General features: G+C 35.6%; 5 protein-coding genes and 1 pseudogene across 8 annotated transcripts; 4 read left to right on the top strand and 2 right to left on the bottom strand.

Annotated features, from left to right (window-relative positions):
- Positions 1 to 4556: 4556 nt before the first annotated feature.
- Positions 4557 to 6087, top strand: LOC137747718 (transcription factor MYB1-like). The gene is made up of 3 exons (XM_068487877.1): positions 4557 to 4689; positions 4789 to 4918; positions 5436 to 6087. The coding sequence occupies exons 1-3, from the start codon at positions 4557 to 4559 to the stop codon at positions 6085 to 6087; spliced, it is 915 nt and encodes a 304-aa protein (XP_068343978.1).
- A 24978-nt stretch (positions 6088 to 31065) lies between these two features.
- LOC137748623 (transcription factor MYB123-like) lies at positions 31066 to 32607 on the top strand. Its single transcript, XM_068488793.1, has 3 exons — positions 31066 to 31290; positions 31527 to 31656; positions 31763 to 32607. Exons 1-3 carry the CDS (start codon positions 31158 to 31160, stop codon positions 32481 to 32483), a joined length of 984 nt encoding a protein of 327 aa, XP_068344894.1. The 5' UTR covers positions 31066 to 31157; the 3' UTR covers positions 32484 to 32607.
- Positions 32608 to 42445: 9838 nt separating this feature from the next.
- On the top strand, positions 42446 to 44591 carry LOC137747719 (cytochrome P450 CYP72A616-like; annotated as a pseudogene).
- Positions 44592 to 44766: 175 nt separating this feature from the next.
- On the bottom strand, positions 44767 to 47585 carry LOC137748878 (DNA-directed RNA polymerase III subunit RPC4-like). The gene is made up of 11 exons (XM_068489067.1): positions 47283 to 47585; positions 47102 to 47146; positions 46888 to 46943; positions 46711 to 46777; positions 46569 to 46608; positions 46267 to 46359; positions 46137 to 46183; positions 45975 to 46035; positions 45631 to 45722; positions 45318 to 45554; positions 44767 to 45145 (listed from the first exon to the last, which is right to left on the bottom strand). Exons 2-11 carry the CDS (start codon positions 47126 to 47128, stop codon positions 44993 to 44995), a joined length of 873 nt encoding a protein of 290 aa, XP_068345168.1. The 5' UTR covers positions 47129 to 47146; positions 47283 to 47585; the 3' UTR covers positions 44767 to 44992.
- A 281-nt stretch (positions 47586 to 47866) lies between these two features.
- Positions 47867 to 50190, bottom strand: LOC137748644 (mediator of RNA polymerase II transcription subunit 20a). 4 transcript variants are annotated; one of them, XR_011070101.1, is made up of 4 exons: positions 49970 to 50190; positions 49466 to 49845; positions 48553 to 48995; positions 47867 to 48432 (listed from the first exon to the last, which is right to left on the bottom strand). XR_011070101.1 is itself a non-coding variant. In XM_068488811.1 (3 exons), exons 2-3 carry the CDS (start codon positions 49469 to 49471, stop codon positions 48753 to 48755), a joined length of 249 nt encoding a protein of 82 aa, XP_068344912.1. In that variant the 5' UTR covers positions 49472 to 49845; positions 49970 to 50190; the 3' UTR covers positions 47867 to 48752. The 4 variants fall into 4 exon arrangements, 3 of the variants coding, with proteins under 3 accessions (XP_068344912.1, XP_068344913.1, XP_068344914.1); XM_068488811.1 differs by having other exon boundaries at positions 47867 to 48995; XM_068488812.1 differs by having other exon boundaries at positions 47867 to 48995; positions 49323 to 49845.
- Positions 50191 to 50371: 181 nt separating this feature from the next.
- On the top strand, positions 50372 to 58834 carry LOC137747514 (protein CTR9 homolog). Its single transcript, XM_068487640.1, has 24 exons — positions 50372 to 50740; positions 50886 to 50952; positions 51078 to 51272; positions 51688 to 51788; positions 52329 to 52382; positions 52580 to 52696; positions 52791 to 52854; positions 52987 to 53201; positions 53696 to 53780; positions 54092 to 54192; positions 54277 to 54369; positions 54889 to 54957; positions 55081 to 55173; positions 55321 to 55587; positions 55774 to 55854; positions 55946 to 56104; positions 56221 to 56316; positions 56414 to 56515; positions 56599 to 56706; positions 56805 to 57029; positions 57111 to 57377; positions 57488 to 57559; positions 57971 to 58285; positions 58479 to 58834. The coding sequence occupies exons 1-24, from the start codon at positions 50600 to 50602 to the stop codon at positions 58662 to 58664; spliced, it is 3273 nt and encodes a 1090-aa protein (XP_068343741.1). The 5' UTR covers positions 50372 to 50599; the 3' UTR covers positions 58665 to 58834.
- The last annotated feature ends 2114 nt before the right edge of the window (positions 58835 to 60948 follow it).

The following is a 60948-nucleotide window of genomic DNA, read 5'->3' on the forward strand; positions in this document are numbered from 1 at the left end:
AACTTATATTTATTGGCCACATCCGTGGAAGTTGAACGTATTTAATAAAATATGTGGCTAAGGGATTGCTCGATGTTTGGTAACTGGATTGGATAATTTACTATATTGAAGATAAGAAAGAAATTGTGAAATTATGTCTAATTTAAAGGTACAAGATATATTACTTGTTAAAGAAATTTATTCTTTCAAATTTAAAAAAAAAAATAGTAGGACTAGAAGATATAAGTTTCTTTCATGTTCCCTTCTAATCTTCCCCAAAATAAAAGAAAAAAAAATATTTACATCTACCTTCAATATATGCATTGTATTTATGTGTCATCTAATTCAATCCAATTCTAGGCACCAAAGGTGGCTTAAGAATTTTATAATTTATTACCATGGACACTACAGTCACCTTCTTGGTCGAGTTTAATGAGACGTGGTAATGTTTATGTTATTTATATATATAAAGGAGAAGACAAAAATGATGAAACTTTGATAATATCCAAATTACCCTTTTTCCATTAGGATTTCAAAAAATTAAAAAAAACCCCCACATGGTTTGACAAAAAAAAAAAAAAAACAATGCTACCAAAATAAAGTAAACGACAAAACAGAGATAATTGCCAAACACGTAGATTGAGGCAAATGACTAATTTTTCTATAGACCATGAGGACATATAGGTACGAGGGGTATATGTTCAGCAGATGCAAGTTTCATGCGTCCACCTACCACTCAGTAACAAATACTCAAATTTGAATTGCTCTATATTCTCTGATTTATGTTAGGTGCGAACAAGAAATACCATAACACACAGTGTTTATATGCAAGTGGCCTTTATCATAGTGGTGGAAATGGCCATTATATGACAGTGTTAGTTAATATAACATCTAATATAACAAAATCTCCCTTTTGACCAAAAAAAAAAACATAGTGTTTATACATTTGTGTACCCATTAGGGGATGCACATTGGGACCAAGGTGGTTCCAAGACCAATTGGAATCTGGAAAATATATATGTGAAGGTCTTTCGATGATCCTTTGAATGTTTGGTATGGTTTCCTTTTGTGCCCACCAAGTGCTTGACGAAATGTCTTAGTGAATAAATTGAAGTATTTTTTATACTTTTCATGCTCTGTTTCACTTAAAAAAGTTTGATTTTTAACATTTAAACCCTTAATATTCAAATCTTAGATCCGCCACTAGTTACTTTCTTATTCACCCATTTATGATTAAAATTTGCGATTTCCATTCTCATCATCATCATCATCATCATCATGAATAGTTCATCTCAGTAAAAACTAATCAAATTAGCATAGAAATTGTTCAGACATTATATGCCTCGAATAATCCAACGGTTTTCAAAGTTCTGGTTCAAAGTTCTGGTGGAGTATAGAAAGTGTCGACTGTGCACTGCAGGTTTGCTGATTTTCGTAGTTTTCTTCTTCATATTGTAGTGTTTAAATTTAAAGGCCCCTTGTGGATCCACAAAATATAAATGTGCATGTTCCAACTGAAGCACGTCACTCAGCCTAAGAAGTCACGAATACGATCACAGACCACAAAAACACCATATTATTATTGTAGTAGTCACGACACTCGACATACATTATTCAATGAGACAACTAAAAAAAATATAGTAAGATTCTCTCTTTTTTAAATTCTCCTTCTCTGTAGTCTTCTTTTATGTGAACGGTTACAATTAAACCACGTCAACATTTATGTTGACTTTTTTATATAGAGAGAGAAAAAAAAAAGAAAAAAAGAAGAAGAAAGTGAGAGAGAAGAGGAGGAGAGGGGAGAGAATTTGAAAGGAGATAATCCTACTTTAAAAAAAAATTGCTATCAGTCTCTAACTCTTATTAAACTAACGAAATTTGATGTTGTAAAGATTAAATTGCTCTAAGACTAAAACTCTCTTCTATGAACTCCCGCGTTTCTCCTCTCTAAACCCCTCATCTCTATTTCAATTATTGAATTTTACTACTCGAGGTCTTGAATACCTCTTACAGACTCACACATTGCTCAATTACTACTCAAGTACAGCTTGAGTGGCAATTGTGAAACTCATCGTGCGATGGAGGTTGTTAGCTGCGGAGTTTGTGATAAGAAAAAACTGACAGTCACTTGCGCCAAGTGATTGACGTGTTGATCTCTTGATTTTATTGCTTTTGAGTAGAGATAACAGAGTAACTGGTGGTGTCGGACCCTGGTGTTTCAACAACGAGGATAAGGTTTAGAATAAAAAAATCACAATGTTGGGAGAAAGAGAAAGTTTTGGCAGAGGGTACTAAAGTCATCTCAACATCAATTTTAGAGGCTATTTAAAATCGCATATTTCCAAATTTCTCAACAAAAAAAAAGTGCTACATATTTGGAAAAAAATAAGAACCGTCAGCTGACTAGGACTTTTCGAATGTATCAGAACTGGCAAGTTTGGCTGCATTGCACATGCAATTATGCATGCAAGCTCTAGCACGCGAGATTTGCAGTATAAAATTCGAGTATGTACGTTATATGTTATTATATACATGAAAGAATACTTACTAAAAACTTTCATCTATTTGTATAATAACATATGGCGTATCACCTCCAATTCCAGATACATTGAAGAATTTCTCTTAGCTTGAATACTTAGATACTCTTAATATAAAATGTAGTAATTGTTACGATAGTAAACGATTTCCTATCAAATTTCATTGTCTAATATCAAAAAATTAAGGAAGAAATTTACTTACATGTTGTATATTTGATTTGATAGTTCCATAAAAAATAAATAAAATATTTATAGCTTAATTAGAGGAGTGATTCTTCCATTGGTTGTCAATGTAAACCCCTGTACAAGTTTCTTTTCAATATTTTACATCATCATCATGTTTATTTAGACATTATTTTACAGTATCATCTTTCTTTAATAGTACCAAGAGCCTAAAGATGTTTTTATTTTCCTTTCCATTTTGTCATATAATATAATACATCTAGCACTCTTTTATGGCGATGGTAGATGCCCCAAAGCCCACCAATGACTCAACGAGTCAAAGATTTTGAACGATCTCAAACCTTCTAACTAGGCTTAACAATTTTTTATATGACTTGTTAATTAGATACGAAATAATACGAAATAACAGATGTCAGGTCAACTCGTTAACAAATTAAGTCGTTATCAAATCATCCGTTAAATTTTTTTAACGAACCGAATCGTTATTAGATTATCTATTAAGAATCTAATAAGATATCGGTCATCTAAACAAACCGTGTAGCGGCAAGAACAGGGAGTGGGGAAATCAAAAGCTTTTTAAGGATTCAAGTGATTAACCAGAGAAATAATGTCAGTGAACACCCAAATCCCGAGTACATAAAGTAAAAGTAATGGACTAAACATGGTTAAACTTAATTAATATTTACAGAAGGTCCACATGGTAATTGACTATGAGTGGAAGTGGTCCCAGCTATGAGAGATTTTTCAGTGTGATCAGTACACAAGATGATACATCATATGTCATTATACAAATAATAAGACATGTATGCTAAAAAGTTAATAACTTAAAAAATAAAATTTCACACCACTCCTGTTAAAACACATAATGTACTATTTGTGTTCCCATCACAATTACCAATTTCTCCCCCAGAAAGAATTTTGATGAAGAATTGGTACATGGTGTGAAGAGATCTTAATCAACGAAGATATTGAAAAACGTGACAGTTGATGATTAGTTAAGCTCTGATGATTAGCCTTAATTAATCTTTTTTTCTATTAAGATAAATTGGCTTCAATTGGCCCTTTTGAAAAATGAGGCAGAGATGGTCAGAGTCACAGTCGTTGAATATTTAATGCTGAGGCCAAGTGGTGTGAGAAGATGACACCAAATGTTCAGTTTCCGTTCTGAGAATTGTGTCCTTTGTTTCTGTTATTTGGAACCCAATCTATGCCATAGAGAATCTGTAATATATAATTGTTAATTTTGTTATAGTTTTATAATTGGTAGAATCTTACGGAAAGGATTCCTTCCGAATCCCTTTCACAAAATTCTCTCCATCAACTAATCCGGGCTTTTGAAATTTGATCTAACGACTAAAGTTATTATAACTTTTAAAGTAGCCCATGTTTTTAGCTGTAGATCAAATTTCAAAGGTCCGAATTAGTTGATGGGGAGGACTTGGTGGAAGGGATCTGGAGAGGATCCCTTTCCGAATCGTACATCACATGCACATGGGTAACACTATTTGGATGAATTTTAAAATCCTTTAAAATCTTTTAATTGACTATACCTAGATTTTAAAGGATTCTAAAATCCTTTAATTGACTACACCTAGATTTGAATGGATTTCAAAATCCTTTAAAATATTTTAATTGACTAAACTAGGATTTTAAAGTCTTTTAAAATCCTCTCAAATCCTAATTTGACTACACCCCCCAAGTCTCTCTAGCATTACTCCATGCACATATATATGTCCCTTCATATCACCATGGGGAGTAATCTAAGGCTCTAATCAATCAAAGACGCGCCAAAGCTGGTCTTTGAACTTTGAACTCTCTGAGAGAGAGAGAGAGAGAGAGAGAGAGAGAGAGAGAGAGATGGGAAGAAAACCATGCTGTGATAAAGAAGGGCTAAACAGGGGAGCATGGTCAGCTTGGGAAGATAAAATCCTTACCAACTACATTGAAACAAATGGAGAAGGAAAATGGCGAGACCTTCCTCAAAGAGCTGGTATGTGTGTGTATGCACTCTACATATTTAAATTTACAATATTTTTTTTCAGATGCTGTATGCGTAGGATCCAAATTAGCATTAACTATATTGCTGCAGGGTTAAACCGGTGTGGAAAGAGCTGCAGACTGCGATGGTTGAATTATCTGAGGCCTGACATTAAGAGAGGTAACATTTCCGGTGAAGAAGAAGACCTCATCATTAGACTACATAAGCTTCTTGGAAACAGGTATGTATATATGTACGCATGCATGCATGTAAGAATGAGTACAACTCCGTTTTTATGTTGATTATGATTTTTTTTTTTCAATTCAATCTTGACCGTCAGTTCAAATTTTGACATCAACAACACACATCTGAACAATAATATTGAAGCAAAGATTTTTTTTTTTTTTTTAAATAATAAATAGAATATAAGGTGATATTAGCTATTTCGGAGTAAGACGATATAGACTTGAAGATGAAAGTTCTATACGCTCTGGGATCCCACCGGCCGTCCCCCATCAATAGAAAAACAAAGCTCTCAAGAATAAATAGTAAAGTCGTCCAATTATAGAGAATTATAGAGAAAATGGAAACCAAAAAAGCCAGAACAGAGAAACCAAAAGAAAGAAAAACATGTCACAATCCCGAAATTATAGAAAAAATGGAAGCCAGTATATCCATGGATACTCATTAAAGCACATATTGAAGCAAGATGAACTTTTGAATTTGTACTTGTTATGGTGATGTATGTATTTCATCAGGTGGTCATTGATCGCTGGAAGACTGCCGGGACGAACCGACAATGAGATCAAGAACTACTGGAACACCACTCTGAGCAAGAAAACGGAGCAAGGAAGCGACAAGGCTCCTCGTCATGAACGTACTAGTACTACTAACTCAAACGAGTACACACCAAAACCGAAACCAGGATCAAAGTCTCATCAGACGGTCCAGGTGATTCGAACGAAAGCATTTAAGTGCAGAAAGGTTGTCATCCCATCACATTTGGACGATCACGATCAAATGGTTGATAGGTTAAATGTAAACCCTGGTTTGGTCCCGTGTGAATGCCCTAGTTCATCGGCGTCTCAGGATCCACAGGAGGACTCACCTCCTTGTGGTTTTCTAATAGATTTCAATATCGATGACCTTTTCATATCTGATTTATTAAAGACAGAGAATTTTCTCCAAGATCAAATCGATAAATGTGATCAAGAAATGGAAGATGGAATCACCAAGCTTGAAGATTTGATGGGTGAAGCAATGTTGGAAAATTCGACCGCTAGTGTTCATGATCATTACGATGACCAGATATTTCAGCCAAATGATGATCATGATCGTGTCCACGGCCTCAATGCAATTTCATCTTTTCTGAATTTAGAAGACGATCATGAAAAGTGGAGCAGTAATTAGTTAAAATCGATCAAACCCTACAAGCTAGCTAGCTAGGGCTAATATTAATGTTGACAATAAAACATTCCCTTAATTAATTACGAGAGATCATTTTCGTAATTAGTTTCTGTTTTATTTGATTTGAATTGGTCAATAAGTGGGAGACAAGTAGTTTCTTTTTTGTAATGGCTAGTTTCAGTATATGGAGTGTAATGCACATATAGTGAGCATACTATATACAAAAATGCTACTTTTGCCACAAGTACTTGTACCATCATTTAGTATTTTTTTTAAATCCACATATATTTGTGGACTCTTCTTTTATTAGAGAGATGATACAAATATATGGTAAGTGTATCATTACTCTACCATATAAAAAGTAAAGACAAGTCTCCAACATTATTGTTGTCTATGCTTGTCAAGCTGTGGGTATCATGTAGTACGTTGAGCTTCAAATGTATTAAAATTAGGGATACACTCTTTAATAAATAAACTATATTATGCATGTAGGATTTGCTTGTATTAAAAAGTGTTAGTAGTGGGTCTCAAAACTCTCAACGCCATTAGTTATAGTACATTGAGCTTCAAATTAAGAACAACCATAATAACCGTAGCTTGAAAAAGGGGCAGGTTACAGCAAAAACATAACAGAATGAAAGAATAAGATAACAGAAATGGGGCTGAGTTAATGGCCCCAATTGGACATTGATGACACTTGGTGGGTTTGCTTATTGGGGTGCAAGTTAGAATGGTCTATCCGGTTCTAAAAATAAAATTTCTGAATTCGAATCCGGAAATTCTAAAAAATTGGAATGGAGATTGGTAGGGGTGCAAGTTGGAATGGTATTTCCAATTCCTGGAATTGGAAAATTTTCCGAATCTGAAAAATTCCAAAAAATTAAAAAGGAAATGCATTTAGAGAGATTATGAGAATTATAAATTTTTTATGCGATTTTTTTTGAAGTATTCAAATAAAAAAAATTTCAAAAAATTTCAATTTTTTATAGTTATTTACTCAAATTATATATTTTGTAATTAACTTTTGTATTTATTGTTAGTTTTGTATACATTTGGTTTATTGTTTTAATATTAAACATACATTTATATATTAAAAAGGATAAGCATACTAGTATATCACAAAATTAATAGAATCTATACATAATCATATACCAAATTTTAAAATAAATAAATTGCATGTACGAAAAAGTTAGAGAATGTTAAAAAAACATAAAAAATATATGTATTTCCATTTTATGTCCCGAATTTTTTGAGATTACTCTGATTTCGAAATTTCTGAATATGCTAAAACTTCCAAATTCAAAATTTTTTTGATCTGACCCGATTTTGAAATTTTGGAATGAAAATTGGAAATGTTGTTTTTGATCCGATCCTTTTGAAACACACCCCTAGAGATTGGAACGCATTTAGGGATTTTGATAATTCTGAATTTTTGATCTGAAATGTTCTGAACTTATTTCAACAAAAAAAAAGTTATTGAACACTCCAACTTTTATATTTTATTGTTAGTTTTGGATACCTTTTATTCTTTTTTTTTTGTATTAAACATATACTTATACATTAAAAAGAAAAAGCATACTATTATAACAAAAATTAATTGAATTTATACATAAGCATATACCAAATACTAAGAAAGAAAATAAATTGCATATATGAAAAAGTTTGAGAGTATTAAAAAAAATATGAATTTCCAAATTATGTTCCGAAAATTTCGAGATTACTAAGATTCAAAAAATATGTAATATGCTGAAACATCCTAATTTAAAAAATTGTGATCCACTCTGATACGATTTCAAAATAGGTTACTATTAGATTTTTTTTTTTTTTTAATTTTTTTCAGGTGGATACAATTTCAAATGCCCTAAACATTGTGCCAGATGATAATTTTTTTACAGGTACCGAAAACACAAGTGATTTAATGCATCATTTTAGGTATAATAGGATAGATGACAAAGTTTTTTATTTTATTTTATTGGAACAAGGTTGATTGTTGAAAAATAAAGTTCAACCTCAGAAGTCTAACAACACAATATACAATCCCCACCGCTCCGCATAGCGCACTATATGCACATTGTGATCAAATCATTTGGAAAGAGAAATACATGATGCAACTTATCATCGCATATATGAACCAAAATACATATAAGAAAGAAAATCTGCACGCATGTGTTCGGGCAGGAAATCTCGCTGGGAGGGGTTCCTGGCTCGAGCACACAGCACCCTGAGGAGTTGGCACTTTGGTCGACTGTCGGGCTTCGGCTTGCCAAGATGCTGCAAGAGGAGAACAAAGTTAGTTCTGAAAGGTGCCTTTGTGGGGCCTTAGGTGCAAGCCTTGAGGTTCACAATCAAAACTAACTAAGTGCTTAGGCATGCCATTGCCATCTCAGTATGGCAGATATAGAACAAGTGTGTTTAACCCGATTACTTGCGCCCCAAGTTGTTTTAACCTCTTATTTTCAAAAGATTGTCGTAGATGGGTTAAGTCTACATTAAGTTCCTTTCTATGCCTTGAGATCAAGGACTTTTAGTTGGTTATCTTATATGCTTAAAGGGTGGAGGTCCAGATCTGATCAAGTCATCAGTTTAATTCATATTTAGTCTTCTTATGATAGTAAAACCACTAAGCGAACCAGATCTGAGAACTAATGGAACTCTGGTTCATCAAAAGACTGAAAATGACTTGAATATATATTGGAGAATACATCATAACACCAGATTTATTAACTTAAAGACAAAACAAAGAGAGTCGGGCAAGATGTCACCTTGTCGGCAAGGTTTAAACGTCTTGCGGTCTCTTTTCTTTGTAGTTACAGGGGGTTGAGTACTAAAGCAGGATGAGTGGTGAACAAGTTTACACAAGAGAATCGATATTACAACATTTAGAAAATGTAGCAGAGCCTTTACACTAGACAAAAGATGTCTTTTTAAAGGGAGTCTAAGGCTAAAAAAGGGTACATAATCTGGACAAAGCACAACTTTCTGGGTATTTGCTTAACCGTGAAGCAAGTTGTATATTTGTTTGTTTGATTGGTTGAGTGTTTTTGTCTCTAGGGCCTCTTCCTCATTTTATAGACAAATTAACCCAACTGTACTGTGCCTTTGTATTTGCCTGAAAGTAACTTGGGGGTAGCGAGTCATCAATATTTTACTTGTATTGCCTCCATAAAGTGCTTTTTGGCTGATAGTATGTTGATTTCTATCGGTTGGCACTTTTCTTGTATAACCTTTTCATTAATAAAGAGTTGCCATATTGTCTTGAGATGGATATCTGGGCTTGACTCTGGGCCTCGGGCAAAATCTCCTTTATTGAGCATTTTAAGGCTTTCTTCCTTCAAGTCTAAAGTTCAAATATTAACCCAAACAATGCCCCCTTTAATCGTTGTTAAGCCTGTAAACTGAGGCGCTAATAATGATTGAACAACAGCTTCTTAGTAACCATTGTCGCACTCCTTTACTCGGAACTTATGCCATTTTAATGCAACCGTTTGTGAACTGTGCCCTTTGCACTAACCCACGATCTCTTGTTACTAATTAATTCCTCAATACATAAACCTTTTCTAATCCCTTCAAGCAATTTCAAACCTTTAAATCCTCAAAACTTCCTAGAATTCCCAAAAAATCTTTCTTGTTTTCAGCTTCCTCCTTCCTTCTGACTTGAATTCTTCTTATCCTTTTTCATTTCAAGCTCAATCAATGGCCTAAAAAACCACCCAAACTCGATCAATCACTCAACCTCGATCATTTTACAAATTTGGTGAAGGTATTGCCACCCTGAGCCGTTTCATCGCCCTCGGGCAGGTCTGCACTCTGAACTTTTCTTTGAAAGAAGGAGGGGTGCACTTACTAGGACCTACATGGACTTCTCAAGTTCCAGTTGCAGTAAAGAACAACATGCCCAAGGCCAATTGGTTTACTCCGAACCCATTCCTGGCTGAGTCGAGCATTTTCTCATCTAAATGGTCAAACCACCGTCGCGACTTTCCTCCTAAATCTCATCCTTGCATCTCATCCTTGTCCTCCTTGTCCTCCTTGTCCTCCTAAATCTCATAATGAAGTCTTCAGTAAACTCATGCTCGTATTGCTTTACCTCAACTAGATTGTTGATGGTCATCTCTAACTCTATCCTGTAAAATTGCTCGTGGAATGCCATCTCCATTTGCCCCTAGTTAGCAATGGAATATAGGGGCAACAGAGAGTACCACTGAGATGCTAAGCCCACTAAGGAGTTTCCACACAATCTCAACTTGTAGTTGGGGTTATCTTCAAATGCTACACAACGGTTGGAGAACTTGAAGATGTGATATCTGGAGGACATATTATTATTTTCTCCGTTGAATGTTGGGAATGAGGGCATCTTGAAGTTAAGAGGAAAAATATTTTGCTCATCAATGAATTCTGGGTAGGGCCTCTAATAGGTGACCTTAAACAACGGGTGAGCTTGTGGCTGAGCGTTTCTCATCACCATCCTTCTTAACTCAGCCAACTCATCTCTGAGTTGTTGATTGGCTATGTTATTATATGGGGTGTAAAGAGTTCCCCACTTCGGGCTACAGTCATTGCCCGATGATGCCTCGTTCTTTGACTCGGGCTGCCACCACTTGACATCCATTCCCTTATTAGCCATCGGTGGTGGCTTGTAAGGAAAAGGTTTGTTTGTAGTTGTATACTCTCCTTTTTCACTGGATTCCCCGATAAACTGGGGTATCCTATATTTTGTTCTTTCCAGCCCGCTCTGCCCTCTACTGTTTAGTGAAAATAACAAGGGGTCGGGCAACTCTACTTCTTGGATTTCTTTCAACACTGGCTGATCCACTATAAATCATTCCTTGTTCTCTTCCTTATTCTTTTTTTCCTCAAGTATAGGAAACAAAAGAATAAATGGCTCCTCCACAGGGCTAGCTTCTCTTATCATCTTTCTACCTTGGTTATTTTTTGGCGTAGAATATTCCAGATCTAGCATTCTTTGCAGATTTCCTGTTAAGGAACAGAGTCTGCTTATTTCCTCTTTCATTTCTAGAGAGTTTTTCTCCATGTTTTTCAAGACAGCTATCATGGTAGCCCGCATGTCTTCATTTGTGACCCTCATTCCTGATTTCTCAGAAGGAGTCGGGCTTTCCGTCAAGATAAGCCCTTGCAAGTTTTCGGGGAAATTTGCCATGCTAGATCTTGGTGTATATTGGGGTGGTTTCTGCTCTGTTTTCCTCCTGAAGGTTTGTTTTTTCCTTCGTCTTCTTGACATACAAGACTTGTGATCCCATCGGGCGTGCCAAAATTATGTTCGGGCAGAAAATCTAGTTGGAAGGGGTCCCTGGCTCGAGCACACAGCTCCCCAAAGAGTTGGCACTTTGGTTGACTTTCGGGCTCCGGCTTGCCGAGATGCTACAAGAGGAGGACAAAGTTAGTTCTGAAAGGTGCCTTTGTGAGGCCTTAGATGCAGGCCTTGAGACTTACAATCAAAACTAAGTGCTTCGGCGTGCCACTGCCATCTCAGTATGGCAGATGTAGAATAAGTGTGTTTAACCCGATTACTTGCACCCCAAGTTATTCTGACTTCTTATTATCAAATGATTGTCGTAGATAGGTTAAGTCTACATTAAGTTATTTTCTATGCCTTGAGATCAAGGACTTTTAGTTGGTTATCTTATATGCTTAAAGGTTAGAGTTCAAGATCTGATCAAGTCATCAGTTTAATTCATATTTAGTTTTCTTATGACAATAAAACCACTAAGTGAACTAGATCTGAGAGCTGATGGAACTCTGGTTCATCAAAAGACTGGAAATGTCTTGAATATATACTAGGGAATACATCATAACACCATATCTATTAACTTAAAGACAAAACAAAGAGAGTCGGGCAAGATTTCACCTTGTCGGGCAAGGTTTAAATGTCTTGCAGTTTCTTCTCTTTGTAGTTACAGAGGGTTGAGTACTAAAGCAGGATGAGTGGCGAACAAGTTTACACAAGAGAATCGATACTACAACATTTAGAAAATGTAACAGAGCTTTTACACTAGACAAAAGAAGTCTTTTTAAAGGGAGTATAAGGCTAAAAAGGGTACAAAATCTGGACAAAGCACAACTTTCTGGGTGTTTGCTTGACTGAGAGACAAGTTTTATGTTTGTTTGTTTGATTGGTTAAGTGTCCTTATCTTTAGGTCTTTTCCTCCTTTTATAGACGAATTAACCTGATTGTACTGTGCCTTTGTATTTGCCTGAAAGTAACTTGGGGGTAGTGAGTCATCAACATTTTACTTGTATTGTCACCATAAAGTGCTTTTTGACTAATAGTAGGTTGATTTCTATCGGTTGTTACTTCTCTTGTATAGCCTTTTCATTACTGAGGAGCCGCCATATTGTCTTGAGATAGATATTTGGGCTTGACTCTGGGCCTCGGGCAAAATCTCCTTTATTGAGCTCTTTTGGGATTTCTTCCTTCAAGTATAAAGTTCAAATATTAACCCAAATAACATGCATGTATATATGTACGCACGTGAAAAAATTCAGCAAAAATCATCACATCAGTTGTTTGTTGTTTTCCTTTTTTCATGACAAAGGACAAAAAGAATCCCGTAGATGTACACAGGACCATGTTAATTACAATATTGTACGTAATGCCAAGTCTCTGCAAGCCTCGTGTTCCAGCTGCTAGGCTGCAACAGCACCATCCGACTTTCAATATATACCATAAGAATGGTGGTTGAGCCTTAAGGAGGTAGTTTTATAAACATATGCAAATTATTACTTACTACGACCATTGGACATGATGGATCCGGTCTCCCCTCACATGTTCATTTCTTTCAGTCTCTTTTTATTTAAACATTTATGATTAAATCAGATCAACATTGTGTATTGCTTTCACCGTAGAGAGAGAGAGAGAGAGAGAGAGAGAGAGAGAGAGAGAGAGAGAGAGAGAGGAGGACAGATCAATGGGAGGAGACAGGTTCCTACTCCGTACATTATGGACCACATGCATGACTCGTTAATTTTAATCATCATCTCCAGTTTCTGCGGAGTCTTGTCCTCCTGTTCATGTCTGTCAATAGTTTTGTTCGATTGATCCCAATTATCTCACCGTTCATTACTCTCTCTCTCTCTCTCATGAAGACCGTACAAATCTGCACGTGTCAATACAACCTGGAAGCTTTTCTTTCTTTTTTGGTCAAAGCAACCTACAAGCTTTTCGATGATAAAGAAAATGAGTAATATCTTTGGCCAGATCAAGATTACTTCTCTCATTGTGTCATTGATCGATGCATTAGTTTTAATACAAAAGTGTTTTGGAACATTTGAATAGATTCTAATAAAATCCCAAAAATGTTGGCATGCATTCCTTTCTTAATATAAAGAAAAATTAATAAGAGTGTAGAATAACATTTTAAGTGTCAACTAATATGTGAGAGAGAGTGAGTTAATTAGAATCAACAATGTGTTTATCAGGATATGATCTAAATCATTTTTGTTCGAATTCGAATTTGACGAGAATCGAAAATAAAATTTATTGCTTGTAATTAAAAAGAAATACTATTAAATTATGATATTAAGTGGCAGGTCAACTATTCTATTTAACTTGAGGTGAATTACATTTAACTACATGAAAACACAGGCACATGAACCATACCCCAAAGCAGCCTTATTTGCTGGCTCCATCAACATACGACTAGCTTTGATAAGAGAAGAGCTTGTCTTCCTAATGTTGAGGAGAAGTTCCTCTTTATACCGTTTGAAGGCTAAATGATTTTAATTTTTGATTTATTTTTTGTAGAAATGATACATACAAAATGATTTATAATATGAATAACTCATAAAAGCGAACATTTGTGAATCGACGATAAAGTATTTTAAGGAGAGTTTCTTCTTGACCCTTGAGGAGCCAAGTCTTTCTCCATTGATAATTGATATTATATCGACATAAAATATAACATACTGGAATTGGACTAGGTAGCATGTGATTCACATGCATACATAAAAACAAAATCGTATTATTTATGATTTATCTTTTCACAAAACGTATTATTCATTGCTTACTTTATTATAAGGACTTTGAGCCAAAATAAAAACGAACCGACATAAGATAAAATTCGAAGAACAATCACATACTGAACTGGCACTCATTGTTTACAGTATGAGATATATGAATGGTTCAAATTATGGAAGTGGATTGTCTGACCTCCTATTTTCATACTTTTTTCATGCCCTCCTGTGATGTGTGGTCACGGTTAAGCCACATCAACATTTTATATTAATTTTTTTATAGAAATAATAAAACAAAAAGTAATAGGAATATAAAATGTTGATATAGCTTAACCGTGACCAGACAAACAGGAGGGTATATGGAGAGTATGGAAATGGGAGGGCAGACAATCCACCTTCTCAAATTATACATGTGGTTTTTGACTTTTAAGTATTAGGTATAGGAATTCTGCTTGAAATTATTAATTTAGATCTGAAATCAAGAAAGTTATGAATTCATACGTCGATGAAACATTTTGTTCGAAGACTGAATGATTTTGTTTGAAATTTAGGTTCCATGTTACGGGAAATAATAATGACATGTACCTAGTTTCCTGGTTTTCTAAATTGGAATTTTATGTTGGCATCTCTTTCCTAGTGTTTATGGTTTGTGTATATACGAGGTTTGCTAGTTTTTCGTAAGCCCTACAATAGACCTGCAAACAACATTGTGAATTTGTGATATATGTATATACATTATATCTTAATGATCCGAATTGTTTATATTTCAATTCATCATTCATAGATCATCCATTAAAAATAATAGACAAATCCAAAACCATTAAGACGTTCATTTGTAATGATGAAAATAAACAATATGGTTTCACAAAAATTACTAAAATGATTATGATTTAATTCAACGGTTATATGGTTTTGAATTTGGGTGATTTTTTGTAGACTTGATCTTTAAGGCAAAATCCTAAAAGATAAACGGTTCAAATTGTAGCAATATTTACGGAATAGGCCTACAAAATGTGCATAAAAAAGTATGTGTTCCCCCATCCTAACCCCTATATATATTCCCCTTCCGTTGTAAATATATATATACCCTATTTTATTAAATTGTAAGTATTTTAATTATGCACCTCTTTTTTATGCTTCCTCCTATCTCTCTCGTCAACCCATAGTATAAGAAGAAGAAAAAAGAGAAGAGAGGTTCATGAAAACTTTCCACAAACACCAACTTTTGAATGAAAGAGAGAGTACCTTTTTTTTTTTGTTTTTTTGTTTTTTTTTGCTTTGAAAAGTTCCACAAACACCAACTTTTTAATTATGTGTTATATGATATTTGAAGAAATCTCACATCAGTAGCCTCAGAGTGCACTGAAAGCTTGCAATTGGAAACTAACATTTTCATTTTCACCTTGTCTGGTTGCAACTCTTTACCAACAGCTAATGTTGCTGCAACTCCTTATCAACAGCTAATGTTCCATAGACGATGGAAGCACTTTCCTCGGAATAAAAAAAAGCTTGTTTTTCTCAATAAATCAAGGGGACTAGTATTATCCACACACCTATTTTACTTTTCATACACTCTCTCAATTTCTGACCGTCTGATCGAATAAATTGAAGAAGATCAACTACAAAACAAATAAGGGTGTGTGGAAGATACAAATGGGGTGATAGCACTACCTAAATCAAATATAGCTACGACTAAATACAATGTTATTTCAAGAAGAAAAAAAAAACAAAAATAAAGCCACAATCATGAAGCATATTATTTGGACTTAACTACTCACCAAAAATGTTTTTCTAAGAGGCATCATTGCTATTTAATGCAGACAACGCAAAATGATAATTTCTTGTGGATTTGCAAATATTGTCGAGATTTTTTAGAAATCTAGTAGTATCCAAGGAAGAAGCGGGAACACCAACTTAAAAGGAGGAGTATTTAAGTCTTATAATTTGATCATTAAAGGTAGATGATGCACAATATTAAATCAACGGCTCAAATAAATGTTGATTACCCAAGCAGAATTATACTCTGATGATTCGACAAACCGTGATCCCCATAATCAAATTTAATCATACACTGTATGCCAAATATATTCTGCACCATTAAAACCGTGATCCACCATTGGATTTTTCTCAATCCCTTCGACAAACCCACTTCCTTTTTCCAATTAATGGGGCACCCACCCACCACTCTTCTCCAACTGATTGACAATCTCATTGAAATCAACCACCCACAATTCAGAGCATTAATTTTTTGCACAAGTTAATCAAGATAGGACCAAAGAATTTCTCCAATGCGGCAATACCTAAAACGAAATTAAGAAGTAAAAGATAATTCAAAGGAACATACGAAGAGGGCACATAAATATAAGAAACTCCACAATCACCAAATCCTTGTATTTAAACTCTAAAAAAATTGAAACCAAACAGAAAAAAAAAAAAAAAAAAACTTGCATAAATCGATACATACCTTAGTTGGATGATTTAAAACTTCAAAATCATCATCCATGGGTCAAAAAGAGCTTGTTTTCTTGTATGAAAGCTCTTAGGGTTTTAGCTGATGGTAGAGTTGATTTTTGAGTGTAGATTTATTGATAAATTTTAATTTTATTGTTAATTTCGTCTTGTACTTGATGGTAATTATGCAATAGGGTAAAAACGACAATTAACATTTAAAGTATAAGTGAGTATAGAAAGAGGTTATAGGGTTCAAATTGTTAACCATATAAACCAGAAGTGAGCTGAAGAAATGAAAGCTTGTAGAAGAAGATAGACAACCAAGAAGAAGAGGGAAATTGTATTGAATCTTGTATTTTCTTAATGAGGAAGTTCTTACGTGAAAGAGCATTTATGTTATTGTAAACCACTCTGACTAACTAATTAACAAACTTTGTAATCTTATTACAAGTAACACAAATAAAATTTCTTTTTTTTTAACCTAAAATAAATTAAGATACTTTGATCTATTGTAAAAAAGAAAAATAAATTAAGATACTTCGATCTATTGTAAAAATAAATAATAATAATACTTTGTTTGATGTAATTTTTTTCACTTTAATACTGCATCTAGTGGTGCCGTTTAGTACTACGGACTAGTGGTATTTCTCTTCACTTGGAAGTGAGAGGTCTTAGGTTCGATTCTCACCAAAGACGAATTTAAACTACATTATTGATAGCCTATTGTGAAGCTTAGCCCACTCCCCTACACTTAGTGTAGATAATATTGTGTGTTAAAAAAAAAAAAATATTGCTATATCTAGTGGTATTCCTCTCTACTTGTAAGTTACATAATTATCCTTCTAACAATACTAACCAAAGACTTACATACACATCTTTTATACTCTAACATTAGGATCAACTCTCTTGGATGGTGAGTTTGAACCAAATTATTGAGTCCCTTAGTACTACAGTTTAGTGGTATTTCTCTTCACTTATAAGTGAGAGGTCTTAAGTTCGACTCTTATGGATGGTAAGTTCAATACCAAATGATTATGACAGATTCATTGTGGCTTATTCCAAACTCTTCACCTTCTTAGTTAAATATATCGTACTATTAAAAAAATTGATGTAAGAATTATTTACTATTACCAATGAAACCACATCATTTTAACTTGTAATAAATTTTGTAGTACTATAGGGGTTTGGCTACAATGTTACGTCCTATTTAGTGAACAATATTTATACAAGATCTAAAATTGCAAGGATTCATTAATCTTTATATGTAAAATCTAACTGTTCAATTTCCAAATCACTTAATAATACATATCATGAAAAAAAATTGATAATAAATTAGTACAAGTTGATAAAATGTGTCTGTCATGTGGAGCCAAGCCAACTATCATTACATGACTGTCGTTTAATTTCCATCATCTGGGACATTTACCATATCAAGAACTTGAAGAGGTATTTTAAGTAAAGATGATATATAATATCATGGACTTTAGTAAAAAAAGAAAATTAATGAAAATGATTTGAAAACTTTAAGTTTTAACGATAAGGACAAAATAAATGATAAAGTAAATAGTACATGGATTGATTTTTTAATATAAAAATATGATTTTTCGTTAAAATGAACAGCACTGAAAATTTTTCGTTAAAATTTCCTAGAAAAAAAAAGTATATATGAGGACATTAATTTGCTGCATTTCGACAATTCTTTGGACGACAAAAGTGAATCGGGATATCTGCGATCAGTTTGGAGTTCGGTGGTAATTATTGGATCCAGAAAGCAAAGTTTACCTTTAGGCTTATTTGTAAGGGAATTTTATTGAAAAGTTCGCGGTACTATTTACTTTAACGAAAATTATATTTTTACACTAAAAAGTCAATCATGGTACTATTCACTTTACCTTTTATTTTGTCCTTATCGTTAAAACTCAAAATTTTCAAGCTATTTTCATTAGTTTTCCTTATTTGTAATTGTTTTTAAAATGATTGAGAGCGTTTTTTGTGAAAATATTTTTGAAATTAATATTTAGTAAAAATACAGTAAATCTTAGAAAATAGTTGAAATACTTTCTACAATAAGCACATATCTAATGTTTATTGCATACAACATTTTGAATAATTTTGAAATTCAAAAACACTTTCTCTAAAACCATTTTCAGTCATGATAATTTCTCAGGAAGTGGTAGAATAGTCAGTGTTCTAATTCATTGTTTATGCCATGTTAATTTCTCAGCAAGTGGTAGTGTAAGTAACATGGGAGGAATTAAAAGGTGTTGTGGTCCAAGGCCATGGAAAACGATGCATGGCATTTTATTTGGTAAAATACCAACTACCTAATTTATTGCTCCAATATACCAACTACTCCTTTGACAATTGACATCAGAACAAGTTCACCTCTAAAAAAATACGTCGTCTATTTAATATACTTAATAAATAGTGATAGACCCCAATGAATAGTAATAGGTCAAATGTGTGACATCTCACATCGCCCAGGGGAGTGATCCTTAAATGTATATTCCCATCCTTACCTAGCACGAGGCCTTTTGGGAACTCACTAGCTTCGGGTTCCGTAGGAACTCCGAAGTTAAGTGAGAAAGGGGCTAAAACAATCCCATGATAGGTGACCCACTGAGAAGTTGCTCGTGAGTTCCCAAAAACAAAACCGTGAGGGAATGGTAAGCTCAAAGCGGATAATATCGTGTTACGGTGATGGAGCGGGCCCGAGAAGTGATCCACCCCGGGCGGGGATGTGACAATTTGGTATCAGAGCCTAACCCTGGCCATGGTGTGCCGACGAGGACGTCGGGCCCCTAAGGGGGGTGGATGTGACATCCCACATCGCCTAGGGGAGTGATCCTTAAATGTATATTCTCATCCTTACCTAGCACGAAGCCTTTTGGGAACTCACTGGCTTCGGGTTCCGTAGGACTCCGAAGTTAAGTGAGAAAGGGGCTAAAGCAATCCAATGATGGGTGACCCATTGGGAAGTTGCTCGTGAGTTCCCAAAAACAAAACCGTGAGGGAATGGTAAGCTCAAAGCGGACAATATCGTGCTACGGTAAGTGATCCGCCCGAGTCGGGATGTGACAAAATGCATCTCCACGCCTAACAAAAAATAACCTAGTCAATTTTATTAAAATAATAATATTTTTTATTATAAAACTTAAGAAAAAAGAAAAAAAAAAAAGGAAAAGCAGAACTTCATCTACGTCCCCAAGCTTTCCGTCGTTGATTCTCACCCTATTTTCCCCCTTTGTCTTTCCATCTCCCTTCACCACCAAAACGACAAGCCAGTGATTTCTTCAGCAATGAGAAATCAACTTCTTCAACAATGAGAAATCAACTGTATGGCTCGAATCTAGCGCGGTGATGAAGACGAAGAAGGAAACTCCGTTCTTCACGGCATGTCGGTGTACATCGAGAGCTTGATGAGCCCTGATTACAGGGGTGGTTGCTGTTGGGATTGTGGTTGCGGAGTCCAACAGAGAAGACGACGAGGGGGTCTTCTGGTGGCGCTAGGAAACTAGAAACTAGAGAACGAAGTGAGACATGGTAGAAACTGGCTTGTGACGTCATGCTGAAGCCAGCGTGACGTCACATAGGCCAGCTGATTACTCAGCACATTTTGGCCCGGTCTATAGCCTGGCTTGGGTTGGGTGTCAGCCTATTAGGTTGAGCTGGAGGAGAAAATAGGGGTGCCGGTTTGTGTTGGGGGCTTTGAGTTGGCCTATCCACATAGGGTGGACTTGCTCTCGAGGGCTCACCCTAGGCTTCTCATTTCCTTAGGCCATCTCCAACCAAAGGGTCCAGATGGCAGAAAATAGCTTGAAAACAGTCTCCAACCGAGAGCTAGGCCAGAGGGCTCGAGGGCCCCACGGAATCTGAAAGGGCCAAAGGGCTGGCTGTATGCAGCCAACCAGCCAGCCTGGGATGGCCAGAAAATCAGAGCAATCATGTCGGTTATAACCGACATGAGTATATTTAATATATTTAATATAAATATATTCATGTCAGTTATAACCAACAGGATTGCTTAAATAAAAATTTGAATCCAACAGCTAGCTGATGTCAGCTAGCCGTTATTTTTGAAATTTTTTTTTTTACAATTTTATTTATTTATTTTTATTTACAAAAATTTTCCTATAACTTTTATTTTTTTCTATAACTTCCTATTTTACAAAATTTGTTTCATATTTTTTTTAAATTCTATTTTTTTCCTATAACTTCTATTTTACAAAATTTGTTTCATATTTTTTTTAAATTCTATTTTTTTCCTATAACTTCTATTTTAAAAAATTTGTTTCATATTTTTTTTAAATTCTATTTTTTTCCTATAACTTCTATTTTACAAAATTTGTTTCCCATTTTTTTTTTTTAATTTCATTTTTTCTTATAACTTCTATTTCACAAAATTTGTTTCATATTTTTTTTTAATTCTATTTTTTTTTCTATAACTAACGTCACTTAGCCATTGGATTTGAATTTAAATTGTAGTTTTTAAATAATAAATTATGTTTGGCCCTATGGCTCTTGGTTGGAGACGGTTTTTTGTGACAGGGCTAAAATGAGCCCGATGACCCTTTGACCCTCAGTTGGAGATGGAGGCAAATATGACTTTGTACTGTTCATTAAATTATTAATATCTTTGAGGGCCAGAGAGCTAAAACAAGCCATCTAATCAGCCCTCGGTTGGAGATGGTCTTACTACTTAGGGGATGTCCACCTTTAGGAATTTATATTCAAGAAATGAAAGTCACGTCCTATTTCAAACCTAAATTCAACTTGGAGCTTGAATCTCACGTTATACAAAAAATAACAATAAAAAAAATAACAGTAAAATTTCAATTTTTTTTTCATTATATTAGAACATGTGACTCAAATATTGGGGCCAAACGATCCATGCGCTCCCACATCACTCGTAAAATTTGTGTGGGGTTTAGTTTGTCACTGAACTTTACTAAGTGGCACTCCACCACCACTCAAATGTAACATCCCACATCGTCCATGGGAGTGGATCCTGTAAGCCTTATATGTATATTCCCATCTCTACCTAGCACGAGGCATTTTGGGAGCTTACTGGTTGTGGGTTCCATCAGAACTCCGAAGTTAAGTGAGTTCGGGCGATAACATTCCTAGGATAGGTGACCCACTGGGAAGTTCTCGTGTGAGTTCCCAGAAACAAAACCGTGAGGGCATGGTCGGGGCCCAAAGCGAATAATATCGTGCTACGGTAGAGTCGAGCCCGGGATGTGACACAAAACTTGCCATGTGTTAAACCAAATTACTACATAAACTAAAATTGAAAAAAAAAAATGTAAGATTTATTATCTCAAGCTCACCTCCTCCCTCTCTCCCTCCTTCCTGTCCCCGCCAACCCAACCCCTTCATTTAGTACATTGTTCAATGCAATCCCAGAAATACATATCTCTCGATTCATCAAACCTTTCTTGTTTTCCTCTAATCATCAAACTCTTTTTTACAAAGTGAGAATTGTTAAGAAAGAAGGGGGAGAGTTTTATTTGGCCGGGGTTTAAATGTCACTGCTCTTTGTAAATTTAATCAAAGTCTTTACCCTGAAACCCTAAAATGATCAGACTAGTAAAAGTCATTCTAAATAATGAAGGGAAAACATTAATGAATGGTGGGAGACCAAGCAAGGTCGTTGTAGAGGGGATAAGAAGAAAAATTCACTAATGCAACTGATATTTAATTGAGGGATTATGATGAACTGAGAGGGGGTGGATAGTAAGTGTGCCGATGGTGATGAACCCCCGCGCGGGCGCCGGGGGGAGAGGGGTGGGTTGTCTATTTTTATTTGTTTTTATTATTTTTATCTTTTAGTTATTTTAAATAATCTTTTTAGTTTTTTTTTATACCTAAATATTTTGAAACTTTTAAATAGAAATTATATTAATATTTAACAAATGGCAAGTTTTGAGTGGGCGGTAGTGCTAGTGTGCCATTGAGCAAAGTCCAATAACATGCTGAGCCTCACACAAGTTTTTCTCCTTTAGAACCTCTAATTAACATCCTTAAACCTATAGGAATTTATTCAAGAAAACAAAGTTACTTTCTATTTCCAAAGCTAATCTCAAGCTTATCCATAATTGGCAGTAGCCAACTTGGACAAGAGCATTGCCCACTCGACGTGCTAGAAAAAGCAGTAGTTACCGTAAAAAGTGCTCAAAACAAATACAATGGTAGGCTTCAATCATGAACAAAAACAGAATACTTTTTAGAAATTATAATGAGATTCCAAACTCTGCCAGTTTTTAGAAGATCATAACTTGCTTATGAATAATTTGTATAGCATGTAAAACAAGTTGTAGAAATTAGAAAGCATTTTAGCTATATATATAAGGTTAGGATCCAATGACACCCCTTTCTGACATACATTTTAATAGATGTTCTTGTATAGCCCATTCCATAATGTAACAATCCGAACAATCTATCTTTTAGGTTTTCTCTAAAAAATCATGTTTACCAAAAATCACTCAAATCCAAAATCATATGACCGCTTGGATTAAATTTAATGTTTATTTTAGAATCGTATTCGTCCATTTTCTACATTACAAATGAATGTCTTAATAATTTTGATAATTCATGAATGATGTACTAAAATATAGTTAATTTACATTTTGCAATACATTATGAAGTAGACAATACAAAATGAGTGTTAGAATGTGTGTCAAAAGCTTGTCCCCACATCCTAGCCCATATATATTACTAACTAAATATATGCTTTCAAATTTTATACAATTGCATTACTTTGTGCAAACTATGTATATGTATATGGCCGAACATACTAGATGATTAAACAAACAAACAAGAAAAAACAAAGAAGTGATGGATCTAGAAGGACTGATCATATATATTTGACCAACCAAGAGAAAGAAGGTATTTAAAAACACATGCACTGAACATTTCACTGTCTCTACATGCATGGAAGCCAATAATTCATCTTGTGTGACCCATGTATCATATATGAACGATCGACAATACATAGGGAATCGAATCTCTCTATCACAAATTGAATCAGAGGACCCTGCAATGTTTATATGTACAGTGCATAATTAAAAGAAAAGGAAACTGCATGCAATATATTGATGTACGATGGAGACGTGGACGATTCAAATCGATCCATGCCGGGACCTCATGAGAGTGATGAGTCTTATTCAAATATTTTCCAGTGGCTTTACTTCCAAGATGTTAACATTCTTGGAAACCTGTCACATACGCAATCTTACATACTTTTTTGATAGACAGAGCGAAATCGAGAGCGAAAGAAGAGGAGGAAAAGGGGAAGGGGGGCGGGGGGGAATCTTTCAAGGGTTTTTTTTGGAACTCAAATATTAGGGCTTTTTGGAGTTTGAATGTTAGTTTGAGAGTAAGAAACAAATAAGGCAGACTCAAAGTCGACAACAACAAAATAGTACAATAATATGTGCATACAAAATTCTTTACAGTATTTTTTGATCGGCTAATGAAAAAAACGTTAGTTTGAGAGTAATTAAGAAGTACTTTTTCTACATATACGTACTTTACAGAAGTATTATCCTACTTATTTTTTTCTGCTTCCTAAAGTGTGTGTGTGTGTGTGTGTGTGTTTTTTTTTTTTTTTTTTGAACAAACGATATTATCTACACTAAGGGGGGTGTATTCAATTGAGATTTTGAGGGATTTTAATTTTTTTAATGAATCTAGGGGTATTCAATCAGGAAATTAAGTGATTCTATGAAATTTAATATGTATTCAATCAAAATTTTAAGATAGTTTATTAAAATCCTTAGAAATCCGGATATTCAATCAGGATTTTAAGATAATTTATTAAAATCCTTAGAATGCCGGATGTATTCAATTAATTTTAAAGAAGTTTATAATGTTCCAAGTATATTCAATTAGAATTTGACAAAGTTGAGGAATTAGCGGGAATTTGAGAGATTTTGTAGTGTATTTTAAGTATCCACAAATCACACCTCTCCCCAAGAGATTTTGAGGGAATTGAATCAAAATTTTACATGGAATCTCTACAAATCAATTAGACTCCATAAAATCCATTAAAATCTCTCAAATTTCCAATTGAATACACCCCCTTAAGTGAGAATTGGTGAGCTTAGTCTCATAATAAATTAATAATAATGTCGTTCAAATTCGTCTTTGATGAGAATCCAACCTAAGACCTCTCACTTACAAGTGAGGAGGAATATGACTGGACCGTAGTGCCAAGTGGCCAAAATGTGTGTTAATACTTAATCCTACATATTTAATTAAATAAGAGAACTACTATTGACACTTAAAAATCTAATTGTGCACTCTTATTTTTCTTTCTAAATGTAAAAAGTTTAGAGTGCACAATTAAATTTTTAGAGAGCTAATAATAATTCTCATTTAATTATGGGTAAATTACATTTTACCCTCTCAGGTTTGGGGTTGATTTCAATTCCTTACAACATCTTTAAAATATTTCAATTTCATTCATTTACTTATCATTTTATTTCAATTTCATACAACCGTTAGAAAATCTATTAAGTTAACTGTTATGTGATGATGTGGCAAATATGGGGTCCCCATTTGTGATGACGTGGCTGCCACATTTGTGTCATATGGCTAAACACTAAATAAAAATAATTAAATATTAAAATAATTAACTAAAGAAAAGTAAAAAAAAAAACAAAAAAAAAAAAAAAACCCAAAAATCATCTTCCCCGACCCACCCCTTTCTCCCATCCATCGTCACACACCCCAAAAATCCGACCCGAGCCCACCCCCTTCTCCCATCCCCATCCTCCCTCCCAAAAATCCCACTCGAGCCCACCCCCTTCATCGGTGGGACCTACACCTGACCAGCCGGAGTTCAAACTCGACTCCTCCGCCATCGTCTTTTGTGGCAAAACCATTGACGAAATTGATTTTCCCCAATACCCAAAGTTGGTGCAGAGGGACCTGCGAAAAGGCCTCTTCCTCTTCAAGACCAACTCCATCAAACGAGATTAGGGTTAAAGAAAGAGAGAAGAAGAAGAAGAAGAAAAAGAAAAAGAGCGGAGGAAGAAGCTTGGATGGAGGGGGTGGGCTCGGGTGGAATTTTTGGGGGTGGGTGATGGGGGATGGGAGAAGGGGGTGGGATTTTTGGGTGGGTGATGATGGATGGGAGAAGGGGTAGGTTGGGGAAGACGATTTCTGGGTTGTTTTTTTGTTTTACTTTTCTTTAGTTAATTATTTTAATTTTTTAAATTTTTTATTAAGTGTTTAGCCATGTGCCACAAATGTGGCAACTACGTCATTACAAATGGGGACCCTATATTTGTCATGTCATCGCTTAACGGTTAACTTAACAGATTTTCTAATGGTTGTATGATATTGAAATAAAATAATAAGTAAATGTATGAAATTGAAATGTTTTAAAGATGTTGTAAGGACTTGAAATCGACCCCAACCTAAAGATCTTGTTTTGCACTTTTTACAAATATATATATATATATATATATATATATATATATATATATATATATTTTTTTTTTTAAATATAAAATGTTTGGAGGGTATAATGAGAATTTTAAAATACTAATAACAATTTCTAATTTTGCTGATAAGAATAATTAATAATTTTGCCAGTGTTGAGTGATGAAAGAATGTGCATCAAATAAAAATTATATATATACTAAACGCCTAACTTTCATGTTAATTCCCTTTGTGTCCTTTTTACTGTTCCTTCGCCAGTGTTATTCCTGTTTTGCCCTTCAGTTGTTCTGTAAGTTTAACTTTTTGTGTATATTATACAGTAAAATTCCGTTTTTGTCCCTGCTACGATAGAAATCTCTCGATTTCTTCGTGTTGTGTGCTTCCAGCATCTTCCACTTTTCACTTTCCTCTTCTTTCCTTCTCTTTCCGTTTCTCTCATCCTAGAACCGAAGAACGATGGAAAATCAGGGTTCTTCCATTTGCTTCCACAGATTTCTCGATCTCTCTCGAGCTCCGGATCCCTAGCCTCCGTATGAAGGTTCGTTTTTCTCTCTCTCTCTCTTTCACTTTTTTTTTTCAATTCGTGATCGAATTTTCTTTCCAAGAATGTTACATCTGTTGCCTTCGGGAAGAAAGTTTAAACCTAAAAAGGCTTGGTTTTCAGGAAATCGTCAATCCTGCAGAATCCTTGGGTTTCCTGGTGAGTTATCCGGCATATTTGTTTTGGGTTTGGTTTTTGAATTCTCTTTTCTTTGTTCAAATTTTTGTGATTTTAAAACCTCTCGGTGGCTGCAGATTTCATCGGCTATTTCATCAGTTTTTGGATTCGATCAGGATCGGTTTTTTACCCACGAAATCTAGAGTCTTTTGGTAAGTTTCGTGACTTTCTCCGTGTTGCTGTTTCAAATTTTGTTTTTGTGGTTTTCGATGTTCACATGGATTTTTTGTTTGAATTTTGTATTTGTGATTTTGCGGGTTGTTTTGAATTTACAGATGGCTTTTTCTAGGTTCGGTGAATTTACAGGGGAGAGGGAGAGAAAGGCCTGTGGAGGTAAACTCTTTTGCTAAAAGCTTCTAATTCATCCTTTATTTCTTTTTTCATCTGGGCAAAATTTTTGATGGATTTATGTTTTTTTTTTTTTTTTTTTTTTCCCGTTGAATTCGAACTCCAATCTGAATTATGGATTTAGAAAAAACAAATTCATGAATTTTTTATTTGCGTGCATGTCGGTCCTGTAACCGCATGATTTGATAATCCGACCGCGAAGCTAATTGTTTCTGTATGTTTTTGGATTGCAGACCTGGACTGTCGAATGGAGAGGATGAAAAGCAACTGCATGAAAGCGGCAATGGAGACCCGACAGCAGCATTTTCAAGTCGATCTGGGTAATCTCATAGCCTTCGACCCTCATCACAGATTCCCCTCCATCCCCTTCTCTAAGTTATTTTTCTTTACTTATTCAATATATCTCTATTTTTTGGTAATATTTTGTATACTTCTGGGCTTTTTGAAATTATTGCTTTTGAGAAATTAATTGAAAATTTACTTTTGGAAATTGGGATTTTATTTGGATTAATCCCATCAGTAAAGTGGCAGTCATAAGTGAAATAATGAATTTATCACACTATGCTGATGGGTTTTTGTTCAGTGGGTGAAATTCTGATTTGTTTTTTTCATGGTATTTAGGGAGGAATTAGTGAAGGAATGTATAAAGAGAGGGACCGAGTTGGTTTAAGCTATTGCGAATGATCTTTTTTTGTTTTCTTTGTAGAATTTCTGTGTGTTACTCTCACTCTTATTTTCACTCTTGCTCACAATCTCACAATATAATATTTCTCTTGGTCTTACTCTTACTCCGACTGTGACTCACAATTTCATACTTGCTCATTACTTTTTTGGGGGTATTAAGTTACTATCAATTTTTGTCAATGTTTATTCATATTAATTGTTCCGTGGCAGAACTGGAGAGTGTGTTCTTTCCAATCTTAAGCCAGGAAACATGTGGAGTATTAAGTCAGAATGGTTCTTGCTGCTTCAGACAGTGGCCACACCACAGTAAGCAGCCCATAGACCTTTAATAGTATTTGCATGATTATTCACTTTTTGAGTGACACCAAACAAAGGAGTCTACTAATTTTAACTTTTGGTCTCTGACATGGTTTGAATTAAAGACGATTTTTTTTCACAACATAATGTTACACTTGCTGCTGCTGTAGAAGAGTTAATTTCTGGTAGACAGATGATTATAATGTTGTTCCTATTATGCATAAGGTCGTGGTTATAATATTGTGAGATTTTGTGTCTGCATAAATCCAGTAGTGGTTTTGATAATCAAAAAGTAATCTCTCAACTTATCATCAGGTGCTTAAAGATTTGAATTTTTTAAAGTGCTTCCACAAAACCTGCACAGTGGTTCCACAAAAATCTGCAAAGTGGACGTTATGTTGCTTGCAGCAGTAGATTGTTCTTTTCTATTTAAGTTGTAAGCTTTGTTTTCTATTTGGTAACTGTTGTTTATTATTGGTTGTTTCAAACTATTTATTACATGTGTATTAACATTTTCTTTCATTTGTAGCTTCTTTTTTTTTTTTTTTTTTTTTTTTCTTCTTTTTTTTCTCTGATGATCAAAACTATTTTTTCTGCAGTGACTGCTTCAACCGAAAAACTTTTGCTCATGTGTTAAAGGATGTTGGCATCTGTTATCCAAAACAAACAAGTATGGAATCACATTTTTTTGTGTAAATAGTTGATCCAAACATGAATTATCAAGGTGGAATACTAGGTTAATCATTTTTGTATACTAATAAGGCATTTGATAATGTCTTTTCTGTAAGTTATATAAATTTTGACAGCTTTGTAAATATATTTATTCCATTTTTTGTTTAGTATTTATAACACTTTGCATATTTACATGTTAAAACATACTCTTATAGTTATATTTTCGCTCCCGCAACAACGTGCGGGCAAAATTTACTAGTTTAAACTAAGAACAAAAAGTTAGCAAATAAGAGTCCACATGTTTTCTGCAATACTTGAATTTTATGGGGCATCCAAAGATTTCGAACCCTAAATCTAATGTAATTATGCCGATCATTTTATTTACTCTCACCACTAGACTAACTCTAGTGACTTACATAATATTTGCTTTCAGTTGTGCAATGCCAATCAATACATATCTTATTATGATGTTCCCAATACCAACCAATACATATCTTATCATGATGTTACCAATACATGTCTTATTATCAAGTTTTACGAGTTGATCATTATTAGGTCACTTGTTAAGAATTAATTAACGAATCATGTTATTATCGAGTCATTCATTAAGAATCTGTTAAGATAATGGACATGACAAATAAACAACACAAACACGATCCGTTTACCAATATAGACATTATGCATGATAATTTTTTGCACCTAATAACCCGACACAACTCGTTAACAAGTCGGGCATTATCGGGTCACCTATAAGGACTCGTTAAGATAACAGATTTGAGACGATCCAATCCAATAAGATAATGAATATGCCATAAAAACGACACAAACACGATTTATTTATTAGATCTATCAACTCTACGTAGTAGATGAGAAGATCTGGTCTGTAATTTGAGCAGTTGGACATTTTAGTATGAGGTTTGAAAAAATAGACATCAAATTTAAGCTACTTTAGTCACCGTTGTCATTTATCCATTTAAGTCTCACATGTGCAAATCATTTTTTTAGTGAGTGGGATTAATTCTCCATTTGGAGCCGTGGTAAATGAGAAGATCTGCTCTTAATCTGAACAGTTGGACCTTTTAACAAGATGTATGAAAGAACGGACGTTAAACCATGGCATGATGTAGAAAATACGTTAAACCAATATAATAATACTTATAAACATAAGTATAATCATGGCATGATGTAGAAAATACGTTAAACCAAGCATTGGTAGAAACTATAAATATATACAAAGCTTTAAACCAAAACTCACTCATTGGTACGTAGTCAGGTCCTTATAATTGCTTAGGTGCAAATTGTTATGGATGCTCCATCCCACATAATTTGAGCGGGGTTGTGTGATGACAGATGAAAATTCTGGGAGACGTGGTGAGAACCAGAAATCAAGCAACCATTCCTGTATGTATTTAGGGAGGTATATGATGGTTAAATTCATAAAATTAATGGAAATTGGATCTAAGGGATCATTCGGGAATTTAAAACGATGAATGGTCGTAGTGACTAGTGAATCACTATCTGACGAAAAATAATAATGGCAAACTGGTCCACTAGTTGACTTTGTGCTCAGAGGAAGCCCTGCTAATATTCTATATATTGTGAAATTCTTATCGTCTGCTTCGTGCATACAAATTTATTGTTTATATCTTTGCTCTTTTTACACCTCAGTGACCTCACCTTCAGTTATGGCTTTGTTTTTCTTTAGGTATCGGTCAGCACACTTCAATTTAGATGTTCACTTAAACATTTGGGTCATTTCGAGTATCCATCTGGATTATCCGAGTCAGAAGTGTCAGAGTTAAACAAAAATAATAAATCAAAATGTGTAGATTATAGATTCAAATATTTAATTATAAGAGACATTGAATAAAATACACAATAAATATTCAAACAAAAAAAATACATAAATTTGAATTAACGTACGCATTAAATGATGAAATTAAATCAATATGATCACATATTCAAATCAAAGTGCTACCAAAAGATGTAGGAAGTAAACAGTTAAGTGGAAGATATAATCTATATACATAACATGTGCCATAAGTTTTTATTTGTAGTTATGATAAAAAAAAAGTTTTTATTTGTAATTTATATTTCGCACTTAACTCAACGTAAATGTCATTCAGCCTATCACGCGACACAATAGTTTTTCTTCAAGTTCTTTTCCATTTTGTGTGGTGTTCTAAGAGTGACGTTCTTCAGATTGAGAAAATGATTAGAATTTTGCGTTGAATCAAGTGAGATGGGCCTCACTAAATCTAAGACCACAAGTAACGTGTATTGAAAAAATGGCTTTATAATATAAACATAGGCGTGATGAAAATGTGCGGCTATATATATGTAAGTATCCGACTGCAAGGCCATAAGAGACCACATCAAATAAGCATAAGTCTTGGCGAAAAACCAGAGGCTGGAGAGAGAAACAAGTTTCAGAGTGAAAATATATAGTTTTCTGGTGTAACCAAGCACCTAAACAGTAATAATGGGGAGAAGCCCTTGTTGTGCAAAGGAGGGCATGAACAGAGGTGCTTGGACTGCCCATGAAGACAAAGTTCTCACTGAATACATCAAGCTCCATGGAGAAGGCAGATGGAGAAACCTTCCCAAAAAAGCAGGTAACAGTTAAATCAAAATGCTAACTTAGAATCAATAGTAGCTTACCCTTTTTTCCGGTTACATTGAAGGACTTCGAGGTTTGAACCTACCAGACTACTCTTACCACTTTCACCGCTGGGCTAACCACAATGGCTTGATAGTAGTTTACTTTAGAGCAAGCCCATCGCTGGTTTTCTAAATTGTGCATGAAAATCATATAAATGTCTAATTAATTAGTACTTAATCATATACGCAGGTTTAAACAGATGTGGGAAGAGCTGCAGGCTTAGGTGGTTGAATTATCTGAGGCCAGACATTAAGAGAGGTAACATATCTCCAGATGAAGAAGAGCTTATCATTAGGCTTCATAAACTTTTGGGGAACAGGTAATTTTCTTCTGAATTTTTTTTATTTATGAAATTCTAGAAATTGGGTTCTTTATTTTGATGGATTTTTTTTTGTTTTTTGTTTTTTTTTTTTTTTAATTTTCAGATGGTCTCTAATAGCTGGTAGGCTTCCAGGGCGAACAGACAATGAAATAAAGAACTACTGGAACACAAATTTAGGTAAAAAAGTTCATGACCACCAACAAGGATCCGCTTCAGATCTCAAGCACCGCAAAAATGGTGAACCAAATTCCAAGAAAGCAAAAATGATGGACATGGCAGCACCATCATCCCATGTTGTCCGTACCAAAGCTGCTAAGTGTACCAAAGTTTTTATCAACCCACACCCACACAAAGTCCCACTTGGTCATGATCATCAACATTGCACTGAGGAAACAAATGCAGGGGGACTAATGTTTGGTGACAAGCCAGCAGCTATGGATGATGACCACATTAATAGGACACGGTCATTTTCTTCGTTCTCTAATATCAATGCTGATCAAGAAAATGTAACCTCGGATTTTTTGGCGGATTTTGACATGGATGAGATTAGCTTAGCCAATCTTCTGAATTCGGATTTTCCGGAGATTAATCACGATGAATTGAATCATAATGGCAGTGACAATGGTATGTCACATTGTGTAGATGAAACCGCTCGATTTTTTTCAGAAGGAATGCTGCAACATTGGAAGAATGGTGGTAGCGACGATGGTGATGATCGAGTTCAAGTTCAGCCAAATTTGGTTCTCAATTTCCATTCCTACACTTCTTTTCTGGGTTCTGACCATCAAGGGGAAGAATGCCTTGGAGTTGGAGAGAGTCGTTGAATAATTTTTCCTAATTATTATCTATTGTATATATTGTAATATTTTTTATGGTGTCATCTTGTCTCCATGCTGGTCATGTTTGATATTTATCATAATTATCAGTGGCAGTCCTACTTTTGCTTGATTTATATGATCAGAGAATTCGCTTTTGTTTCCCAAAAAAAAAAAAGAATTGACTTTTGAGATGTGTTATTTTTTCGATGGAATATGGCCTCATGTGTGGTGTATTTATGTTGTCCTGTGGTGGAGCGGGAACCTTTTGATATGTAAGTTGAACATGCTATGAAAAAGAGAAAAGAAATGGACTGCTTCACCTGGAGAAAAAAGCAGGCTTGCTCAAAGTACATACAAATAAATTGACACAAATCTGGATTTTTATGATTTTTAGTTAGGTAAATTACACTTTATCACTTCAGGTTTGAGGTCTATTATAACCTCATACAATATCTTCAAAACATTTCGCTTTCATACATCAAGTAATATTTTATTTCAATATAATACATCCCGCTAGATTCTCCATTCATTGATCTTTTAAAAGTTGATGTGGTTGCCGCATGACAATTATTTTTTTATTTTATTACCCTTAAAAAAAAAAAAAAAAAAAAAAAACCAGAAAACCCATCCCCCGACCACCTCCACCCCCTTCCCCATCACCACCGCAACCCTTCCTCATCACCATCATTGCCCCCAGACCACTCCTCCCTCTTCACCTCCCCGACTCACCTTCTCCCTCGCCTCCACTCTCTTCACCTCCCCTCCCCTAGCTGAGACCCACTGCCGAAGGAAATTTCCACTCAAATGCCTCATTTGAAATTAATCAATTCACAAGAGATCCAATCTTTCTTGAAAAAATGAAAATCCAGTTTTCCCTTTTCCCTCTACTTTCCCAGCTACCAAACAGATAATCTCACTCTGCAAAAACAATCCCACACAATAATTTATTCCCTTTTTCTTCCATGATTTCTCACCAACCAAACAGCATTTAGCATCATGAAATTCAGAAAATCACATTGTTCGACAAGAACAAGGAAACCCACAATGCACCTATCGAACCCAAATTCAAAACCCACAACTTTCGAAACCAAAACACCAAAAACAAACACACCCAGATCTACAAATCGTACAGAAACCAAAAAATAAAATAAAAAATCAGACAACGGAGAGCAATGAGTTACCTATTGAGAACCAGGGTCGGATCCAACGCAAGAGACGATGGAACACGACCACCCTTTGTTCCTCTCTCCCTCTAGAATATGAACCACCAGACCACCACTAGAAGACGTTTCAGCGTTGAGGGTCAAGTGGTGCAAGGAGGAGTGGTCTGGGGCTGCGATGGTGATGGGGAAGGAGGTGGAGGTGGTCGGGGGAATGGGTTTCTGGGTTTTCTGGTTTTTTGTTTTTTTTTTTTAGGATAATAAAATGTAAGGATAATTGAAATAAAATAATACTCGAAGGATAAAAATGAAATGTTTTGAAGATATTATATGAGATTGTAATAGATTTCAAATCTAAAGTTGTAAAATGTAATTTATCTTTTTTATTTTGTTTCTACCAATTATCACAGATTCTTCGGTGTAAGTTTTTTAATTAAAAATTTTGAAGGAAAACAATTTAAAAAATAAACAAAGAGTGGAATTTCGTATAGAGTTCGTCCTTTCTTGCAAGATTAATACTCTCAGAACTAGGGGACCCAGCCCCTTATGATTAATAAGAGTCATCGACGTTTAACATTTATTTATGTGGACCAATTTTGTGTAATTATAGAGGAGAAATACTACCGAGATTCTTACTGCTCCCTTATTTGTTTTGTATAATGCTTTTATAATGTTGATATAAGAATTAACGATAAATTATGAGGCAACAGAAAATTCATAAGAAAATCTCATTTTGAAATAATCGTCTTAACATTTCTCATTATAGACATAATAATGCCCAGTTGTTGAAACTGATGTTCAAGAAGTCAATTAATTGAAAAGATTAAAAAGTCGGGTGAATTGTCGATTTAGCACTTAAATTATTACCTAAATAAAAATTAAGTTCCTAAACTTTTTTTTTTTGAAAGAATCAGTCTTCAAACTAATAAAATCTGCCAATTACATTCATAATATTAAATTCGAAGCTATACTATTTAATTTTTCGTCAATTTAAGTCGCATGTCTTACATATGATACATTTTAGAGAGTAGATTGGTAGATTTTCATAGTTTAAGGACTTATTTTTTTCAAAGAAATAGTGTACGGAGTTAACTTTGAAGGGTAAATTAGACATTTGATTCGCAACTTACACGCAACATTAAGGACATGTAGGCAAGAAAATGGCAGCAACAATCTCTAAAATATTAGGGATGAAATTAGCAATTTTAATGAATTATGGGACTTATTTTACCGAAAAAGTAATTCAGAGACCTAATTTCATTGAGGTGGTGATTAAGGGACTAAATTAGTAGTTCATCCTAAAAAGAACATGTGTGGCACAACATTCTTCATGTCTGAAGTTTCAATTAATTTGACTTTTTCACACCAATTAGCTTACGGGCATGCCCTATAAAAATCTATAAGTTCTTGATTTCAAATTTTCAAGAGAAACGATATTGTATTAGTCAAAAGAATTGGCGATAGCAACCTTAGAGGAACTAATTAAAAAGTGTATTTTCAAGCCTTTACAACCATAGAGGAGCTAAAAAGTGCTTCTTGTGCTTCCATTTAATTGAACCCAATTGTGAATATGGTTTTTTGTTCTATATTAGTCATGTACCGTTATTCATGAATTGGTGGTCCAGTGGTAAATGACGGACTGCAAGACTTCCTTCAAACTAAAAACTAGAGATCTCGGGTTTGAAATCCGTTGCTGATGTGAAAACCAGACTTGTGATTAGAGAAAGATTGAAATGCCTATGTGAATCTTTCCCTTACCACTAGTTGTCCCATTTTTAAAAAGTTTAAAAAGTTTTTCTCTTTAGTTACCTACGTCTTGCATCACTCTGCTAAGTTTAAAAATAGGTATCCCATCCTTGTGGACTATTTCTCTAACAGAGAAAAAACTTTCTCTATCACAAAATGTAAATTATTACGTGTCTATTTATTGTCAAATGATTGAACATAACATTTCTCAAATCTTACTTCTGTCTCTCTCTCTCTCCATAGTAAACACGTGTCTCTGCTATCAAGCGAGGCTGCTGGCCACAAATGATCGTTCAAATGGTCCCAATCCAACAAAGCCTCCCACACTACTCCCTCTTTGGCAGTAGTGAGTGAAGGTCCCAACGATGTCAGCCTTTTAGGTACTACAACGTTTGCATTGCCTTAAGGGTGGATTGGGGGCCTATCGTGCCTCTACGTTGGGCATGTGCACAAAAGGGGTGATGAATAATATATGATATATCAACCCAACGAGGGCATGCAAGCAGTGGTAGCCAGAAGGTTACGAAGGTCTAAACTATAAACTTCATTTATTTGGGGTCGAAAAGCAATTTACTTCGTTAGGTCAACATCTAACACTCTTTGTCGATGAGACAAAATCAATAGAACTGTTTGGTGGCAGGTGATATGAGCACTTTAGAAAGTAGCTAGCTTTCCACGTCCATCCATGCTAGAAACTAGAAAGTAGCTAGCTTTCCACATCATCCATGCACTAACAAGTTGGAGCACAAGAAAAGTCTAAATTTCATTATTGTTATATTATTGACATAATATTAAAAATGGTATTTTTTTAAGTGGTTTAATATATTGACAAAATGACACGAAAATTAAATTTTGTAACATTTTATGTCATTTATCTTTGTGGGAAGCTAAAGTTGCCACATTTTAGTAAAATTGTGCTTATACCTTCATTACCATTGACCATTATTGTGTACTGATATATTAGTATCATCCAATGGTAGAAGATAGAAAATTAAACATGGATCATGTGATAATAATAAATACTAGTAGAATTTAAACACGACGTCACGTGTACTTTATAATTGGTATTCAATTGAAATTATCGTTAAGATCTCTCCAGGATTAGTCTTGACAAAAAATTATTCTTGAACCCAAATACAAACATCATACTTATGAAAAGTGATGGAAGTTATTGAGAGAGAGAGAGAGAGAGAGAGAGAGATGCGAGAATGAGTACTGTGAACTGGTTTGAAGCAAGCTGGTGATTAAATTAGCATGCATATTATTTTTATTTCATATATACATTAAAGTTCAAAATTGTTGAATAAGATAAAAATATAATAATTGACAAATTAGCAGAATTCGAGACCACAATTACGGGAGAAATGCTAGTCCTAACAGATCTTGCTGTCCCCTGGATCACACAGATTTGGTGTTCTATGGCATTAGGTAGTAGGTACGTGTTTTCTCTCCGTTAGACAAAGAGAGACAGAGAGAGACTTCCAAGTTCCATCCATGAATAATTTCTTGATCTTTCACACCTGAATTATATGGCATTAACGTCGCCAGCCATGAGCCATGCTTATATCGTGGTATACTTTGTTATCTCATACAGTTTTTTTATTTTATTTTAGTTTTTTAGCCAAAATGGTTCATGAGATTTGCGTAATAAATTATTTTGATCCTTGAAATTTGAAATTAATAGAAGTGATCCCTGAGATTGTCTACCATCAATTATTTTGGTCCCTCTATGCACAATCATGTTAAATAAAGATTAAAATGACAAATATACACTCAATTTAATAAACAATAGGCCAAAATGATTTGATAAAAATTAAGGTATTTTGGTCATTTTATTCTTATTTAATAGAGATTTTTCACGGAATGACCAAAATGATTGATAGTGGACAAACTCAGGGATCAATTTTATTGATTTCAAATCTCATGAACCAAAATGAAGAGTTATGCAAATTTCATTGATTATTTTGACTAAAAAAACCTTTTGTTTTTTTTATGACTTTTAGCACAAAGATTTCGACATATGGTAATATAATATTTTAAGTATAAAGGACGAACTTTTCTCCATTATTTCCAGGACTTTGCTTTTGGACTTCGCTTTTCCATGTCAAGTTTAATTGATTATATTCAACATGATGTACGGTAAGTTTTTGTTAATCTCAACCACTTAATCTAAAAACAATATTGGATATGATCGGAAGTTTAATTTTATACAACTTCCTTAGTTATATTTTAAGCTTAAGTGTGCTACCTACTCCACTAAGTTCCATACTAATTAACATTTCTGTCTAATATTCTTTGTAGCATGCACAATGTTTGTATGTTCTCTTCTATGGTTTTCTGTTGCAAGTTTATGTGTTTGAAAGTTTGTGGATTGAATTAATTCTCAAGGAAGAATATTTTGGACAATGTTTGTATGTTAAAATATATAAATATATGTATAATTTATATTCGAGAATCTTACTAAATCCGGTCTGATGTAAAGTTGTAAACTCATGTTATTTTCTTCAATTGAAGCAATTTGATCTTCATGATGAGAAGCAACAAAAACTTAACTAATATACTTTTTTGGTCTTACTGATTAATATATAGTAGCGAGATATAACGTTGTATGCAGGGTAAATTTTAATCTATCACGTGACATAGGCACCTCGATCATTTTTGTTCTTGTTGTTTGTTCCTCAATTTTTAGCTTAAGCTTGTACAAAGGATAATACTTCTCTCATTTTTGAAATAGGAGGAAACTCCTCTTTTCCCATTAACCATTCAATATTCAATTGTTTTGGAGACCATTTTGCCATCTTTATGATGATGAACCGTCAATTTATTTGATTCATATGGATAACTAAACAATCTTTAAACCAAATGAATATTTCTAGAGATGATTTGTAAATGATACTAAAGAGAATGAATTGTTCTGATTACCCTTATTGTATGGTTAAATGATGTCACAGTCACAGTAGTAGGAAATAAAGATTTCCTGATCCTCCAAGAAAATAAGGAAAGCATTGCCCTTGTGCAAATATCTCATTCCTCATTTACCCACTTTCATACGGTAAGTGAACTGCTCAAGTCTATGCTCCAAGTCCAAACGCACCAAGCCAAAAAAGTGACCTATATATGGAGGATCTATGGTTTTTACTGAAAATTAATAGGGCGCTGTGAAGAAAGTACTCATCGACATTTCTTTTACCAATTCAGGAGGAATATTATTGATTGATTATGCGTTTTCAGATCTCTCACCATTCTCAAACACTCCCTTCAGTTGATATATATATATATATATATATATATATATATATCTGTCTGTGGAGGAGACTTTTCAAGCACGCCAGAAACCCTAGAATGCTATTTTTAGCCAGTCTCAAGTTTTAATGGATCAGGGAAAGGGAACAAAATATGAAACCAGGGTAAATATTCCATGACTTTCAACAGCTTTAACGATAAAAAGAAAGGATGTGGCGAAATAGGAATATATAGGGTATAGGAGGGGAGGGCTGCCTTAAAATAATTTGACCAGAAGCCATAATCTTACTTCTGTTAGGAGTGCAAGTATTAGACTTTTCGGTTTCGATTAAATTTAGGTATACCTACTCTCACCTAATGGCATGTTCGAGAGCGATTTTAGGATGCTTTCGACAATGTTTGAATGAAAAAAATTAAATGCGGCCATGACCAAGGTGCTTACGAGTTGAACTGCTTCATACAAAAGCACTCCCTAACACTCCAAAAAAATTATTGAAGTCACATTGGGTCCTCAACTCAATCAATTCGCACAAATTATATCTCCGTAATTTCATGTCACTTTAAACCCCAATATGTCACTTTATAAATTTTTCCTGCTAGAATACATTTTACGAGTGGTAGATTGACCTGGTGGTTAGGGCCTTCTTTTTCAACCTATTGCGTCCTAGCTAGGTTTGATCTCTCCTTCCTCTCTAAATACCGGTGATCAAAAGTATTAATATTTTTGTATGTGATCCAATATCCTAATGAATAGAGTGCTGGGTTTTCATCCATATATCTCAGGTTCGAAACTCCACCTTCTCTTAAATTATTGTAATATTTTCGAACCCTCCACACTTAATAATAATGAAATAAAATAAATGGAATGGTACAACCATTATTAAGAAGAGAAGAGTGTGGACAATGACATTAGTAGTCTCAAAAACGCTTTAATGGGGCAAGGCCTGGGTCCAGATTTTGTTATGCATTTCACAAGCCCTGATAAATTAAAGCCCAATAAATTTTTCCACTTTTGTTATTGTTTTGGACATCCAAACAAAGGGCCGGGCAATTTGGTTTGGTGTTTCTTGGATTGGTTCAAGAAGTCGATTAGTTCAGGTTTATCTTTTACACCAAAAACAAGTAATCCCAGTCCGTGTTGTAAGAGAGTTTAAAAATTAAAACTGATTAGATATCTATATAAAGGCCTTTCATGGGGCATTCTACCTTCTAAATTGAAATGCAGTACAGTTTTCCGGTGGCTTCAATCCTAAACTTTCAGAAATCTGAAGTTGGCATCTTCATCAGCAACATCTATTTCTCTGGCGAACTCGAAACCAACATTAAGCAAGAAGCTTGACAAGGAGAGAAAAAAAAACTACCCCTCTACTTCTGTCATGATCGGTTGCTCGAAGCAATTGAAAAGTATCAGGTTCTTGTTATTGTTGGGGAACCTGGATGTGGAAAAACTACAGAACTCCCTCAATACCTATATGAGGCCGGGTACACAAAGGATGGATAGAAAAAGATTGGAATCACACTGCCACGTGGACTCACTCATGTCATGCCAGATGTCGCCGCCAAAGTTGCTGAGGAGAGGGGAGTCCAGCTTGGACATGAGGTAGGCTATTCCAACCCTAATACTTTGGGTCATACTAATGTTTTGATCAAATACATGACGGATGGGATTTTGGTGCGTCAAATATTTGAGAGGGAAGCAAATGTGGAGAGCTACAGTGTGGTGATGGTGGATGAGGCACAAGAGAGAACGCTCGCAAGTCTCAACTGATATTTTACTTGGAATACTTAGAAATATTACTCGACTAAGACCATCCGCTTTTAAGCTGTTAATTTCACGTTCAACTGTCATAGATGCTTAAAAATTTTGTGACTTTTTTTATTCTGACCTGATTTTCTAAATTCCCCGACGAATGGGGCGTAATCAGATACACTACATGCATACCATGGAAGATGGCTATGACTTGGTGGATTTAGTAGTTACACGAACCCTGGTATTTCATGTGACGGAAGCACCTGGTGACATATTGGTATTTTTGCCTGGTCAACAAGAAATCGAATCCTTTGACCATTCGTTGAAGCAAATAACGATCCTCGTGGTCATACCCAGTTGATTACACCCCCCATTAGTGCAGAAGTTTTGGAGCCAACACCTCAAGGGGTTAGGAAGGTTGTACTTGCAACAGGCCCGGCTGAAATTTCGTGGCAAATGTTGAACAGTATTCAGTATGTCATTGACTCTGGTCTTTGCAAGATGAAGTCTTATGATCCGATGGCCGGGAAGGAGTTGGATCGAGTGAGTCCCGTCTCGAAGGCTGAGGCAACGCAGAGGGCAGAGCTAGCGCTAAGCGGGATCTACGTGCTACAGGTTGTACACTAATAATTTTTACGAGGGTTTACAAGAGAACACACCAGAAGTACAAAGGAGAAACCTTGTAAATGTTGTTCTTGTGCTTAAGAAACTAGGGTTTGGTGATGTATTTAAATTTGGGTTTGTGGATCCTCCGGCTTCTGAAGCATTGGCACAAGCTCTGCAGCAGTTGATTAGAAGGGGAGTTTTAGATAATGATCTGGGTGAGTTGACTCAAGTTGGTAACCAGATGGTAGACACAGTTTCATTATCCATGTGATGGAAAATAGAAAAATATGTTGATTCATAAATATTAATAGTTAGGAAGCTTTGCTTTTCAATTTTCAATTTTATTCTTGTAGAATATATCTTTAATTTACTTAGCTTCAAACATTTGACAATGTTCTGATACCATGAAGAAAGTTGAGGTTCCACCATAAAACCAAGTGACAATATGGGAAATACCCCAACTACTTTTTAACACATGCAAAGTCCCTTCTTTCCCAAATGTAGGATTAATACTCTCAACCACTTAACTAAAGAGTTTGTGTTATATAAATTTGTAAGCTAAATTGTACAACTCAATGTTGCTCGTGGTGAAAAACTTGATAGTAATATGTTTGTGGTTGTGTTTCTTAGCTGTCTCGGTCCAAATCGAACATTCCATCCAAAGTCCTTCCAACTCACACAAATACATGCATCGCTTTGCAAATTTGATTCAAGTGTAAAGCATGTTTCAATCAACCAATTCCTTAAAAAACCTTTTCACCATTATATACAACGCACACATAACAAAGTTAGACATTTTAGATAAAAAGTTCAAATTAAACCGAGATTGATAACAGACTTATCAAATATATGTTATTAAGAATTTTTTCACCACATAAGTAGCATTGATGTATCACACCAAATATATAGATGATTTGTCCAAATCGGCATAATAATTTCTTATTTCTTATTTATTTTATGGGTCAAGGCTTGATCCTCACGAAAAGGACACATTTGATTTGATCCTCCCCACCAGAGCTTGATCTTCAAGCAAACTAAAACATTTGGGCCTCAAGTAAACACAAAACATTCCAAGAGGAACTAAACAAAAAGTAATATCTGATATCTCAGAAAGCATGAACAAAAGTTGACTAATCAGATGGTGTATTGTCCACGTATCAAGAATAACTAGATAAATGACTTAAAGTAATGAAACATCGTTAGTCAACAAAAAATGTCGATTTAACATTATAAAACAACATTAGATTTGACAGATTGTTTCCTTTTTTACAAGATAGAACATCATTAATCAACAAAAATGTCGAATTAACATTATAAAAGAACATTAGATTTGACAGATTATTTCCTTTGTTACAAGATAAGCATTTGACTGGAAGCTCCAAAATCTCTATTATATATTGCTCAAGTTTGAGTTTATGAATCATCATTCATCAAACATCCAAGCAATCTCAGTTTTATTTAGTATGGAAGAATATGTACTGCTATTATGTTCTCTTGCATTTGTTCTGCTGCTCTATGGTGCTGCTAGGGTTTCCTACTCCATTTTTTGGAAACCCAAGTGGCTAGAGAGGCAGCTGAAGCGACAAGGGATTAGAGGCACCCCTTACAGGCCACTCATTGGAGACATGAAGGAGTTTTGTTAGGCTGATCAAGGAAGCATGGTCCAAGCCTATGAGCTTAACTCACCAGATTGCCTCACGTGTCGACCCGTTCACCTCAACTATCATGCAGAAATATGGTAACACACCTTCTGAATTATGTTTTTATTCTGAAAAATGTTATTCGCACTCCAAAAAAGCTATTATACATTCATTTCTTATAAGTTATAAAAACGTAAAGGAGAAATTGCACTTGTTAACATTCCATGGTGCCAATAAGAGTTCTTTATATTTTCTAGGTCAATATTGTGCCTATGAACTTTAATTTGGTTTTGGTTTCCTTGATGTTCTAACTTTTAAAACTTGTCAAGTTACTCCTACAGTCAAATATGTCAATTTTACATTAAATTGAAGGTTATTTTTGTCCATTCACTTGAAAAATTTGACATGTTTTAAAAGATTATGGGAGTTAAAATCAAATTAAAAGTCGAGAAGACAAATCAGAAGAAGGTTGTAAGTTAATTAGGCACTTCAAAATTTCTCCCCTTTCTTGAATACAGGCAAAATATCAATGTATTGGGTTGGGACAACACCAAGATTGATCATCATGGACACAGAGCTGATGAAAGAAATTCTGTTGAACAAGCAAGGCCATTACGGTAAGCCGCCATTGAATCCATTGATTCTCATTCTGACGAGAGGACTTGCAAGTCTAGAGGGTGAGAAATGGACCAAACACAGAAGAATTATCAATCCTGCTTTCCACTTAGAACGACTTAAGGTTTGTATTTCCAGAAAATTTTGTTCTGCGAGACTCCTTCCTTTTTTTTTTTTATCAGAATGATTCATTCCTCCTTTTTTTACATGTAGGAAATGAAATCGGTTTTCGTAGTCAGTTGTCACGAAATGATAGAGCAGTGGAACAGGGTGGTTCCCCTTGGAGGAGGAGGAGGTTTTGAAATGGATATCTGGCCTGAGATCCAAAAGCTTAGTGCAGATGTTATTTCTCGAGCAGCGTTTGGAAGCACGTACGAAGAAGGGAAGAAGGTTTTCGAGCTTCAGAAAGAGCTTCTAGTGCTGACATTTGAAGCAATGACTACTTTATACATTCCTGGTTTCAGGTGCATTTCCAATTTCCATTGTCTAAAACCCTAGCTTTCATGCTTTCATATTTGTTAGCGATAAAAATTAACATTTTGACTGTTTGAGTACAGATTTGTTCCAACAGAAAAGAACCAAAGGAGAAAGAAATTGGCCAAAGACATCACGTCAATGCTACGAAACATAATCGAGAAGAAAATGAACACGATGAGGGCTGGGGAATCAAGGGTTGATGACTTGCTAGGAGTGCTGTTGCAGTCTAATAACCAGAAGGATTCATCAGAAAATCCAAGCAATACGAAAATCAATGAGACGTTGACAATCGAAGAGGTGATAGAGGAGTGCAAGCAGTTTTATCTTGCCGGCCAAGAAACCACCTCAAGCTGGATAACATGGACCCTGATTGTCATAGCTATGCACCCAGCTGACTGGCAAGAAAAGGCAAGGCACGAAGTCCTTCGAGTTTGTGGGAAAAAGGAACCCGATTTTGAAGCTATAAGCCACCTCAAAATTGTGAGCATTTCTCTCTGCATGACCACTCTTTACAATCACAAAAATCTTTGCAGCTTCTTCTAAATACTTTGTAATTCTTTCGCAGATAACCATGATACTTAATGAAGTTTTAAGGCTGTACCCACCGGCGATTGCAGGATACCAACACACTTACAAAGAAACGAAAATAGGAGATATCATTGTTCCGGCAGGAGTTGACATTACTCTCCCAACCCTACAGATTCACCATGATCCCAGCCTGTGGGGTGATGATGCAGGGGAATTCAAACCGGAGAGATTCTCATAAGGAGTGTCCAAGGCAACAAAGGACCACCAGCAGGCGTTCTTTCCATTCGGATGGGGCCCGAGGAACTGCATCGGCCAGAACTTTGCAATAATGGAAGCATTCGAATTATGAGAATCGACCCAAGAAAGTGTGAGAAGCCGATATGATCTTTGACTGCCGTGTCTTGGATTCAGATGGCCGACAAGAGCCCGATTTACTAGAGCAGTAGATTTAAGAATCCTATCTGTCTAATGTCTAATGGAGAATCGAATGTGTAATGTTATTTGCAAACAGAGAACGTAGAAACTTAGCAAGCACACAAAGAATATGGATTTATTTCAATACCATCAGAATAGAGAGGGTTAGTTGCAATACGTTCACTTGAAACACTCCACTCTTCTGCATATTATCAAGGTATTTAGCCTTACCTATTGGAACTTGTCATCTATTTTCTCGGATAATGTCGAATGAAGAAAGCCGCAATTTTTCACTCTCACACACCAAAACTGTATTCGTAAATGGGCAAAAAAAAACTAGAATAAACCATCTACACTTTCCAAAATGGAGTCGATATCTGGGGTTGCAATGGCTCGCTTGTTCAGCTCGCCGATAATACCAAATCCCTTCTCGTTCTCATTAGTAACCACAAGATCCTGGGCAAAACCACACTTCATTCCTGAGGAGACCTGCAGAAAATTGACAAGATTTTATACAAAAACGTAGTTAACAGGAGTTTGCTAACACATACGGAAATCTAGGATCTCCTTTAAGGTATTTTCAGCACAAACAGTTAAGGCAGAAGTGAGGAAGACAAGAGAAGATATTCGATTTAACATCTTTATTACGAAATGTACTCACATCGAAAAGGGTATCTCCTAGTTTCAGCTTGATAGCACCGCTTCTGTACACCAGCATCTTACCCATGTGGCCAGGTGGTAAATCAGACAAAGCACAAAACTTCTGCATATTGTGCCTGCTTCCCGGTGGCCCTGAGCTTTTTGTTGCATCAGGCCCATCTGCTGTAGCTGATCGTTTCATTGTAGGCAGATACTGCGGTAACTGAAGAAAGAACATACTTGTTGCTTTATTTTCCTCCTGCCAACAAACTATCAAATGTAAATAATAGGATACAAGCATGCACTGTTTGAGCTTTAACTGTCGAAATACCAACCAATAGATCAAGATCATTTGCCGGTTTTGTTGAGTTTTCATCGTAAGTTGACTCCTCTGAACCGACTCCAAATTCTTCCTGATTACGAATTTCTGCAAGTGGTATAGGTAGAACATTTGGTGCATTATTCAAACACAGGTTGAGATTAACCTTGACAGCAGACGAAACATATATATGATCAGATGGAAAATGAAACCTGTTGGATGTGGATCCTATAACGAAAAAGCAATGCCTAGACAACTATATAACAGCTACAACGTGTCGTGTTTCTGAAAATTTGACAATCCTATTGCTTCTCTCATGCGACATAATATTTCTTTTCTAACATGCATTCCACAACTTACCAGGATCACCAGAATATGGCGGTCTGAGAGGAAGAGTTACAGGGTAATAACTGTACTGATTCTGCAACAACATCCACATTTACACACACACATAAAATTCAGAAAAATAGGGATAGTGAAGAAACCAATAACTACGCATATCTGAGTCATAATGTAACCTACCCATGGCGAACCATATTCTTTCTCCACTTTCACGCCCGAGGCAGCAGCTGCAAAAACACGACCCAGGGTGAGGTACTAGAAGCATCTCATTAGCAGATAAACGAAAAGACTACATCGAAGGATACCATACCATCAGTGGCTGAAGTATTCCCGCCTTTGTGAGCACCATACACTTTCACGGATGTGGATGCAGCACCACCAAATGCAATTTGTGTAGGCGCCACTGCAAATTTAAATAACAGATGAAAAACTGTTCTAATCCCAAAAAAATTGTAGGGCAGTATTATCTACTCAAGCCAAACTCAAAGAAACCCCAAAAACATCGAAAGGATACGAATTTTATAGCATTATCGTAATTGGACTACCACAATGATATCTGGCCTATTTAAATCCGAATTCAAGAGTCACAACGCAGAGTTAGAAGAGCCTTACATTTCTTTTCATCTTTCGGCCTTGCGTGTATTGATCTTTCCTACAATATCAGATAACCCAATAACGAAAATAAACAAAAGATAACATGAGATATTGGAATAAAAACTGAAATTAAGTACATTTGCTCAACACAGTTACATACACTGAATCGTTTCAGCAGTTCCCTAGCCTTTTCAGCATCAGACTCCTCCGTCACATGGTCCGCTTCACTGAAGACCAAGAGATTAAGAACAAAACAAGTTAAAAATCAAATTAAACCAACAAAGGGCATATAGGCATTGCTATCGAGTTTTAACTTTTAACCATAAGTGACACATACATTTTGACTTCAGGTTTTGGAACCCGGCGCGGGGCAGCTTTCGGTATGAATCTCCTCTGCAGTGAGCAAAAACATATCAGAAAAAAACACGATAAGTGAAACTTTTTAACGACTGAAAAAAACAAAAGAGAATCGAATAACTGCAGAACATATATATATGTGTGTGTGTGTGTGTGTGTGTGTGTGTGTGTGTGTGTGTGTGTATCAAACAAACCTTTCTGGGAGCTGGTTCTGGCTCCATTGGAGATTAAACGAGAATCTTCAGATAAAGAACAAATAAAATTAGAGAAAAAAATTGGTAACCCATGATTGCAAACAAGAAACCCAAATAAAAAACATGTATAACCTATGCAGAACGATGATATGATATGATGATGGAGGTGGTGGTGGCTCACCTGTATTGGAGGGGAGAGAGAGAGAGAGGAGAGAGAGGAGAGAGAGTGGTGGCTGATGAACACAAATCCCTCTCTTCCTCTTCTGTTCAACAAACGGAGGTTTTATAGGGGCGGTGAGGGCCTCTGCAGTGCTAGTGTGCGGCTTCACGTGGATTTGCGGCCCCTTTGTTCCCACTCGCACCAGTTTTTCTCTCTCTCTTAATTTACACAGTACGTGCAAAAAGCATAAAAATTTGTTCTTTGCAGATTCGCATGGGTTATAGTACTTCAGTTCAACAAGGGCTCTACAGTTTCAGCCTATCCGAAACACATGGAAAAGGCCCAGGTTGAAAATACTCGTGGATTGACTTGGTTAGTCACGTGACTTTTTATTTACGAAACCAATAGAGTAAAACCCCTAAACGGTTATCACATGCACAGAACTACAAATATAACTCCAACGGAAATTGTCATGAAAAACCTAATGGCATTATACTGCGAGTTCCTCCAGTATGACCAGTAGTGGAATCTGGCATATGAAAATAATGAAAAAGATAATTTTAATGAAAAGCTTCCGGTATTGTTCATTGTACCCAGGATGCCACGCCACATGTTTAAAGAGAGAGAGAACGGTTTCACCCAAGATTTTGCCCTTCACTATACCCAGGATGCTATTGGACAAGAAAATGCAGCTTTCTGATGTGATATTGTATCATTGGTTTAAAACACCATAATGAGATCCCAGCTGTGGAGAAGTTTCTCTCAATACTAGGGCATGATTTTGGTCTTTTTGACAAACTTTTTCCCTATATTCTAATTTTGTCATATTTTCATGGAGAATGACTTGCACGGTACAAGTTCACCGCCAAGTGAAGTCACATACCAATAATACAAGGACACGCGTTAACTTTTTTCCACACGTTCTTATGTTATTGACACAAAACACCACCGTGACAAACAAACCTATGGCAATACAAGTTGTTCTCATTTTCAAGAGGTTTATCATTTTGTGAGTAACTCCTAATCATTGTTTTGTTTTTGTATGTATATATGCACTGCCTTGCTTAGGTTTATCAAAACAACAAATCTTTCCTTTTCCAAGGGATCCGGAAAAAATGGTTCCTTCTCCTGGCGATTCCTCAGCAGATGTCAGAGAAACAAGAATGAAGTTCTGGACATTGGGGATGTGGAATATGATCATGTCAAAATTAGCACAGAAAATAAACGCAGAATCTGCTTTACTCCAAACCATAATTAACAAGGTGAGGGAAAAGGGATCTCAAGAAATTACTTCTTTTCGATTTCAAACATCCTATCGTTTGCTTTCTATTCTTCCATGGACAATCAAACCTGCATACAGAACTTCATTACTCCCCGTTTTCTTCTATCCAAACAGCGGGAGAGTCAGCGCTAAGAAGATATGGAATTGGAATCATCCATTCCTCAAACCAGTTGACGAGTGACACACATCAAATTCTTTTTCTTCATTTCCTAATTTCTTGCTGATTGCTGCACTGCTTGCACGATCGCAATGAGTTGAGCCATAATGGCAGCATACTGGACAGCAGTATGTTGTGAAGTATATTGGTCAAGGCCATACTCGGAAAAGTTTGGTTCCACGTGCATGAAGTGCCCCAGTAATGATCTTTTCGACAAAGCCTGCTGCCATATATCCATGAACTCTTCCATGACTTGCCTCACTTTTTCCATCGAAGAAATGGGAAGGTACTCCAGCTGGAGAACACAGAGTTAACATGAAACTATTTCTCAGAACCAGAATAACAGGGAGATCAAGAAATCAATCCAACATTACTAATTTGAGTCACTAATCTAAAAAGTGAAAGCTTAATTAGAACGAACAATCGTCAAAAATCCAACTTTCATATATTAGCCAGAGCTTGGTAATCACATTGCTCGGCAAAGAGTACTTCACCCTGTATTCCAAACTCGTGCACAAGTGCAATCGAGGTGCCTAAACAAGTAAACTACTTTCACCATGCATTACCATCAGCATTAAACGTTCCAACAGAGAGCTCCGTAAGAACCAAGGAAAATACTCACATAAAACCAAAAGGCACCTTCTCAATGGAAAGCTTTGTCAAACTCCTCAGCTATTTCAAAATGCACATCTAACTTCTAAAACTCGTAAAAACCGAAATATTCAAATCCTCAACCAAATTTCAAGCTCATAGCAACGTCCATACCTCCATAACTATTCCTCTTAAATTTTCGGAATGAGTAGGAATAACTTTCCCCACTCTCAATTGAAAGTCCCCGACTTGATACTGAAACCCCTACACATTAAACCATAAACCACAAAGAATCAAGTACAACCATTTTATCGATTTCCACCTCCAAAATTCAGAACATCAAACCTTCCAACTACACCAACTGGAGGGGGAAACCTCAAAATAAAGCGAGACCCTCGATTTGTACGACTGTAACTTCTCCATAATCGCCTGAATCGAAGAATCCACCTCGAGAATTATCCGCTGCAACCGCATTATCAGGTAGTACTTACTGGGTTGCTCCGGCAGCGCAATCCCCAGAAGATAACGCGGGGGTTCCCCGGTTAAAGACGGCTCTGATGATGCACGCACAATGTACTATATCAAAATCTAATTTTTCAAACAATTAACAAAACCCACAAACAAGATCCAAAAACAAAACAATTAAAAACTTGAAAGATGAGAAATTTGGTTTTCCACCTTCCTTCCTTGACGCCATTGATGCTCTCGACGCACTGCGTGACTTCGTTTAAGATCTGACTGTTGACCGTCGTCCCTGCGTTGGGCTAAAATTGCAGCACCACAAAAATCAAGCACAAAACTTTATCATACATAACTGTCCGAATCTGTGTTGGGATTTACAGTGGTTACCATTTGAGTGGCATTGCCTCGGATATCGGCGGTTTCTGATTTAGGGTTTAGCAGAGATATAGGACGCTGATTGAATTCGGAGATTTTAAAGAACTAAATTGAGTGAAATTGAAAGTTCGGAGTGCAAAAAAGGACATATTTTTAGCACGAGGCGGTTTAAAGAAAATATAAAGAAAATAAGAATAAAAAAAATAGGTTTGGTTTTTATATTTTAAAAAGTTAAGTAAATGATGAGAAACACGGAAACAAGAGAGTGACTCTGTGAGCGTCTTCCGTTTTCTCTCAATCCCCAACCCCAAAATTCCAACCTCAAAACGCGAAGAAAAGTTGCGTTCTTTGCGCCCAATTTGCGGCCGCCGATCACATTCTCCGGCCAATTCAGAGAAGGAAGAGCTGGGTGTATAGGAGGAGCTAGGGTTTTTTTTTTTTCCTTAATTTTCTGGGTGATTTGGGGAATCAATGGCGTGCGTGTATATACCGGTGCAGAATTCGGAGGAGGAGGTGATGGTGGTTCTGGATCAGCTGCCTAAGGAAGCTACCGATATCATCGACATCCTCAAGGCCGAGCAAGCATCTCTCGATCTCTGGCTCATTATCGCGGTTCGTAATTTTCAGTGTAAATTGATTATTTATTTGAATTCATGGTGTGATTGTTTGAGCTTCTGAGCAATTGGGTTTCGATTTTTTTCCAGTGCACGAAGTTTCGATATGTTGGTGTATTAATTTTGAATTGGTAATGCTGCAGAGAGAGTATTTCAAACAAGGAAAGCTTGACCAGTTCCGCCAGATTTTGGAGGAAGGCTCCGGTGCTGGTAATCATTGTTTTCCCACTCGTTCCATATCCGAAAAGTTTATTACTTTTTAGTTCTGTTTATTGTACTTGTTATAGGTGATTAATGTGGAATAATGTTGGTGGTTATTATGTTCTTTGGTGCAGAAATTGATGAATATTATTCTGATGTTCGTTATGAAAGGATTGCCATCTTGAATGCTTTAGGGGCCTACTACACCTACCTTGGAAAAATTGAGACAAAACAGAGAGAAAAGGAGGAGCATTTTATTTTAGCAACACAATTCTACAACAAAGCATCGAGAATCGACATTCACGAGCCTTCTACTTGGGTTGGGAAAGGTGTGGATACCACTGAGCCTCTTTACCTTGTTATATATCTGAGTAAATATTTGATTGCAACCTACATCAAATTTCTGATTGTTCGTAATGAGAAATAGGTCGCCCAAAGACATTGTCTTTTCGCTGGATTTTGCATTTAGGATGTGTTTAGACAAACTTAATAGTTGATCCATAGTTTGTCATCCTAGAACTGCTTGGTTTGGCATCTTAGACTTTGTAATAACTGGCCCTGTTTGATTTGGCATCCTAGAAATTGTCTGTTACTTGTACTGCTATCTGTCTTGCATTCTCAATGATTGCCACAAGAATATCTATGTTGGCGAGATAATATAGTGGCAACTTTTTCTGTTCGAAGCTGAGCCATGTTTATATCATGTATTCGAAGGTGCTTCAATTTTTGTTACCTGTCTTACAGGTCAGCTTTTATTGGCTAAAGGTGAAGTAGATCAGGCATTTTCTGCATTCAAGATTGTATTAGATGGAGACCGAGATAATGTTCCTGCCCTTTTGGGTCAGGTATATTCATTTAATTTCTCTGCCTAACAATGCAATTATGCCTGCCCTTTTCAACGATTACATGCATGAAGATGTGATGAAAATTTCAGTAGAAAAGGAGTATAGAAGATATTCTTAGCTTTTTGCATTGCTCTTCCCTGTTTAGGCTTTATCTACATCAAATCTTCAATGCTCTCTTTTACTTACAATAATTTTTTTTTATAGTCTTTTGATTATGGGAGCAATAATTTTGATGGGTGTCCACCATGCGATGTACATGGCTATCCAGGAATCCATGATCTATGAGCATGATGCTCTGGCTAGCAAAAATATTTTTAGATAGGAAAATTGGCAAAGGTACACAGGAGTGGATATTTAAACGGCAGATGTCAGCTAGGGAAATAAAATATACATTGAGACTCAAGGGGGTACTCATTTGAAATATGACAGACCTGGTTGCCCCAGTGAGAACAAGAGAGACCAAATTGGGACTCGCTTGATTAGTGTAGAAACACTTCATTTTTTTGTGATTTGTAAACAATTTGCCCCTCATATCTGCAGGCATGCGTTGAATTCAATCGTGGGCACTATTCAGATTCATTGGAGCTCTACAAGGTTTGTATTTTCATCCCACTTTTTGCTAATGGAAAGAACACAAGAAAGCATATGTTCTCAACCTCTAGAATTTGTTATTTGTATTTGAATTGGTTGCGATTATGGCTCTTACCTAGCAGAAATTTGGTATTTTTTGTGAAGATACGGTTATAAACACTAATTACTGGTCTAATTTGTAATTTGTGAATTTGATAAAGAGGGCCCTGCAAGTACATCCTGATTGTCCTGCCGCTGTAAGGCTTGGCATAGGTCTCTGTCGTTACAAAATGGGTCAATTTGATAAAGCTCGGCAGGCCTTTGAACGGGTTCTACAGGCAAGTGATATCAGCTGATTAATGATGCATTAAAAGCAGGTGAAGGTGCTATTTGCATGCAATGGTTTTTACCAAAATGAATTTATAATTGCAGTTAGATCCAGAAAATGTTGAGGCTCTTGTTGCACTTGCAATTCTGGATTTGCATGCAAATACAGGTACGACTTTGCAAGTCAGCATTTTTAGAGTATTCTTAACTCGTTACTGTTTGTTTACTTTGATTGTTATCATGGGCATGCTTCTCTGTTTCAACGAGCAGTCTAACATTCAGGCTATATTATACTTGATAGCTGCTGGAATAAGGAGAGGAATGGAAAAAATGCAAAGAGCTTTTGAGATTTACCCTTATTGTGCAATGGCCTTGAACTATTTGGCAAACCATTTTTTCTACACTGGTCAGCATTTTCTGGTTGAGCAGTTAACGGAAACTGCACTGGCTGTGACCAACCATGGACCGACAAAGTCACATTCCTACTACAACTTGGCGCGATCTTACCATAGCAAGGTTAGGAAAGAGTTATGCCTTTCTTTTTTAAATGAAACGGTCTTCTTTTTTAAACGAAAAGGTCTTTCTGTTTCTTGGTATTATTATGTTGATGGGGTTCTTTACATTTTCTATATTGCATCGGTTAAACATTTTGAGGCAGAAAAAAGTTTTTGCTGTACATTGTCAATGCTTTTTTGGCGGCTTCTCTGTGTGTCTCTGTAGATGTGGTTGATTGTCCATTGATTAATTTAGGCCACATTTAATTCTACATATTCTACATGCTACTCTGCCTAATGTGGTGTCTAGCTAAACAAATTTCTAAGGTGGCCCTACGATGAAATTGTCAGTAATTTTCATTACTTGCTGCTGGAAATGAACACTTTCAAACAAGTGAAAATAAATTATTAGAAAGTCTTGTGGTCTCATCTGATTTAATGCAATCAAGGCCATTAATTTTGGCCATGTACTTAGGATTTTAAATGTTACAAATGTTTGTTGTTGCTGGATTGCAGGGTGACTATGATAAGGCTGGAGTGTACTACATGGCATCTGTTAAGGAAATCAGTAAACCCCATGAGTTCGTATTTCCTTATTATGGTCAGTAACCATCAACCATTAACAATCTTCTGTGCTTATAATTTTCTTGAGAGTGATGTGTTGGCATAGTATTAGTAATGATTATGATGTATTTAACGTATCTTCTGCAAGACTTCAACATAATTTCTCTCTTTTTTTTTTTGTGGTCCACATCCTTTGTTGTCATTGTTTGCATTGGCATGCATTATTTCAACCTGGCCCATGTCATTTTCAACATATCCCAAAATCTGATTGTTGAAGCATGATTAATGTTCGTGTAATGTTGTTCGCTTTCACTTAGTTCTTTCATATATTTGGGCTCTTTGTGACAGGTTTGGGACAAGTACAACTGAAGATGGGAGATCTTAGAAGTGCACTGTCAAACTTTGAAAAGGTTTTGGAGGTTTATCCTGATAATAGCGACACATTGAAAGTGAGTTAATACCTGAAATGAAATATGTAAAATGATCCATTTGTTTTTATTTTTTGTACTTTTACCAATTTCCCCTTCTTGTAGGTCCTTGGGCACATATATGTTCAGCTTGGGCAGACTGAGAAGGCCTTGGAATTTATGAGGAAGGCCACAAAAGTGGACCCAAATGATTCCCAGGTAACCAATCCTCTCTAACAGTCTCTGATGTGTTCTGACCTTGTGGGTTGTTTTCATTAGTAAGAATTGGTATGTGTGAATCTGCTACCATAACAACTAATCCACAGTTCACTTGTCTGAAACTTTCTTTTCTGTTTATTGTTGTGTTCCACTCTTACAGAAGTGTGTTTCCGTTTACTAAAAAGTGTTGTATGCCAATTGGTTAGGGGTTTTCCTTGTATACACTACTTACATCATTGCTTTAGTCTTTGTTGTTCTTCACACAGCAAGACTAAAGACAGTACATGATCAGTATAATGCTCTCTGGAACCCTTGTGTAAAGCGTGTCCTCATGCTGTTCTGTGGTCCTTCATCCTCTGCCCATACAAAAACAGGATAACCAAGATGTTAATAGTTGATATTTTATGTTCGTGACTTGAGTTGTTGTCTGGTGATTGTGAAGATGGCTTGAACTTTTACTATGTATGGCAAGCCATATCCTACCTTGAACTTATATTTTCACTATGTATGGCAATGCAGGCATTTCTTGACCTGGGGGAACTGTTGATTTCATCTGATGCTGGAGCTGCTCTGGATTGCCTAAAAACTGTATGTTAATTTGTCCTATGTAGCAAAAAAATTCATCCTTATATTGAATAGAGCTCTTTCGTCCTTGGTTTCTGGAATCTAGTAATTTCCTTTAAAAAATAATAAAGCTGTGAATTATTACAGGCACATAATCTTTTGAAAAAGGAAGGTCAAGAAGTACCAATTGAAGTTCTTAACAATCTTGGGGTTCTCCATTTTGAGAGGGGAGAATTTGAGGTTTGTGCGCTCCAAGGATATGTAGTATGGCAGAGACTATATATGAGCATCCAAATTTTGCATTTTCATAAAATGTTGTACGTGTATGAAAGTTGTTTTTGTAAAGAAAACTAGCTTGATAACTATGCATGTTTTTCTATCTGTCAGCTTGCTCAACAAACTTTCAGGGAGGCACTAGGTGATGGAATATGGCTGGCCTTCATAGATGGTAAAGAAAACCCCCCATCTATTGATGCGAATGCGACTATTTCACAGTACAAGGACATGGGTATATTTCATCATCTTGAGAAAGAAGGTCACTTAGTCGAATTACCTTGGGATAAAGTCACAGCACTATTTAACCTGGCCAGATTACTCGAGCAGTTACATATCACTGAAACTGCAAGCATACTGTACCGTCTCATTTTGTTTAAGGTACTTTTTTTTTTCTATTTGTGCACTTGCATGAATGTGCTTGTTTCTTATGTTTAACACCACCATGGTGGCGAGAACGTTCTGAATAAAAGAAAGAAAAAACATCTACTCTGACAAAGCTGATCTTTTGATGTATCATGGTTCAAATTTTTTTGGGTTGGTTATAAACTTTTTCTTCTTTTGCAGTATCCAGACTATGTAGATGCTTATCTGAGGCTCGCTGCACTGGCCAAAGCTCGAAATAACTTTCAACTAAGCATTGAACTGGTTGTTATTATACCTATAACTCTCTTTTTCCAAAAACTCTTTCTATCTCTCTATGCATTTTATTCAAACTATAACGTGCTCCTTTCTATAGGTTAATGATGCTCTGAAGGTGAATAACAAGTGCCCAAATGCATTATTAATGCTTGGTGACTTGGAATTGAAAAATGATGACTGGGTTAAGGCAAAAGAAACCTTGCGAGCTGCTAGTGAAGCAACTGAAGGGAAGGATTCCTATGCCACCCTATCTCTGGTGTGTTTATTATTATTTTTACAATTTTATCTGCTTTTCAATGGGAAACACATTTGGAACTGTAGTTGTTACTTCAATACTATTTACATCTCATACACTTTTTTGAAACTCTTAAGGGCAACTGGAACTACTTCGCGGCAATTCGCAATGAGAAGAGAAATCCCAAGTTGGAAGCTACACATCTGGAAAAATCCAAAGAACTCTACACTAAAGTATAACTTTTTTCTTCTCTCTTTTTAGTTCATGTAAGCATGTTTTCAGTCAAAAAACCAGATGGTTATTTTTGTACTGATTTTTACATTCTTATAGGTCCTATCTCAACATTCTGCTAATTTGTATGCTGCCAATGGTGCCGGAGTGGTCTTTGCAGAGAAAGGTCACTTTGATGTTTCAAAAGACATTTTTACGCAGGTAAGTTGGACAATTGGTTTATTGCAAGCTGTATACTACCCCATGTATAGTGCATGAGTGGTTTCCTGTCTGCATTTGTTTAGGTTCAAGAAGCTGCAAGTGGAAACATTTTTGTTCAGATGCCAGACGTGTGGATAAATTTGGCACATGTTTATTTTGCTCAAGGCAATTTTGCATTGGCTGTGAAAATGGTGAGTTCTCGCTTCTCTATACTATGCATCTTCCTTTTCCGTGGACAGATTCTTTTGATGAATGCATACATGTGCTGATGACTTATGATGTATTGCAGTATCAAAACTGCTTGAGGAAGTTCTTTAATAACACGGACTCTCAGATTCTACTCTATTTGGCTCGTACCCATTATGAAGCTGAGCAGTGGCAAGACTGCAAAAAGAGTTTACTGAGAGCCATTCATTTGGCACCTTCAAATTACACGCTAAGGTTTGACGCAGGCGTTGTAATGCAAAAGTTCTCAGCTTCAACGTTACAAAAGCCAAAGAAATCTGTTGATGAGGTTTGATGAAAACCTTCTCAAGTATTTCTTTCCTTGATTTGTTTGCATACCATTTCATCAAAATTTGTATCAATATTTCAGGTGCGATCAACTGTTTCAGAGCTAGAAAATGCTGTTCGTTTATTTAGACAGTTGTCTGCTGCTTCCGGCCTTCACATCCATGGATTTGATGAGAAAAAAATTGATACCCATGTTGAGTATTGTAGTCACTTGCTTGATGCTGCGAGAGTTCACTTCAAAGCAGCTGAGCATGAGGAGCAGAAGATCAAGCACAAACAAGAAGTTGCTCGTCAATTGGCATTGGCTGAGGAGGCCCGTCGTAAGGCTGAAGAACAGAGGAAATTCCAGGTTTGGCATTCGAAAGTTGCTTCATTCTGTGTACCTCTTTGGTTAAAAATGTATACATTTGTATGAGTTTACATTATAGTCATATATTCACTCATGCTTTCGTGTAACAGTTGGAGAGGAGAATGCAAGAGGATGAACTAAAGCGAGTGAGACAACAGGAGGAACAATTTGAACGCATAAAGGTAAAGATTGATAACTGCAGTACCTAAACTGATTCTTCCTTTTTGGTATCCATTAATGTTAGAGCCTGTCTACGTCTTCTCAATGTACAGTAAATTGTAATTCTATTAACAGTAACTCAGAGCCGCTCTACATCTTACTCGATGTACAATAAATGGTAATTCTACTAACAGTAACAAACTCTTTTACAATGGCAACCGTTTCATTACAAGACCCAACTGTTTATAGTAACAGTCACAAACTTAGCTAGTAAGCAGACTAAGAACAATTAGCTACAATTCTAACTACTCAAAGAGACACCTGTCACGATAATAGGATGCCACTTAGCATCATATCAATTAATTGGAGTACTCATGGTTCCCCAAACTTAAGAATTTCAACATGCTAATTCTCTGAACTTTTTGCATCTTCAGGAGCAATGGAAGAGCAGTACGCCTGGTTCTAAGCGAAGGGAAAGGTCAGAAATGGATGATGAGGAGGGCGGGCATAGTGAAAAGAGACGGAGAAAGGGTGGAAAGAGGAGAAAGAAGGACAAGCACTCAAGATCACGCTATGAAACGGAGGGAGCAGAAGCTGAGATGATGGATGATCAGGAAGAACCGGAATATGAAGATGCCAACATGAATTACAGGGAGCCCATGGGTCAGATGAACGAGCAGGATGAAGAAGAGAATGTTCAAGATCCTCTTGCAGCAGCTGGGCTTGAAGATTCTGACGCTGAAGAGGAGGTAGTAAATTCTCTCTATAAATCCAAGGATACTAACATATCTTGTCACCACATGACATGGACTGAAAATATTTAGACTAGATGTCATGGTGCCTGGTCATCAATGAACTTTTAATGGAATATTTATTGAAATTTACCTGCCCAGTAAAAAATTCCTTGCTGCTGACCATAACATATTCACCTTCATGTTCTAGGCTGCACTATCCACGGCTCGACGAAGGCGGGCATTTTCAGAATCTGATGATGATGAGCAACCGGAGCGCCAACCTGAGTCCAGCCCTGTAAGAGAAAATTCTGCCGAGCTACAGAGTGACGGGGAAGGAAGAGAAGGTGGCGGTGATAAACTGGATGGAGACGCCGCTCTTGACGATGAGGATTAAGATCCATTCATTATCTTGAGCTCTACAGGATCAGCTGTAAATATGTCTTACAATTTTGAACAAATAATTATCTTTAATTTCTTTTTGTGATCCCCATTAGTTTTGACATTTCTGTGCCTTAGTGTTTTGTACTTCAGAAAAAATTCTAATAGAAGCTTCACTTCTTCATTCGTCGTGCTTGGCTCCCCAACACCTTCATTTCGTATCCATTGCTGTGGATGTCGATTCCTAGTGTTTTATTCTGTAAGTTGAAAAATGGGGCGGGGAGAATATATATGCACCCTGAATGGCGTAACATCATCTCATTGTCGGTGCTTTGATTTTCTGTAAGTCATCCTGTTGGCGATTGTCAATCGTTGATAGAGATGCATGGCGGTTCAGCAGGACCGCCATGCATTTGAGATGGGTTGATTTCTCCTTATGTTGAAACGACAGTGCATTTTTTGTTCTTTTTCGAAACTGTGAGGTACTTAATGGACAAAATGAAACCCACTCAGATTCTGTGATATGTGACGATTGAGACATGAGAGTGGACATGCAGATAAGCACTTCTCTGAAAGTGCTGTAATCTGAAAGCACTTCCATCTGAAAAGCAATTATATCTCCAACCACAGACCCACTCACTCAACACAGGCTTCTGTACCATGCCTCGTTTCTATGACTAGACAACTTTCATGCCCACGCATTCCTTTTTCTGCTTCTGCAGATTTAACTTTTTACAACTCAGTAACTTCAAATCCAAGAGAACATTAGAATACTTAAGGGTCTTTTCCCACTTTTTATACTTTTTCCCCACTATTTCTTTTTCGTGGCCAATGATTTTCACGATCCTTTTTTATTTTTATTTTGTAAATTATTTATTTAGGAATGCAGACGCCCCAAATTGCTACATCTTTGTTCACAGAGTGAAGATGATTTTTTGCACGTGCCCAAATTGCTACATCTTTGTTCACAGAGTGAAGATGATTTTTTGCACGTGCCAAATTTTGTGGATTCATTAATTAGACTTAATTGTAAATTAAGATTTAAATGCTTGGGATCCAACATAAATATTCTATTTAATACCTGAGGAAATGGCAGCTAGCTCTGTTTTTTCTTATTTATTTATTTTTCTTTAACTGAATTTTGTAACCAAAATATTGTATCTCTGTAAATCTAGCGTCTGTCATATTTTATGGGGTTTTTTTAACTTTAATCCTTCAAGAAGATTAAAATTTAAAATAAACCTTGTGTTAGATTACATATTTTATAATCCCTTGATGTGTTCTTAATTCAAAATAATTAATGTGTATTTTATTTAATGTCTTCCATTAAATATGTAAATTTATTAACATACAAATTTTTAATTTATTTTTTGACCAGAAAAGAGTTTTGTAATTTATTATTTATTTAACATTCTTCAAACTTGAAAGACTCAATTAATGTATCTAATGTTAGTACCAAAATGTGTATACCAAAATGTACTATATTGAACTAATGTATTTAAATGTTAGTACCAAAATGTACGTACCGAAATATATGCACCGAAATGTATTATATTAAATTAATATACCTAAATGTATGTACCGAAATATATGCACCGAAATGTATTATATTAAATTAATATACCTAAATGTATGTACCGAAATATATGCACCGAAATGTATTATATTGAAATAATGTACCTAAATGTTTGTATCGAAATGTGTGTACTTAAATATATTCACCGAAATGTATTATATTGAATTAATATACCTAAATGTTTTTATCAAAATGTATATACCGAAATGTGTACTTAAATATATTCACCGAAATGTATTATAATGAATTTAATGTACCTAAATGAAAAAGACAAAGTACATCAAAATATATTGTAGTTTACAACAATATATACTACGATAAATGAAATGAAAATAAAAATTGTAATGAAATAAAATTAATACATTAAAAATTAAGAAGAAAAAGAGAAATAATTAAAATATTAAAAAATAATTAATAAATGAGGTTATTAATACACCAAGGAACTAAAATTAGATTTTGATTTTACTCATAATTTTAATCTAAAAATCATATTTACGAAGGATTAAAGTGAACTTTTTTATGTATTTCATACTTTTTAAATATAAAATGTATTACCAGTGCACGTGCACCCCTTTCTTTTCCTTTTCCACTTACTTTGTCGTTTTCTTTTTTTTTGTTTCCTGGTTTCTTTTACCCATAAATATCTGAGTAGATATGGAAATACAAAAGGTTAAAAAAAGAGCAAGAGGACTGCAAAACAGAGCTAACTTGAATGTAAAGTATC

This window comes from Pyrus communis, chromosome 10 (assembly GCF_963583255.1).
Source record: "Pyrus communis chromosome 10, drPyrComm1.1, whole genome shotgun sequence".
NCBI classification, from domain to species: Eukaryota; Viridiplantae; Streptophyta; class Magnoliopsida; order Rosales; family Rosaceae; genus Pyrus; species Pyrus communis.

Excerpts from the sequence above, each read along its gene's own strand:
- LOC137747718 (XM_068487877.1), top strand. The coding sequence starts at position 4,557 with ATGGGAAGAAAACCATGCTGTGATAAAGAAGGGCTAAACAGGGGAGCA. Across the intron at positions 4,690-4,788 it reads AGACCTTCCTCAAAGAGCTG|GGTTAAACCGGTGTGGAAAG; the intron begins GTATGTGTGTGT and ends ATATTGCTGCAG. Across the intron at positions 4,919-5,435 it reads CATAAGCTTCTTGGAAACAG|GTGGTCATTGATCGCTGGAA; the intron begins GTATGTATATAT and ends GTATTTCATCAG.
- LOC137748623 (XM_068488793.1), top strand. The coding sequence starts at position 31,158 with ATGGGGAGAAGCCCTTGTTGTGCAAAGGAGGGCATGAACAGAGGTGCT. Across the intron at positions 31,291-31,526 it reads AAACCTTCCCAAAAAAGCAG|GTTTAAACAGATGTGGGAAG; the intron begins GTAACAGTTAAA and ends TCATATACGCAG. Across the intron at positions 31,657-31,762 it reads CATAAACTTTTGGGGAACAG|ATGGTCTCTAATAGCTGGTA; the intron begins GTAATTTTCTTC and ends TTTAATTTTCAG.
- LOC137748878 (XM_068489067.1), bottom strand. The coding sequence starts at position 47,128 with ATGGAGCCAGAACCAGCTCCCAGAAAG. Across the intron at positions 46,944-47,101 it reads CAGAACCAGCTCCCAGAAAG|AGGAGATTCATACCGAAAGC; the intron begins GTTTGTTTGATA and ends TGCTCACTGCAG. Across the intron at positions 46,609-46,710 it reads AACTGCTGAAACGATTCAGT|GAAAGATCAATACACGCAAG; the intron begins GTATGTAACTGT and ends CTGATATTGTAG.
- LOC137747514 (XM_068487640.1), top strand. The coding sequence starts at position 50,600 with ATGGCGTGCGTGTATATACCGGTGCAGAATTCGGAGGAGGAGGTGATG. Across the intron at positions 53,202-53,695 it reads CGCGATCTTACCATAGCAAG|GGTGACTATGATAAGGCTGG; the intron begins GTTAGGAAAGAG and ends GCTGGATTGCAG. Across the intron at positions 57,378-57,487 it reads AAGAACAGAGGAAATTCCAG|TTGGAGAGGAGAATGCAAGA; the intron begins GTTTGGCATTCG and ends TTCGTGTAACAG.